General features: G+C 38.1%; 3 protein-coding genes across 4 annotated transcripts in view; 2 read left to right on the top strand and 1 right to left on the bottom strand.

Annotated features, from left to right (window-relative positions):
• The window catches only part of LOC132520279 (olfactory receptor 5H8-like), a 14,782-nt gene extending 9,732 nt beyond the window's left edge, over positions 1-5,050 (top strand). Inside the window, 5 exon segments of the mRNA XM_060149056.1 lie at positions 4,082-4,126; positions 4,128-4,209; positions 4,212-4,416; positions 4,418-4,683; positions 4,686-5,050. Of these exon segments, the coding sequence (XP_060005039.1) occupies positions 4,082-4,126; positions 4,128-4,209; positions 4,212-4,416; positions 4,418-4,683; positions 4,686-5,050 (963 nt within the window).
• A 34,510-nt stretch (positions 5,051-39,560) lies between these two features.
• LOC132520278 (olfactory receptor 5K1-like) lies at positions 39,561-40,479 on the top strand. Its single transcript, XM_060149055.1, is given in 3 exon segments — positions 39,561-40,071; positions 40,074-40,313; positions 40,316-40,479. Coding segments are annotated over 3 exon segments (915 nt in total).
• Positions 40,480-70,848: 30,369 nt separating this feature from the next.
• CLDND1 (claudin domain containing 1) overlaps positions 70,849-72,089 on the bottom strand; it is a 7,723-nt gene continuing 6,482 nt past the window's right edge. For both annotated transcript variants that reach the window (XM_060150722.1, XM_060150723.1), the window contains one exon: positions 70,849-72,089. This exon is cut by the window's right edge and continues 157 nt beyond it. In XM_060150722.1, coding sequence (XP_060006705.1) covers positions 72,026-72,089 — 64 coding nt within the window. In that variant the 3' untranslated portion in view covers positions 70,849-72,025.

Genomic DNA, 72,089 nt, shown 5'->3' with positions numbered 1-72,089 from the left:
GCTTGAGAAGCACTGCTATAGGTTGTCTCCCACTGTGGTCCTTTGTTTTGTTTTTCCTTTACTCCTTCCCCAGATGTTTGCTTGGTGAGATTTCTCACCAGATTTCAGCTTAAAGTTGGGAGTTAGGTATGGGTCTGGAACGTGAGCTACAGTTTGCATGAGGAGGACAAATTTACTTGGGGTTGGGTCTTGACAGGAATCTAGAAATTAGGCCTCATTAAAATCATGTGTGATTAGCTCAGATAAGACCATACTGATCAAAGCACTCAGAGCATCAACACTTATTGATAAACTGGAGTTTGCAAAAACATGTCAGAAGTGTCCTCTGTGGTTGAAAATAGTGCCATAAAGTGTAATTTCTATTGTTAAAACCAGAACTGTCTGCAATGACTGACGTTTATGATTTCAGAGACTGTGGTGCCCCATGCAGCAACCTGGATTTCTTGTACCTGTCCAAACCCACAATGCCCAGAAGAACAGCTTAGCTTTGTCCAAAAGGTAATCCATGGGTGCTATCAGGGGAATTTAAGTTCTTCACTCCTTCCTCTTCCGGCAAAAGCACACAGTTATACAATTGGTTAACTCTTGTGTTCAACACAAATTTATATAAACTTATGTAAACAACATTTTCCTGAGCTTGGATAATGAAGCCTCCAAAGTGAATCAGTGTGCAAAGAATTGTCACCTGTGTTATTGTCATTGCAGTGCTCTTATATTAGTTTCTACTTCAGAAAGCCAAACACTGAAAGGAGCTCAACAATTTCTAACAGATATAGGTAAGAGAGAATGCTTTTTGTAATATTCATTATTTTTTCATAGAAAGTTAAAATACTGTTAAATTTGTAATAATTTTGATTTGATTTACAAGATACCAAAATAGCCAGTTGAAAATGGAAAACAAATAGTGAATAATCTGCATGCTTTATTATTGTGAGTAAAATCTGGATGAGCAAAATAGCTCTAAGAACACATTGTACTCTTTAAATATTTAACCATCTGGTTAGCATACTTACAATGACTCTATAGGATAAGTTCTGGTGAATTAGAACTTTAAACAAATGAACAGTAGTTTAAGGATTTAGATCAATGTTTTCTACATAAGAAATCTTTCTGATAATTGCATTCAGAATATTTATTTGATTTAATTAACCATATTCTCTGATTAAATTTTAAGTTAAATCACTTAAATAATAACCTCTCTATTCTTTCACCTACTTCTGACAATAATTTCGTTATACATACATGTACATATACATATATATATACAGAAAAATGAAGAAAATGTTTCTCCAGTGCTTTTCTCAGGTTTATGACTTAATAAGTACCCACACATCAAATTGAGAATTTTTAAAATGTTTAGTGATTTGAGATTGCATGGAAGGATGTTCACTCAAAATAAATATACATTTAACAACTGCAGTTATTGGCACTGGTTATTTACATTGCCTGTATTAAGTCCCAGTCTTTGAATCAATTTTATTCCACTAATAAAACTTGTGGAGAAGCAAATGCTTTAATCGCAAACCAGGAGGATTTCTAAAGAAAGTCAGCTCTAATCATAGTAATAACAAAGATAAAGCATCTTTTATATATGAAAAGAACTTTGAGGCCATGCTAGTATATTTATGAGCAAAAAATAAAATTAAAATGAAAGTTTTTAACACACCATTGTAAAGCAATTATACTCCAATAAAGATGTTTTAAAAAATTCTTAATTAAAAAACCTAAAAAAAATGAAAGTTTCTAATTAATACACAAATTCCATAGGAAAATAAACTTGGAGTTTTTAATAAAAGAAAAAGAAAGGTGACCCTGTGCTGACAACTTTTGTTGAAGCCAGAGTTGACAGATATTTATCCTCCAAACGCTGAGACTCTCCCCTTATTTCATCTTCAGCCTTTCTCTGATACTTCCTCTCTCTATTTGCTTGTCTTTCCTACACTTATTCATCTATGTTCGTTTGTCTCTTCCAGGTTTTTGTTGTTCCTTGTCACCCACACAAATTTTCCATTCCACTTCTCTATGCACTCTCATCTCAATGACCTCCTCTCTCTCTTTTGAAAACTTTCATGACATCGTTCTATAAGGAAAAATATCGCATCTGTCTATGGGCGGTGGTAAACAAATGTCAACTGTTGTCCACAACTTATATACTTTATTTCATTCTCCTCACTGCTGTGCCATTTGCTTCCTTTTCATTTCTCATTATTCTCCGACCTCAACTCTATCCCAAAATGGAAATTGCTCTCACTAAAAACTCTCTTAATTCCTACACACAATGATCTCTATTCACTCCTTATCCTACCAGAGCAATTATTTCATTTTAGGCACTGTATTTTCCTTTGTCCTTCTTGAGTATTTTCCTCTCTTTAAGTTCCCAACACTCAGCTTTCCAGTTCCCTCCTGATTCTCTGACACTCTGCTCTGTAGCTTTTTCTGGTCTTTCCTTTTCTCCTTTTGTGTGAGCCAGAGCTCTTGGCTGCAAGATGAAATGAGTTAATTGAATGAAAATTGGCTTGGACATAGAAATGTTAGGGAAGTTGGGGAAATCCACTAGAGAAATTGGCAGGACACAAAGAAAGAAGTCAGACAGTCAACAGCCAAAATCATGTCCCATCTCTAGCTCAATAAGACCTGTTGTCATTGCTGCTGAACTTGAATGCCACAATTCACACTCTCAATGCCATTGCTATGGGTACAGGATTTTCTGGGGTCATGATATTGTTTCCTTGGTTGACTTTATAACCAAAATTCTCTTTGTCCACATTTGACCTCTTTCTCCCCTCTCCATATCCCAAATAGAGTGTAAATGAGTTTTTTGGGGCTAACCCTATATCAAGCCCCCTCATTCTAGGTACCAGGGGGATGGGAAAGATAGTTTCCAGAAACTTTGGCTTCTAGAGAGGTTGAGAGCTTTAGTCTGCCACCAAGACTCATTTGGTAGAAAAGAGGATCAGATGTGAACCATCTAATAAATGATGTACATCCATTTTTAATCTCTTTAATGTAACTTCTTCAAGTTTATTTTCATTCCTTCCTCTTTTTTTTTTTTACCTTATGCACACTGTCCAATGTATAAGCCATATATAAGTATGTTTTCAGCCACCTCAATGATACCCAAGTCATTGTTTCTATTAAGCACTTGTAGAATCATACTGTTAAGTTTATCTCACCTGGATGTTCAGAGGATGCTCCTTGCAAAAACTAGCTACTGCATCTTCAATCTCAATTTTTAATGACTACCTATCCAGTCATTAAAGAGAGTGACTCTCTCTCCTTTACTAATTACTCCTTCACATTTAATCTGTCACCAAGTCTTAGTGACTCTACATTCTAATTTATTTTGATCTCTTTGTCTCCCTCATCATTCTAATCATATCACACATGAACCAAGAACCTCACATACATTTTAATCAACTGGGAGCATTTAAAAATGCATATTACTTGACCACATTCATGATCTACTAAATCAATTTCTACAGTAGTACCTCAGACCCAATGTTTTGCATGGAAAACTACCCCAAACAATTCGGATGTGTAATCTGGTTTGGGAATTACAGGACAAGTGTTATAACTTCCTGAAGAGTATTCATGACACAAGATTCTGCTTCCTGCAGACTATTTCTACAACCAAATATTTAATTTCAAAACTAACTGATGATGACACTCCACATCTTAAAAGTTTTCAGTGCTTGCCTATTCCTTGAAGAATAAAATTGAAGATCATTCACATGGCATTCAATTCGTTTGATAATCCAGGCCTTTCTAAGATTTTTTTGATGTGCATCCATGTCAAACACACAGAATTTCCCTACCTCATTCAATAGCTTCCCCATAAATTTGCTCATGTTCAGAATTTCTTTCTTTTCTTCTAAATCTGTTTATTCCTATACATATTTTGAACTGAAATGATCACATTTTTCCAATATAGCAATTTCCTGAAATACTTTTCATGTATTAAAGAGTAAATAAAATAAATGGCATTGAGTCTAGTGTATGGTTTTATTTATATTAGCTTAACCAAATCTTCTTTTTAAACTTCTGATAAATGTTACTTTACATTTACTGCATTGTATTTTAGAGGCCATCTAAGGATATGGAAACGGAAAATGCAACAGAGCTGACAAGAGTTTGCTCTCACAGGACTTACATACCAACCAGAGTGGCAAATCCTCTTGTCCTTGCTGTTCTTAATGCTACACCTCATCACCATGTGGGAAACCGTGGTCTGATTGCTCTCATCTGTAATGACCCTCACCTTCACATTCCCATGTACTTATTCCTTGGGAGCTTGGCTTTTGTAGATACTTGGTTATCACCCACAGTGGCCCCCAAGATGCTGGTCAACTTCTTTGCCAAGAGCAAAATGATCTCTCTCTTTGATTGCAAGATACAATTTTTTTCCCTTGCAATCTGTAACCATGGAATGTTTTTTGCTGACCACAATGGCGTATGATCGCTATGTGGCCACATGCAAACCATTACACTATCCAGTGATTATGACGACTAGGCTATGCATCTGGCTATTGGTTTTGTCATTTATAGGTGGCCTTTTCCATGCCATATTCAGATTAACTTTTTGCAATTCCATCATAGTACATCACTTTTACTGTGACATTATACCATTATTTAAGATTTCCTGTACTGATCCTTCCATTAACTTTCTGATGATTTTTATTTTCTCTGATCAATACAGTTGTTCACAATTTTCATTGTTCTTGTGTCTTACACACTTATTCTCTTTACAGTCTTAAACAAGAAGTCTGCAGAAGGCATAAGGAAGGCCTTCTCCACCTGTGGAGCCCAACTCCTATGTGTCTCTTTATACTATGGGCCTCTTCTCTTCATGTATGTGTGCCCTGGATCCACACAAGCAGATGATCAAGATATGATGGACTCTTTATTTTACACTGTCATAATTCCTTTGTTAAATCCAATTATCTACAGCCTGAGAAATAAGAAAGTCATAGATTCACTGACAAAAATGTTAAAGAGAAATGCTAATAGGTGTTCTTTTTTCATTAAAAGAACACATAATTGTACAGGTTAGATGTTGCTACGTGTTGACTAGTGTTCAAAGTTTTTTGCATTTATATTGTCCTACTATTTTAATGACTTAAGATGTTAGTGCCTAACAAATTCCTTAAAGTATTTGCATATCTTATTCAAAAATATGTAAGGAGGGGGTGGAGGCAAGATGGCGGACTAGGAGGACGCGGAATTTGCCTCCACATTCCCTGTCGACTAGGGCACCTACCAGGCACTGGTAGGGTACCATGGACACCTAGGGTACGGGAGGAACCCCCAGCGACTGGGTAGGACATGGAGCATGGAGGGAGTAAAGGGGGAGGAGAAGTGGAGGCGGGACGGGACTGGCACTCCTGAGGGGTAGCTGGGGGAGGAGAAGGGATTCCCACGCCCGAAGGGGGAAATTGCGGGACCATTGGGAGGACAGAGGATCAAAAGGGAGCATAGCCAGGTTTCCCCTGCCCACCTGGGGCCCCAGGAACCTGCTGAGATCCTGGGCCTGATCCTCTGCCCACCGAGGCCCCCTCCAGCCACGCAGGTCCTGAAGGAGTGGGGGGAGGGAAGAGGCAGCAAGAGTAAGGGATGGACCTACAGGCCGGCACCTCTGAGGGGCGGCTGGGGGAGGGGAGGAGTTTCTACACCCAGCAGGATCCATCCATGATTAGGGGTCCAGAGGGGATGGGGGAGACCCTGTGGGAGACCCTGAGAGGGTAACGGAGGAATGGAAAGGAACGTGGCCAGCACTTTCCCTGTCCACTTAGGCACTGGGGAGCCTGTTGGGCTCTCAGGCCTAATCCTCTGCCCTCGGAGCTTCCCTCTTACCGCAGAGAGCCCAAGCCCTGTCCCTACACCCCCACCCAGGGCCCTACCTCTATACTCAGAGACCCCCTCCAATGTGCTGGGCCTAAACCCCACCCACACACCCTCACCCAGGGCCCTACCTCCAAACTCCAGAACCCCACACTCCACTCATGCTGCCTTTCCCCTTCCACGCAGGTCCTAAGCAGAGGCCCTACACCTCGCTTTAACATCGCCCTGCCTAGGCCCCGCCCCAAAGGCCTTTTCTGGCTGTGTGCGTCCTGAGCCTAAGTCCTGCCTAGGCCCCACCCCTGCCTAAGTTCCACCCCCGCCTAAACTCCACGCCCCCTATAGCCAAGGACTTTTTTTTTTTTCTTCTTCTTTTAGGTTGGGGTTCTGTTTTACCTTGTTGTTGTTGACACATTTATATTTTTATTTTTTCTAATAAATCTTTTATTTTTCAAAATTTATTTTATTCTTTATACTTTGTTATTGTTCTGCTCCTTTTGGCTTGTTCCCCCCTTCTTTTTTTTTTTTCTTTTTTCTGTTGTGGTTTTGTTTTACCTTGTTGCAGTTGTTTCAATTATATTTTTATTTTTCATAATATATTTTTTACCTTTCTAATTTTATTTTTTATTCTTTGTTACTGTACTGCTCCTTTTTTTCTTTTCTTTTTTTTTTCCACTGAGCCACGTGGCTTGTGGGATCTTGGTTCCCAGGCTGGAGGTTGGGCCTCCAAACAAACAAAAAGCAAAAGCCCAAACAAAATTTGTCCTCAAAAATTATATTAAGATTTAAAGGGTTTTCTCTTCTAAATGTTAGAAAAACTAAAGTATAAAAGCAAGCTTTTAATCTACTCTGATATACTTCAGAAAATTTTACACAATTTTCTTAGAATCAGAAAAATTGTAGATGAGTCCCTTCAGATTAGGAATACCACTAACCTGGACTGATTCCAATTATGAGTACTGATATATGCATAGCATTAACAAAAACCTGGAGATGCTGATCAAGCATATTGAGATATAAAATGTTAAAAATTCTACATTTATAAACAAAAACACTTATTGATCCTTACAATTATGAAAGAAAAAAATAATTTACTGAGAACCTACTATCTGCTAGGCACTAAGCTAGAACTCATATATATTACCTACTAAAGAGTTAGACATGATTTTTCACGATTTTCCTCAGTAAAAAATTTCATACTTTGAAATATCAAGGAAAGGATTTACTACCAAAAGACCAAATCTAGAAATAATAAGCAGATTAATTGATGTATGTGATTCTCTGATCATTTGCCTTCTGGCCTCAATCCATTTTCCAACTTCCTCCCCTGTGTTTTGTTTTATAATTGGGGACCACTGTAAACTCTATTTCCCAGACTCCCTCCCTTTCAAATGTCTCCTGGCTAGATTTGGACAATGATGAGCACTGTAACTAAAGAGTGGGGGGAAACCCACAATATTTCTGCCCTGTTCCACTGCTGTAGGGAGTGTCTCCAGCACAAGCTGCATCTTATCACTGAGTCCACCTCCTGCAGGGAAACTGCTCATGTGGGTCAAATCACGGGTTCTGTTAACTAACCACTCATCCTCATGGGAGCTTCCTACCATTAGTAATCTCTGGGCTGCCTTACTATTCCCTGTTTGACTTTTTGATTTTACAACACTTTCAAACCATTTGCTAAATTAAATTTCCTCTTCTTAACTAGTGGGTAAGGTCTTTGTTTTCCTGAATTGTTCCTCTTACAGTGACTACATAAAATTTAAAAACTTTTATATAATAATAAAATAGAAGAGTTAACAGCCACATAAAAATACAAGAAAAGATATTTAAGACATTTATGAGGGAAAGAAAAAGTTTAATACCTTTAATATATAAGGAACTCTTACAATTCATTAAAACATGCAAACATCTGAATGGAAGGAAGGGCCACTGAACATTCAACAGAAGAATTAAAAATATCCAATAAGTTTAAGAAATATATTTAACTTATTTCAATTTAAATAAATGAAATTTAAAATTTTTGTTTTATTTATTTTACTTCTATGGGGTGAGGGGAAAGAAGAGCTACCAGTTTGGAAAACATTTAAAAGGATAATGATAGCCAATTTGTGGGAATATAATGGAGCAGTTGTACTGCTAAGATTGATAGTCTTTATGAGGACAGTAAACAAAATAGATTAGATTGGGGGTGGCCACAACTGGGGAAGAATCTTGATCATGGGACTTAGAGGTCATCCGGGCCCAGGGTAGAGCCTGGGTGGGACAGTGGTGGCCATTGATGGCACTTACTAAAGTGGCACCTCAGAAGCCACCCAGATCTCTTAGCAGAGCCATGGACACCTACACAGGCAGCACACTGAACCTCTGTGCATGTGACCCACTCATTTTAACACTCTCCTCTGCTGGGGCAAAGGTTCTAGCACAGGGAGAGGGAAAAAGACACACTTAAAGGGAACAGGGCCCCCTCAAAGCCCAATCCTCATGGCTTCTAAAAAAATAAATAATAAAACATAAATAAACAATTTACCAGATAAAAAATTCAAACATTGGTAGGAAAAATGTGAACTGAATTGGGGAAAATAATTGATCTAAACACTGAACAATTTGACAAGGGACTAGAATGCAAAAACGACCCAGTCAAAAATGAATAATTTAATAGCTGAAATAAAAAACACACTAGAAGAAATGAATAGCAGACCAACTGATACAGAAGAATGCATAAGTGATTTGGAAGACAGAATAATGAAAATCAACCAAACAGAACAATAGGAAGAAAAACAAGTTTAAAAAATAAAAGCACTCTGGAATACCATGAAGTGTTTCTACATTCACATTATAGGGGTTCCAGAAGGAGAAAATAGAGAAAATGGTGGAAAAAATGTATTTGAGGAAACTGTAGTTGAAAATTTCCCAAACCTGAAGAAGGAATAGATATCCAGGTACATGAAGCACAGTGGGTCCCAAAGAAGATGAACCCAAATAGACCCATACCAAGACATGTCCTAACAAAAGTTAAAGAGAGAACTCTAAGGCAGCAACAAAAAGGAGAGCCATATTCAAATGAATCCCCATAAGACTATCAGCTGATTTCTTTGCAGAAACTTTGCAGGCCAGAAGAGAGTAGCATAATGTATTCAAAGTCCTGAAAGGGAAAAACTTGAAACCTAGGATACTCTACCCCTCAAGATTATGATTTAGAATAGAATGAGAGATAAAGAAATTCTCAAACAAGCAAAAACTAAAGAAATTCATCAATACTCAAATGGTGAAGGGTCTTCTCCGAATGGAAAAGAAATAAGAATCTGTAAGAAAGGGAAAAAATCTCACTAGGAAAGGCAAATATATAGTAAGGAGGGAGGACCAATCAATTAAATAAGCCAGTGTGCAGATTAAAAGACAAAAAATTGTAAAAGCAACTTTAACTACAGTAAATAGTCAAGGGATAAGCATGAAGATATAAAATATGACATCAAATACACAAAATGTTAGGTAGAGGAGTAAAAATGTAGATCTTTTAGACTGTGTTTGAGTGTAAACAACTACCAGTTTAAAGCAAGTAGACATACAGGTCAACATTTAGGAATCCCATGGTAGCCACAAATCAAAAATGTACAATAGATTCACACACACACACACACACACACACACACACACACACACACACACAAAGAATGCAAGCATAATCTTAAAGAAAATAATAAAACCACAAAGGAAGAAAAAAGAAGGAAGAATGAACAGAGAAGAACTACAAAAACAACCAGAAAACAAGTAATAAAATGTCAATAATTACTGTAAATGACAATGGACAAAATGCTCCAATCAAAAGACAAAGAATGGCTCATTGGACCCTTCAATAGGCTGCTTTCAAGAGACTGCTTTCAGGGATAAAGACAAACAGACTGAAAAGGAAGAGTTGGAAAAAGATATTTCATATAAACAGAAATGACCAGTAAGTGGGGGTTAGCAATATTCACATCAGACAAAATAGACTTTAAAACAAAGGCTATAATGAAAGACAGAGAAGGGCATTATATTATGATCAAAGTATTAATACAAGAAGATATTATACTCATTAACATATATGCACCCAATACAAGAGCACCTAAATATATCAAACAAATACTAGCAGACATAAAGGGAGAAATTGAAAATAATACAATAATAGTAGGGTACTTTAACAGCCCACTTACATCAATGGACAGATCATCCAGACAGAAAAGCAATAAGGCAACAGTGGTCTTAAATGACATGTAAGCCAAGTAGAACTTAATAGATATATACAGGACACTACAGCTAAAAATAGCAGAATATACTTTCTTTTCAAGTGCATATGGAATGTTCCCCAGGACAGACTACAGGCTAGGCCACAAAACAAGTCTCAACAAAATTAAGAGAATAGAAATTATATAAAGCATTTTTTCCAACCACAACATTATGAAACTAGAAGTCAATTACAAGAAGAAAAATGAGAAAAGAACAAACAAGTGGGGATGACAGAACATGCTACTAAAAAACCAATGGGTCAATGATGAAATCAAAGCAGAAATCAGAAAGTACCTTGAGGCAAATGAAAATGGAAGCACAACACTCCAAAATCTATATGATTCAGCGAAAGCATTTCTAAGAGGAGGCTTTATAGCCATTCAGGCCATTCTCAATAACAAACAAAAAGCAAATAAACAACCTAACCTACCAACTAAAAGATTTAGAAAAAGAAGAACAAAGCCCAAAGTTAGCAGAAGGAAGGAAATAATAAAGGTCAGAGAGGAAATAAACAAAACAGAGATCAAAATGACAACAGAAAAGATCAAAGAAATCTAGAACTGGTTCTTTGATATGATAAAAAATTGATAAACCATTAACCAGGCTAACCAATAAGAAAAGAAAGGACCCAAATAAATAAAATAAGAAATGAAAACGGAGAAATAACAGCTGATAACACAGAGATCCAAAAAATCTTAAGAGAATACTACAAATGGTCATGTGCCAACACATTGGACAACCTAGAAAAAATGGGCAAATTTCTTGAAATATACACCCTGCCAAAACTGAATCAAGAAGAAACAAGCAATTTGAACAGACTGGTCACCAGTAGTGAAATAGAATCTGTAATTTTTAAAAGTCCCTTCAAACAAAATACAGGACCAATGGTCCTGCATCTTCTTGATTCAGTTTTGGCAGGGTGTATATTTCAAGAAATTTGCCCCCCTGCCAAAACTGAATCAAGTAGAAACAGGCAATTTAAAGATGTAGACATAGAGAATGGACTTGAGGACACGGGGTGGGAGGGGGAAGCTGGGGTGAAGGGAGGGTAGCATTGATATATATACACTACTGAATGTAAAATAGCTAGTGGGAAGCAGCAGCATAGCACAGGGAGATCAGCTTAGTGCTTTGTGACCACCTAGAGGGGTGGGATAGGGAGGATGGGAGGGAAGCTCAAGAGGGAGGGGATATGGGGACATATGTATGCATATGGCTTATTCACTATGGCGTACAACAGAAACTAACAGTATTGTGAAGCAATTATACTCCAATAAAGATCTATTAAAAAAAAAAAAGTACAGGACCAGACAGCTTCACTGGGGAATTGTACTAAACATATAAAGAAGAGGTAATACCTAAACTTCTCAACCCATTTCAAAAACTGAAGTGGAGGGAACACTCCCAAATTCATCCTATGAGGCCACCACTATCCTGATACCAAAACCAGACAAAGACACTAAAGAAAGAAAATAATAAGCCAATATCTTTGATGAAGATAGATGCAGAAATCCTCAACAAAATATTAGCAAACCATATCCAACAAATATAAAAAGGATCATATACCATGATCAAGTTGGGTTTATTCCAGGGATGAAAAGATGGTTCAGTATTCACAAATAATGTGATACACCATATTAATAAAAGGAATGATAAAAATCATATGATCATCTCAATAGATGCAGAAAAAGCACTTGCCAAGATTCAACATCTATTCATGATAAAAACTCTCCTCAAAGTGGGTATAAAGGGAACATATCTCAACATAATAAAGTCCATAAATTTAGCACATATTTAGAATGTCTTTCATTTTTCTAAGTCTGTCCATTGATTCACATTTTTTGAATTTAAATGATTGCATTTATTTCCATCCCCCCCGCAAAGAAAAGATCCCATCTATTAAGGAGGTATAATAAACAAAATTAAGAGGAAATTCTGAAGTGCATGTTTCATTTCAACTCTCTTCCTCCATAGTTTCACTTTATAATTTCTTACTGACTATTCCTTTCATTTACTCCATGTATTTCAGACACTGCCCAGTGAGGATATGGAAAAAGAAAATGCAATGTTACTGATAGAGTTTATTTTCATAGGACTTACATATCAACAAAAATGGCAAATCCCCTTGTTACTGGTATTCTTGGTGATATATCTCATCACTGTCATGGGGCACCTTGGTCTGATTGCTCTTTTATGTAATGACCTTCATCTTCACATCCCCATATACTTATTCCTTGGGAATTTGGCTTTTGTGGATGCCTGGATATCATCCACAGTGACCTCCTCCTGGCCCCAGCCAGATGTTGGTGAATTTCTTTGCCAAGAGCAAAATGATATCTCTCACTGAATGGAAGATACAATTTTTTCCCTTTGTAATCAGTGTAACCACAAAATGGGTTTCGTTGGTAACAATGGCATATGATCGTTGTGTGACCATATGCAAACCGTTACATTATCTAGTAATTCTAACCAATAGACTAAGCATCCAGCTGTTGGTTTTGTCATTTTTAGGTGGCCTTGTTCATGCCATACTTCATAATGTTTTTAAATTCAGATTAACGTTCTATAATTCTATCATAATACAGGACATATACTGTGACATTGTACCATTGTTTAAAATTTCCTGTACTGACCCTTCCATTAATTTTCTGATTGTATTTATTTTCTCTGGGTCAATACAGTTGTGCATAATTCTGACTGTTCTTGTCCCTTATAAAGTTGCTCTCTTTACAATATTAAAAAAGAAGTCTGTACAAGGCATAAGGAAAGCCTTCTACACAAGTGGAGCCCATCTCTTAACTACCTCTTTATACTATGACCCTCTATTCTCCATGTATGTGCTCCCTGGATCTGCAGAAGCAGATGCCCAAGATACAGTGGACTCTCTATTTTGAACTGTCATAATTCCTTTGTTAAATCCAGTGATCTATAGTCTGGGAAATAAGAAAATCATAGGTTCTCTGGCAAAAATGCTAAAGAAAATGCTTAGATCTCATACTAATATCTGTTCTCCATTCATTAAAAGTCACATAAGTGTGCAGATTAGACATGTGTTGATTAGTGTTCAAAGTTTTTGCACTTACAATTGCCCTAGAGATTTTACAACTTAAGGTAGGAGTACTAATAAATATATTAAAATATGTGCATATATTAGTCAAAAGTATAAAAACCATAGAAAAATTTAATCAAGTGTTCAAGTCAAATTAAGTAAAGAGGAAAACAAATTAATATATTTTACACATATGTTCTCAATGTGGCTCCATAAATGCATGATGCACTATAACAGCACAATTGCTCTGAAAAAAAACTGAATATGATTTTTTGATAGTAAAACAGCTGTGCAGCCTGGAAGCTCATATCATGTTTACCTCCACAGTGGAGGCAGGTTTGTGTTTAAAGAAACAGAGGCCAATTACAGGAATTTTGCTAGCCACCAAAAGGACTTTCATTACATTCTATTTGGGACATGGTGAAATTTATTTCTTGTGGGGACTTAATTCTCATATTACACAGAGAAATCAGCAGAAATGAGAAGGCAATAAGAAAAAATGAGAAAGGAATTAAATAAGTGAAAGAACAAATTGTAAGAGGATGCTTTTAGCTAAGTGTGTGTCTATAAATAATGAGAAGAGGGAAGCTGCCTCTCACTGTCTATGATGCCTTGAAAGGCACTGTCCGGTTTTCTTGTATGTTGTATGGTAATCTGAAAATCTTTACTAATTCAGAAAGCTAAGAGATGAGATTTCAGATTTAATTGGGATGGGCATAGAGAAGAAAAGAGAAATGATAGAATAGGAAGGAAATGGATTAATCCTTCTTACAATTTAAAAATAAAGAAACTGATAAGAAAAAAAAGAAGTAACATGTAAAGGTTATTAGAATATATTGTTGAGTAAAAGAGGCTTCATATGCGTATTACCAAAGTTCAAATAGTTTTAAGATGATATGATATTGATGAGTCCAGTGAGTAGCTAGAAAAGACATAAAAATGAACAAGAGTTGTTCCCCCAAAGTCCCCCAAATCATGGGGGCATGATTTGTGCCCCCCAAAGTCCTTAAATGTTAGCTTTTGTCTCACTCCATACTCTATGAATAATAAGTGATTCATCTTCAGGTCCATCCCTGACCTTCCAATCTCACCACTGATTCCATACACATTCCTACTGACACGACTGAGGCCCTCACCCTAAAATTACTCATATTTGTCATTTGCAATAGTCTTGTTACTTCCTTTATACTATGTTGATATTCTCTTACTTCCCAAACATTAGTGTCAGATTATTCTTCATAAACAAAACTCTGATTAAATAATATTCCTCTTCAATAAATTTTAGTGGATTGCCATTGCTACCAGATTGTGTGTATATATGGTACATGTATGCAGAACTTCATATATGAATAGACATGTTTAATTTTCAGATCTATGTATAGATAACATGATATATAAATATATACATATCATATATATATATAAATAAATATATATAAATATATTACCTTGCATTTGCTTATGCTGGCATTATTTGAGGACTTTCCCCCCAGATTTGATTTAATTCTGAAATCTCTGCCTCCACAATTTTCCTAATGGACCATATGTTATACCCAAAATGAATTACTGACAGCCTCTGCACAAACTTTCCTCTCAGGTACATGGTTTTGTTCATACAGGTCTGTCCACTGAGAATGCTCTCTACAGGTACATCTGTCTTTGTTTACAATTGAAATGGTCCTTTCTTCAAAGTCTACCTTAAATGCTACAGTTTCCATGATGCATTTCCAGATTACCTCAGAGAGAATAGGAATGCTTCCTCGTTAGAAACACTGAGTAGTTTATTTGTTCTTTTAGACCACAAATGACCTTGTGTAATACTTATTTTTGGCCTACAGACTTACAAGTCTGATTATTCTTCAATCTTTTGTGGTACTTAGCACAGCTGTTTACACACATGAGGTCCTAAATAAGTATTTATGAAATATACAAACAATTGAAATAAATATGACTTCAAAAATACTTCAGATGAAGTATTTTCAGATGAAGTATTTTCAATCTTGTAATGAGTTCAGGGAGATCACTTTGCCTGGGATGGCTACTGCATGTCAGTTCACCACCCTGTTTCTTTTAAGATAATCACAAGTATCATACACATAAAGTGAATTAATCTTATTCTTTTTATCATGAGGATTAGCTCCTGGGATATATCAGGAGAAGCCCTTTAGTTAGATCTTTGGATTAAAGTATTTCTAACAATGTCATTATTACATATTTCAGGAGGTGGGTACAAGATTAGACCAGGTCAACTTCCAGGAGAGATACATTGATTTCACTAGAAAAAAATTAGTTGTCAGGCTGGATCAAATTTTGGACCACCATTCTCAAAGAAGTTTCATATACAAGTTATTCCTTGTGCTATAAAAATATGATGATACCTTGTTTGAGAAGGTACCTTCTAAGTCAGCTTCATTTGGGGGTTACAGTTAACAACTGCATCATGATATTTCCATTTATTTTTCAATATAAAGAATGTGGTTCACTAAATATTCAGTGTTTGTATTAGTCAGTATTGTCCAGGATAGTACCAATAGGAAATCTATATCTATATCTATCTCCACAATACATATACACACATACATACACATACATGTAGACAGATATAGAGATCAACCTATATCACTCTCTATATAAATCTACATCTTCATGTACTTCCATATCCATATCTACACCTATATCTAAAGACTTGTACTATTAGATGTGACTCACCTTATTATGGAGGCTTAGGAGACCCATGATTTGCTATCTGCAAGGTAGAGATCCAGGAAAGCTGACGGTAGTTTTAGGCTTGAAATTGGAGAGCCAATGGTATATATTCCACTACATGTATGAAACCCTGAGAAACAAGAGCATGGAGGGCAAAATAAGATTCATGTTCCTGATCAATCAGCCTTCCTCTGCCTTTCTGTTCCATTCAAGCCCATAATGGATGAGATGACACCCACCCACAAAGGGTGCTGCAATCAACTTTACTTAGTCCACTAGTTCAGTACTAATCTGTTCTAGAAACACCCTCACAGACACACAAAAAAATAATGTTAACTGGATATCTGGGCATCCCTAGGCCATGTCAACTTGACACAAAAAATTAACCATCACAAGTCCCCCTGTTGCCAACTTGGCTACCACACATAATTTCTTAAACTACATTTAAACTTCAAACAGAGACAATAGGTTACCTGGGCCAACATGGCAGAGTACAAAAACCCTGAGCTCACCTCTTCTTACAGACACATCAAAATTACATCTATTTACAGAACATGATAAGAAAGACCAGAATCTACCAGAAAATATCTACAACTAAAGATATAAAGAAGGAACCACATAGAGATAGGTAACAGGGGCAGAGTTGTGGTATAATCAAGACCTATACCCCTATATAGATTGCTATATATAAACCTCATGGTAACCACAAACCAAGAATCATAATAGATACAACACACAAAAATAGAAAGGAATCCAAACATAACACTAAAAACAGTATTCAAATCATAAGGGAAGAAAACAAAAGAAGAAAGGAACAAAAATGAAGTACAAAAACAACCCTGAAACAATTAACAAAATAGCAGTAAGTACATACTATCAAGAATTACTTTAAATGTAAAAGGACCAAATGCTCTAATCCAAAGATGTAGAATGGCTGAAGGGATACAAAAACAACACCCATATTTATCCTGCCTACAAGACACTCCCATCAGATCTAAAGACACACAGTGACTGAAAAAGTATAAAAAAGTTATTCCATGCAAATGGAAATCAAAATAAAGTTAGGGTAGCAATACTTATATCAGACAAAATAGACTTTAAAACAAGGACTGTAATAGGAGACAAAGAAGTACATAACATAATGATCAAGGGATCAATCCAAGAAGATACAACAATTGTAAATATGTATGCACCCAACATAGGAGCACCTCAATACATAAAGCAAATATTGGTGAACATAAAGGGAGATATTGATAATAACACAATAATAGTAGGGGACATTGACACTCCACTTACATCAATGGATGGATCATCCAGACAGAAAATCAGTAAGGAAACACTGGCCTTAAAGGACACATTAGACTGAATGAACTTAATAGATATGTATATAGAACATTCCATCCCATAACAGAAGAAAACACATTGTTTCAAGTACACTTAGAACATTCTCCAGGATACATCACACACACATGGTAGGGCACAAAACAAGCCTCAGGAAATTTAAGAAAGTTGAAATCATATGAAGCATTCTGACCACAATGCTATGAAACTAGAAATCAATAATGAGAAAAAAATCCCCCAGAAAACACAAACATGTGGAAGCTAAACAACATGCTACTAAACAATCAATGGATCAATGATGAAATCAAAGAAGAAATTTTAAAAAACAGGAAAAAATGAAAATGAAAACACAGTGATCCAAAATCTACGGGACGCATCAAAAGCAGTTATTAGAGGAAAGTTTATGGCGAAACAAGCTTACCTCAGGAAGTAAGAAAAATCTCAGATAAACAACCCATCCTTACACCTAAAGGAACTAGAAAAAAGGAACAAACAAAAACCAAAGTTACTAGAAGGAATGAAATCATACAGATCAGAGCAGAAATAAATGAAACAGAGACTAAAAGAAAAAAATAGAAAAGATCAACGAAACTAAAAACTGGTTCTTTGAAAAGATAAACAAAACTGTTAAACCTTTAGCTAGACTCATCAAGAGAAAAAGAGAGAGGGCCTGAATCAATGAACCAGAAATGAAAAAGAAGAAGTGAAAATCAACACCACAGAATTACAAAAGATCATAAGAGATTATTATGAACAACTATATGCCAATAAAATGGACAACCTAGAAGAATATGATAAATGCCTAGAAATGTACAATCTCCCAAGACAGAACCAGGAAGAAACAGAAAATATGAACAGACCAATTGCCAGTACAGAAATTGAATCAGTTAAAAAAAAAAAAAAAGAAACTCCCAACAAACAAAAGTCCAGGACCAGAGAGCTTCACAGGTGAATTCTACCAAACATTTAGAGAAGAGTTAACACCCATTCTTCTCAAATTATTCTAAAAAATTACAGAGGAAGGAAAGCTTCCAAACTCATTTTACATTGCCAGGATTACCCTGATATCAAAACCAGAAAAATATATCACACACAAAAAAATTACAGTTCAATATCAATGATGAACATAGAGGCAGAAAAATTTTCAAATAAATATTAGCAAACCAAATTCAACAATACATTAAAAGAGTCATACACCATGATCAAGTGGGATTTATCCCAAGTATGCAAGGATGGTTCAAATTCTGCAACTCAATCAATGTGATACACCACAGCAAAAAAATTGAAGAATAAAAATCATATGATCATCTCAATACATTCAGAAAAAACCTTCTGAAAAAAATTTAACATCAATTTATGAAAAATACTCTCCAGAAAGTGGGTATAGAGGTTACATACCTCAATATAATAAAAGCCATAAATGCTAAGCCCACAGCTTACATCATACTCAATGGTGAAAAGCTAAAAGCATCTCCACTAAGATCAGGAACAAGAGATACTATGCTCTATTGCCTGGAGGGAGGAGAATCAAAAAATCTATGAAAATATGTTAACACCACATTAGCAATTAATAAATAGTTGGTAGGGCTTCCCTGGTGGCGCAGTGGTTGAGAGTCCGCCTGCCAATGCAGGGGACATGGGCTCGTGCCCCGGTCCGGGAAGATCCCACATGCCGCGGAGCGGCTGGGCCCGTGAGCCATGGCCGCTGAGCCTGCGCGTCCGGAGCCTGTGCTCCGCAACGGGAGAGGCCACAACAGTGAGAGGCCCGCGTACCGCAAATAAATAAATAAATAAATAAATAAATAAATAAATAAATAAATAAAAATAAATAAATAGTTGGTAGAGATATTTTGAGACTATAAACTATCTTGTTTCTCCTTTAAGTTTTGCATCACTGGATCTTGCCTGTAGCAATTATTACTTTTTACTTTCATAGCAATTTTCTATTTCCCTGATGTTTTCTACATGTATTAACTGGAAAATATAACTTATAAATAGATATAAAACCCTTGGCTTACACTCTTTTCCTTGAATTTATTGACAATAAATTATTGACAATAGTGATCCACTATTATCTACTTTTCTAACATCTTTATTAGAGTATAATTGCTTTACAATGGTGTGTCAGTTTCTGCTATAGAACAAAGTGAATCAGTTATATATATACATATGTCCCTGTATCTCTTCCCTCTTGCATCTCCCTTCCTCTTACATCTCCCTCCCGCCCACCCTCCCTATCCCACCCCTCTAGGTGGTCACAAAGCACCGAGCTGATTTCCCTGTGCTATGCGGCTGCTTCCCACTAGCTATCTATTTTACGTTTGGTAGTATATATATGTCCATGCCACTCTCTCACTTTGTCCCAGCTTAACCTTCCCCCTCCCCATATCCTCAAGTCCATTCTCTAGCAGGTCTGCATCTTTATTCCCATCTTGCCCCTAGGTTCTTCTGACCATTTTCTTTCATTTTTTTTTTTTTTTTTAGATTCCATATATATGTGTTAGCATACGGTATTTGTTTTTCTCTTTCTGACTTACTTCACTCTGTATGACAGTCTCTAGCTCCATCCACCTCACTACAAAAACTCAGTTAAGTTACTTTTTATGATTGAGTAATATTCCATTGTATATATGTGCCACATCTTCTTTATCCATTCATCTGTTGATGGACACTTAGGTTGATTCTATGCCCTGGCTACTGTAAATAGAGCTGCAATGAACAGTTTGCTACATGACTCTTTTTGAATTATGGTTTTCTCAGGGTATATGCCCAGTAGTGGGATGGCTGGGTCGCATGGTAGTTCTATTTTTAGTTTTTTAAGGAAACTCCATACTGTTTGCCATAGTGGCTGTATCAATTTACATTCCCACCAACAGTGCAACAAGGTTCCCTTTTCTCCACCCTCTTCAACACTTATTGTTTGTAGATTTTTTGATGATGGCCATTCTGACCGGTGTGAGATGATATCTCATTGTAGTTTTTTTTTTTTCTTTGCGGTACGGGGGCCCTTCACTGTTGTGGCCTCTCCTGTTGCAGAACACAGGCTCCAGACGCGCAGGCACAGCAGCCATGGCGCATGGGCCCAGCCACTCTGTGGCATGTGGGATCTTCCCGTACCAGGGCAGGAACCCGTGTCCCCTGCATCAGCAGGCAGACTCTCAACCACTGCGCCACCAGGGAAGCCCTCATTGTAGTTTTGATTTGCATTTCTCTAATGATTAATGATGTTGAGCATTCTTTCATGTGTTTGTTGACAATCTGTATATCTTCTTTGGAGAAATGTCTATTTAGGTCTTCTGTCCATTTTTCGATTGGGTTGTTTGTTTTTTTGATATTGAGCCACATGAGTTGCTTGTATGTTTTCGAGATTAATCCTATGTCAGTTGCATCATTTGCAAATATTTCCTCCCATTCTGAGGGTTGTCTTCATCTTCTTTATGGTTTCCTTTGCTGTGCAAAAGCTTTGAAGTTTCATTAGGTCCCATTTATTTTTGTTTTTATTTCCATTTCACTAGAAGGTGGGTCAAAAAGGATCTTGCTGCGATTTATGTCATAGAGGGTTCTGCCTATGTTTTCCTCTAACAGTTTCATGGTGTCTGGCCTTATGTTTAGATCGTTAATCCATTTTGAGTTTATTTCTGTGTATGGTGTTAGAGAGTGTCTTCTAATTTCATTCTTTTACATGTAGCTGTCCAGTTTTCCCAGCACCACTTATTGAAGAGGCTGTGTTTTCTCCATTGTATATTCTTGCCTCCTTTATAAAACATAAGATGACCATATGTGTGTGGGTCTATCTCTGGGCTTTCTATCCTGTTCCATTGATCTATATTTCTGTTTCTGTGGCAGTACCATACTGTCTTGATTACTGTACCTTTGTAGTATAGTCTGAAGTCAGGGAGCCTGATTCATGCAGCTCGGGTTTTCTTTCTCAAGATTGCTTTGGCAATTCTGGGTCTTTTGTGTTTCCACACAAATTGTGAAATTCTTTGTTATAGTTCTGCAAAACATGCCAGTGGTAGTTTGATAGGGATTGCATTGAATTTGCAGGTTGCTTTGGGTAGTAGAGTCATTTTCACAATGTTGATTCTTCCAATCCAAGAACATGGTATATCTCTCCATCTATTTGTATCATCTTTAATTTCTTTCATCAGTGTCTTATAATTTTCTGCATACAGGTCTTTTGTTTCCTTAGGTAGTTTCATTCCTAGATATTTTATTCTTTTTGTTGCAATGGTAAATGGGAGTGTTTTCTTAATTTCACTTTCAGATTTTTCATCATTAGTGCATAGGAATGCAAGAGTTTTCGGTGCATTAATTTTGTATCCAGCTACTTTACCAAATTCATTGATTAGCTCTAGTAGTTTTCTGATGGAATCTTTAGGATTCTCTATGTATAGTATCATGTCATCTGCAAACAGTGACAGTTTTACTTCTTCTTTTCCAATTTGGATTCCTTTTATTAATTTTTCTTCTCTGATTGCTGTGGCTAGGACTTCCAAAACTATGTTAAATAATAATGGTGAGAGTGGACATCCTGTATTGTTACTGATCTTAGTGGAGATGGTTTCAGTTTTTCACCATTGAGGATGATGTTTGCTGTGGGCTTGTCATATATGGCCTTTATTATGTTGAGGAAAGTTCCCTCTATGCCTACTTTCTGGAAGGTTTTTATCATAAATGGGTGTTGAATTTTGTTGAAAGATTTCTCTGCATGTATTGAGATAATCATATGGTTTTTCTCCTTCAATTTGTTAATATGGTGTATCACATTGATTGATTTGTGTATATTGAAGAATCCTTGCATTCCTGGGATAAACCCCACTTGCTCATAAAGTATGATCGTTTTAATGTGCTGTTGGATGCTGTTTGCTAATATTTTGTTGAGAATTTTTGCATCTATGTTCATCAGTGATATTGGCCTGTAGTTTTCTTTCTTTGTGACATCCTTGTCTGGTTTTGGTATCAGAGTGATGGTGGCCTTGTAGAATGAGTTTGGGAGTGTTCCACCCTCTGTTATAGTTTGGAAGAGTTTGAGAAGGATAGGTGTGTTAGCTCTTCTCTAAATGTTTGATAGAATTCGCCTGTGAAGCCATCTGGTCCTGGGCTTTTGCTTGTCGGAAGATTTTTCATCACAGTTTCAATTTCAGTGATTGTGATTGGTCTGTTCATATTTTCTATTTCTTCCTGGTTCAGTCTCAGAACGTTGTGCATTTCTAAGAATGTGTCCATTTCTTCCAGGTTGTCCTTTTTATTGGCATATAGTTACTTTTAGTTATCTCTCATGATCTTTTGTATTTCGGCAGTGTCAGTTGTTACTTCTCCTTTTTCATTTCCAATTCTATTGATTTGAGTCTTCTCCCTTTTTTTCTTGATGAGTCTGGCTAATGGTTTATCAATTTTGTTTATCTTCTCAAAGAACCAGCTTCTAGTTTTATTGATCTTTGCTCTCATTTCCTTCATTTCTTTTTCATTTATTTCTGATCTGATCTTTATGATTTCTTTCCTTCTGCTAACTTTCAGGGTTTTTTGTTCTTCTTTCTCTAATTGCTTTAGGTGTCAGCTTAGGTTGTTTGAGATGTTTCTTGTTTCTTAAGTTAGGATTGTATAGCTATAAACTTCCCTCTTAGAACTGCTTTTGCTGCATCCCATAGTTTTTCAGTCATTGTGTTTTCATTGTCATTTGTTTCTAGGTATTTTTTGATTTCCTCTTTGATTTCTTCAGTGATCTCTTGGTTATTAAGTAGTGTGTTCTTTAGCCTCCAAGTGTTTGTATGTCTTACATATTTTTTCCTGTCATTTATATCTAGTCTCATAGCATTGTGGTCAGAAAAGATACTTGATACAATTTCAATTTACTTAAATTTACCAAGGCTTGATTTGTGACCCAAGATATGATCTATCCTGGAGCATGTTCCATGAGCACTTGAGAAGAAAGTGTATTCTGTTGTTTTTGGATGGAATGTCCTGTAAATATCAATTAAGTCCATCTTGTTTAATGTATCATTTAAAGCTTGTGTTTCCTTATTTATTTTCATTTTGGATGAAATGTCCGTTGGTGAAAGTGGAGTGTTAAAGTCCCCTACTATGATTGTGTTACTGTTGATTTCCCCTTTTATGGCTGTTAGTATTTGCCTTATGGATTGGTATGCTCCTATTTTGGGTGCATAAATATTTACTATTGTTATATTTTCTTCTTGGATTGATCCCTTGATCATTATATAGTGTTCTTTGTCTCTTGTAATAGTCTTTGTTTTAAAATCTCTGTTGTCTGATATGAGAATTGCTACTCCAGCTTTCTTTTGATTTCCGTTTGCATGGAATATCTTTTTCCATCCCCTCACTTTCAGTCTGTATGTGTCCCTAGGTCTGAAGTGGGTGTCTTGTAGATAGCATATATACGGGTCTTGTTTTTGTATCCATTCAGCCAGTCTATGTCTTTTGGTTGGAGCATTTAATCCATTTACATTTAAGGTAATTATCGATATGTATGTTCTTATTCCCATTTTCTTAATTGTTTTGGGTTTATTATTGTAGGTCTTTTCCTTCTCTTGTGTTTCCTGCCTAGAGAAGTTCCTTTAGCATTTGTTGTAAAGCTGGCTTGGTGGTGCTAAATTCTCTTAGCTTTTGCTTGTCTGTAAAGCTTTTATTTTCTCCGTCAAATCTGAATGAGATCCTGGCTGGATAGAGTAATCTTGGTTGTAGGATTTTCTCTTTCATCACTTTAAATATGTCCTGCCACTCCCTTCTGGCTTGCAGAGTTTCTGCTGAAAGATCAGCTGTTAACCTTATGGGGATTCCCTTGTATGTTATTTGTTGCTTTTCTTTTGTTGCTTTTAATATTTTTTCTTTGTATCTAATTTTTGATAGTTTGATTAATATGTGTCTTTGTGTGTTTCTCCTTGGATTTATCCTGTATGGGACTCTCTGCATTTCCTGGACTTGATTAACTATTTCCTTTCCCATATTAGGGAAGTTTTCTACTATAATCTCTTCAAATATTTCCTCAGTCCCTTTCTTTTTCTCTTCTTCTTCTGGAACCCCTATAATTCAAATGTTGGTGCATTTAATGTTGTCCCAGAGGTCTCTGAGACTGTCCTCAATTCTTTTCATTCTTTATTCTGCTGTGCAGTAGTTATTTCCACTATTTTATCTTCCAGGTCACTTACCCGTTCTTCTGCCTCAGTTATTCTGCTATTGATCCCTTCTAGAGTATTTTTAATTTCATTTATTGTGTTGTTCATCTCTGTTTGTTTGCTCTTTAGTTCTTGTATAATACGTTTCTTGTATTTTCTTCATTCTATTTCCAAGATTTTGGATCACCTTTTCTATCATTATTCTGAATTCTTTTTCAGGTAGACTGCCTATTTCCTCTTCATTTGTTAGGACTGTTGGGTTTTTACCTCCTCCTTCCTCTGCTGTGTGTTTCTCTGTCTTCTCATTTTGCTTAACTTACTATGTTTGGGGTCTACTTTTCACAGGCTGCAGGTTCGTAGTTTCCGTTGTTTTTGGTGTCTGTCCCCAGTGGCTAAAGTTGGTTCAGTGGGTTGTGTAGGCTTCCTGGTGGAGGGGACTAGTGCCTGGTTCTGGTGGATGAGGCTGGATCTTGTCTTTCTGGTGGGCAGGTCCACGTCTCATGGTGTGTTTGGCGGTTCTGTGGCCTTGTTATGATTTTAGGCAGCCTCTGTGCTAATGGATGGGATTGTGCTCCTGTCTTGGTAGTTATTTGGCATAGTGTGTCCTGCACTGTAGCTTGCTGATCATTGAGTGGAGCTGGGTCTTGGCATTGAGATGGAGATCTCTGGGATATTTTCGCCGTTTGATATTACGTGGAGCTGGGAGGTCTCTTGTGGACCAGTGTCCTGAACTTGGCTCTCCCACCTCAGTGGCACAGCCCTGACGCCTGGCTGGAGCACCAAGAGCCTGTCCTCCACACGGCTCAGAATAAAAGGGAGAATAAAAAGAAAGAATGAAGAAGAGAAGATAAAATAAAGTAAAATAAAGTTATTATGTGCTGGATTGGGCGATTGGGATTGACATATATACACTGATGTGTATAAAATTGATGACTAATAAGAACCTGCAGTATAAAAAAACTAACAAACCAAAGAAACACAACTAATACAAAACTTTCTTTGGGTTATTTGAATGGAAATATGTTAATATAAATATTTCAGACATTACATGAAATTTCCAAAAATCTTATGTTCTGGTATAATGTTATAAGTCATAACTCTAGTTATTACTTTAAAATGTATATCTCAGAAATAATTAAATTTCCTTGTCAACTGCATTATTATGAACTTTCATCAAATCTTTAACCGTGGTCATTTTAAAGTCTTTTGTTATGTACAGACAGTTCTGGGTGTACTCTGATGCTTTTGCAAAAATGTTCCTATAAATGGGTTTCATCTTCAAGAAATTCATGGAAAACTCTCTGACAAGTACAGGTTTCCGGTAACTGACTATGCTGCTGAACTGAATGAATAAGCATTTTCAGAACTCTAATGGAAAACTGATGAATTCATAAAAGTGCTAACAAAAGATCAAGATGAAAAAAAAATTAATTACATGGGAGTGAGTGAACTGATGAGGATGGTTATAATTTTTGTGGCTTTCTGTTTGAATAAAAAAAAACCACAAGGACTCAAAGGCAAAAAATATACAAATCAATTTTCACTGCAAAGTAAAGGAGCTGTTACAGTGGAGGATTACTGGACTGAATGTCAATATTATGAAATAGTATGAGTTTTTTTCATGTTTGGTAATTGTAACCATTGTTGCTTTTGTTGTGGTTATCCAAAAAAAAGAAAAGGAATGTTAGATTTAAAAAAAATTAAGAAAAAAAATTTTTTTAAGTAATAAAAAAAACAAAGGACACACAGAACCCTAGGACAAATGGTAAAAGCAAAGCTATACAGACAAAATCACACACAGAAACATACACACTCACAAAAAGAGAAAAAGGGGAAAATATATATATATCATTGCTCCCAAAGTCCACCTCCTCAATTTGGGATGATTCGTCGTCTATTCAGGTATTCCACAGATGCAGGGTACATCAAGTTGATTGTGGAGACTTAATCCGCTGCTCCTGAGGCTGCTGGGAGAGATTTTCCTTTCTCTTGTTTGTTCGCACAGCTCCCGGGGTTCAGCTTTGGATTTGGACCTGCCAATGCGTGTAGGTCGCCTGAGGGCGACTGCTCTTCACTCAGACACGACGGGGTTACAGGAGCAGCTGATTCGGGGGCTCTGGCTCACTCAGGCCGGGGGGAGGGAGGGGTACGGATGTGCGGCGAGCCTGCGGCGGCAGAGGCCGGCGTGACGTTGCACCAGCCTGAGGCGCGCCGTGCGTTCTCCCGGGGAAGTTGTCCCTGGATCCCGGGACCCTGGCAGTGGTGGGCTGCACAGGCTCCCGGGAGGGGGGTGTGGAGAGTGACCTGTGCTCGCACACAGGCTTCTTGGTGGCTGCAGCAGCAGCCTTAGCGTCTCATGCCTGTCTCTGGGGTCCGCACTGATAGCCGCAGCTCACGCCCGTTTCTGGAGCTCCTTTAAGCAGCGCTCTTAATCCCCTCTCCTCAGGTACCAGGAAACAAAGAGGCAAGAAAGTCTCTTGTCTCTTTGGCAGCTCCAGACCCTTTCCCAGACTCCCTCCCGGCTAGCTGTGGCGCACTAACCCCTTCAGGCTGTGTTCACGCCGCCAACCCCAGTCCTCTCCCTGCGATCCGACCTCCGAAGCCCAAGCCTCAGCTCCCAGCCCCCACCCGCCCCGGGCGGGTGAGCAGACAAGCCTCTCGGGCTGGTGAGTGCCGCTCGGCCCTGATCCTCTGTGCGGGAATCTCTCCGCTTTGCCCTCCGCACCCCTGTGGCTGCACTCTCCGTGGCTCCCTCCGCCACCCGCAGTCTCCGCCCGCGAAGGGGCTGCTAGTATGTGGAAACCGTTCCTCTTTCACAGCTCCCTCCCAGTGGTGCAGGTCCTGTCCCTATTCTTTGTCTCGGTTTTTTCTTTTGCCCTACCCAGGTACGTGGGGAGTTTCTTGCCTTTTGGGAGGTCTGAGGTCTTCTGCCAGCGTTCAGTAGGTGTTCTGTAGGAGTTGTTCCACGTATAGATGTATTTCTGGTGTATCTGTGGGAAGGAAGGTGATCTCCGCGTCTTACTCTTCCGCCATCTTGAAGCTCCTCCTGTATAATCCCATCCCCAACTCAGAAGAGATCAATCCACTGTTAATACGTGCTGTTGAGATGCCTATATGATTTCCTTTCTTTGTAAGTGAGGCTGTCTTTCTACATGGATTTTTCTTGAATTACTTTAAATACTATTTCTGTTCCATTATTTTTTTTCTTTTTCAGGGATTCCAGTTTTGTTTGTGTATAACCCTTGCTTATTTTCCATACCATTATCCTCTGATTCTTTTTACACATTCATTCTCTTAGTCATTTCCTTTCCTCTCTTCAATTACCCTTTTAAAGATAATAGTATCTCTTACCTTTGAGGATCTTGTAATTTAATCTTAATTTCCAAAATGATTATGTAATTTTCTCCAAATCATTTCCACCTTTAGTCGGTTTTCATCTTATGTATTTTGTTTTCTCCATCTCTAATTTGGCTTTGGAATTTTTGATAAAAGATGTTTTTCCATTATCTTCAAATGCTTATTTAAAGGTAAAGAAACAGACTCTGAGATGGAGATGTGCATGAAAGAAGTCTGTTGGGGAATGCCCTCAGGCACACTGCTTATTAACTGAATGAAGGAAGTAAGATCAGACAGAAAGATAATTTGAATGTAGTTACAAAACAAAGACCTTAGCCAATCCTGTGGGGAAGTGGGGTTTGTGATGTCTCTTCAAAGTTCCCAAGCCCTAAGTCGGGGGCCTGGAATTTATACAAGAATATTCATTGGATACAGGCTGACCCCAAGGCAGTAATATGACCTTCATAAGACACTTATCTTCAGATAAGGATATTTCCTAGAGAGGGACTTAGTTGAGAGCCGTCAGCTACTAGCACTCTTACTGCTAGGGAAATAGGTGGGATCTGGGCTGTGAACAGTAGATCCGTTACTGGCTACCTCTTACACTGCTCAGAACTACTTATTTTTATAATAAGTTCTCGGGAAAGCCCCGCCAGAATTTGGATTTTTCTCTTTTCCTGGAGAATCTTAAAAAATGAAGGTTAATGGGACACCTGCAGTTCCAACGGCTACAGCTAGTCTCAAAGCCACACTAATATCCGTCTTCCTCCTCTTGGTTCCCTTCACATTTGCCTCATACCTCTGCTGGTCTAGGTGATAATATGGGAGGATAATCCAGAAGTCATATCCCTGGGGAATGTGAACCTTACATCACCATGCCCTTTTCAGTCCTCATTGCTGTATTTGTCTATTTACCATCAAACTTGAGCAAAGGAGTACCAGCCGATACCTATGGATCACCTGAATGCCAAACAGAATTTTTCCTGCTTCCATTGCATAATAGCAACCCTGTCTCTTCCTGAAAACAGGGTCAGTTACCCCCTTCAATTCTCATGGACTCCTTTTCTTTCCTGGTGGTCTCTTGGACAAGGAATCCAAAGTGACTGGGTAGCTGCTGAGGCTTTATGTATAATAGAATTCTTGCTGCATTCCCTGGTAAGAGCATTTCCCCTCTGAGAAACAGGACTTCTAAACACATAGAGTGCAGATATGTGGGGACATAGAGTACAGATTCCCCAAGTGGGTCACTTAGGGAAGTCCTGGATTCAGGTATTGAGCCTACTGAAGACACAGCCCCATATAATGGTCACTGATTTCTGGTGGAAGGTACACTCTGGAGGTCATAGTACTGACACCTCAATTATACTTTCAACAGGCCGTTTCATCTGTTTATTAAGCTAGTAGTTTCCCATTGATGTGAAATGGGAGAGAACCAGTGTACCAGTCACTGCCCAATATGACACTTCTTTTACTGAAAAGTGGATTTCTGGCCCCATGCCATGTTATACACCACTCTATCAGCCTCAGATACTGGTGCTACCCGAGGTCTTGCCGATAGCAAAGATAACTCATACCTGAATTACGCTGATATTAGTCAAGATGCATTTCTGCCACTTTCAGAGTACAAGAGGTTCATAGCAGCAAACCTGACACCAGCGGCTGGCTGATCTTCTTGAGGGATGTTGCTATACTGGGGGCCACAATGGTTTCTGGTAAGTTAGGCATTTGGAAGCAACATTACCTAGATCAGCATGGAAATGTTGGAGCCTATGCATATGCATTCCTCCATCCCAGCCAATACAGCACTTTTTTCATGTGCCCATTGTGCCAGCACTGGCATGGCAGATGAACAAAGCAGGATGACCTCAACTGGCTAATTCTGTCTATTTGGTTGTTTAACAGCTCTTCCACGGTAGATGCTCTCTGGTGGACATTTATATGGACTATGAGGATCACCAAACACTGTATCCACTCTAGTAAAACCATTCATATGCCTCTTCCTCAGATTTCCTGGTCCCTGACCTTCTCATGTTTCCCCCCACAGGACACTGACCAATATCCAAACTTTACACCTCTACCCTGAGTCTATATATTCTTAGCTTGGACCACTTCTCTTTCTATACAATGGAAATAGATGATGATTCCACTGCTCTAAGGGAGAATTTCCCCTTAGTGATGCCTTTCACGGTCAGCTTGGGTGGAGCTATAGTTCAGCAGCTGTACATTATGACATCAACACACCAAGATGACCATCCAAGAACCTACTTGGCTTTCTGAGGCCAGATGTGTGAGCTGAGGGAAAGATGTCAGTGCAATGGTGGTAGATGACAAGGTCTGGGTCACCTGCTGGTGAGGCTTATGGTATTCTCTGCCCTGCTGAGGCCAGATCCTTGAATTTGCCACCTTCAGCTTCTAATGAATTGCTCCTGGTTCTGCTCAACCTTATACTTGTTAGTGTGACAAATTCCAGCTCATGAAGGCAATTCTGGTTTTGGTCACTTAATGTCCCAAAGGCAGGAGCACTTCCTCTAGCATGTTTCATAGTACACCAGGGAGTTTTTGGGTTTGGGGTTTTTTTTGTTTGTTTTGTTTTGTTTCTGAATGGTTTATAATTCTCTGCTAAGAGAGCAAATCCTTGATCCAAAACCTTAAGGGTACCTGAGTCTCCAGTTAGAGGGTTTTTTTTTTTTTTTTGGCGGTACGCAGGCCTCTCACTGTTGTGGCCTCTCCCGTTGCGGAGCACAGGCTCCGGACGCGGAGGCTCAGCGGCCATGGCTCACGGGCCCAGCCGCTCCGCGGCATGTGGGATCTTCCCGGACCGCGGCACGAACCCATGTCCCCTGCATCGGCAGGCGGACTTTCAACCACTGCGCCACCAGGGAAGCCCTCAATTGCCCATTAAACACCTTTTTCTAGAAGTCTCAAAGGCACCTCTTACTAAGTAAATGTGAAATCAAACTTATCTCCTGCTCTCCTCTTTCCCCAAACCTGATCCTCTTCCAGGGTTACCTCTCTCAGTGGGTCATCATCATTCTGTTGCATTAGCCAGAATTTTAGATCCTTTGTCTTTAAACCCTACATTCAATCTATCACTAAATCCTGCTCACTCTACAATCTAAAGAATTCTCTAAGTTCTCCATTCCACTCATCACCACCACCTGATCCATGCTACCATAATCTTTTTCCTGGACAGTTTCAATAGTTTGTCCATATCCAGTTTTGCCAGCTTCCAATCTATTTTTCATGCTTCATCCAGAATTAAGTTATAAAATCTAAATCTGATCATGTCAACCTTCTTTATAAGAAATTCCCATGGATTCTTATTGCTGTTAGAATAAAGACCCAAATTCTTAATATTGTTTACAATACCCCCATATTATCTATATCCTGCCCACCTCTCCACCCTCCCTTAGACCATTTTCCCCCAACTCTCTCTGCCTCACTGATTTTGTTTCGGTGCCTTGAAATTGTCATGTATCCTCCAGAAATAGGGCCTTTGTATATGTTAACCTCACAACTCACCCATCCACCTTTCCCTGAAAATTCTGTTTACCAAATTTCAGTTCAGTCATCACTTCTTTAGGAAATCTTTCTGTCACCTCCTCCCTACCTCAAGTGATAACGACAGTGGTGGTGGTGGTAGTGATAGCATTTAGTATTTATTGAACACTTACTATAACCAGGCTCTCTTCTGGTGTTTTACACATAATTCACTAAGTCTTCTAAACTACTTTTTAGTCTCAATTTTCAGAGTATAATCTATTATAATATCCATATTCTAATGAGGAACTTGACGCACAGAGAGGTTAAGTAAATTTCCCACTATCAGCTATAAAGTGGCATAGCCAAGATTCAAAATTAGGTCCTGTTTTCAAAACCCACAGAGTTAGCTACTACATTATTTGCGTTTTCAGACTAAGATAAACCTCTCTATTGTAAGTCTTATATCTCCAATAACCTTGCCTTCATAATAGCAAAGTTGTAATTTTCAATTCATCTGGGTGATTATTTGGTTAATGTCTGTCTCCCGTCTCTTCTTCCCAATTCTATAAGGTGAGGGGAGGCAGATACCACATCTGCTTTTGTTTATCGCTTAACCTTAGTGCTGAGTATTGTGGCTGACATAGAGTAGACACACAATATATGTGAATAAAATGATAAAAAACAGTTGTAAGTATATATGAAAGAAGAAAGGAAGGAAGACAGGGGAGGGAATGAGGGAGGGAGGGAAGGAGGGGGAAAGAATAAGAAAGCAAGTTCCACGTCTCCAGTTATGGATTATTCCATTGAGTACAGCTCAGTATACCACTTTCTATCTCTTAATTTCTACATTTGTCTTAGGAAGTCTTCTGACTATAAGAGCAAATTCAGAAATGCTGTCTGGTATGTACTAAATGACTTTAGAACTTCTCCCGAGTAATTACTTGATTATGAATAGCTGAGTCATTCAATATGTATTTCAGGCAGAAGATGTCAAAACCAGATCAAGCACTGAGTCATCCACCTATAACATAATTATGAGAATGAAGTTCGCTAATACACCCTACACTCCAGCCAGTCTGGGGACTGCTTTCCATTCCTCCAACACTTCATGAGATTTCATGCCTCTGATACTTAACTTAGCATTCCCTTTCCAACCTTCTCTGCTGAGAAAATGTCTACATATCTTTCAAGGCCAGGGTATCAAATGTCCTCTCCTGAGTAATCCATAATAAAATACCCCCAACTGTTTTTGTTGTGTGTTTGTGTGTGTATTTCTTATAGAGATAGTGAGCCTAATCGTAGGATATTTTAATATGATTTCTCTGTTAAAGATGTGGCTCTATTCTTGTGGTTAAGGTTGGAAGCTTCCCTTAAGGGTTGGGCATTCCTAATGTCAATCTCAAGGGGAAGAACTAAGTCCTCGGACAAAATAACAGAAGGGGGGCTCCTGTCTCTCACATTCTTAGCAATAGATCTGGTGGGGTTTAGCCACGCCTAAATTTCCAGGCAACTGGGAAAAGACAAAATCTGCCTGTCAGAGATAGACTTAGGGATAGGTAAGGAGGCCTTGCTATAGGGAACCCTAAAGACAGGATGACTGACCCACTTATATAAACCAGATTATCAAGATCAGCAGCATTCAGACGATTTCAACGCCCTGATGTGTCACAATCAGTTATGAGATGCATCACAATCCATTTCTAATAATAAACTACCATAGTTTAATATGATTTTATATATATATATATATACACACACATAAACTAGGATGGATTCCATATTATCTCAATAATACCTTCCTCATTCCTTTACATTATAATATACTACCTTGAATGGGAGAAATGCAGGGGTATCATAGCTAGCCAATGAGCAATTATTCATTACCTGACAAAGCCCACAGGAATGTATCACGCAGTCAACATCATTTGCCAACTTGCTTTCTCAATGGAGAGAAAGGTTTGAGTACTACTCCTCTAGTTGCATATTACTACATTTTGTTTCCGGTGGTTATCTCTAAGTCTAGTCAGGGCATGTACGAATGATCCCTCTTAATCTTCTCTTTGCTACAGGAAATCACTTGGGCCAGAGTGATTGGGAGAGCAATGCCTTTTTGGCAGCCAATGCCATGGTTTTGGCAGTAGTGGTGACTACTTCCCCAGGGGGAATATGAGAATCTGGGAAAAGGTTTCAAGGATGTGTTTTGCCCCTCCCACATGGAGATTTGCTCTACTGCCAAACTAGAATGTTATTTTATTATGAAAAAGACAGTTTTGTTCCAGAAAGCATTTTTAACACCCCCAGACAAATTAAGTCATTCCCATCTCTTCTCCCATAGTTCCAAATGTATGATTATACTATAGATTCTATCACCTTGCACTCTAATTATTTGTTTACATGACTGCCTCCCTAGCGCATTGGGAAGTTACTGTAAACAGGGATTGAGACTTACACAGCTTTGAATTACTGTTGCTTATTAGCACTGTGCTTGGCATTGTAATAAGCACTGGCAACTCTTTTTTTTTTCTTTTTAGCTTCGCCGCACGGATCCTGTTCCCCGACCAGGGACCGAACCCAGGTCCTCAGTAGTGAAAGCACCGAGTCTTAACCACTGGACTACCAGGGAATTCCCACACTGTCAACTCTTCAACAAGGGGTCAGACCTTATCAGAAGAGCAAACCAAAAATTCGTCATTAAATTTGGGGTCTTTTTTGTTGTCTTAGGATTTTTTAATAACAATCTTAAAGTCATCTTTATTCCACAGCTTTAATCTTAACATGATACATGAGGGGCACCCAAACACTTGTTTATTAATTTATCATTTATCCCATGTCAACATGCAAAATATAGCATAGAGAATAAAGCAATGAGTCACACACAGAATTGTTTTTCTGAAACTCAGATTTGATAGAGTCAGTCCCTTGACAAATTTATTCAGGTCCTACTAAATAGAATTCAAGCTCCTTGATTTGGCATTCTGACCTCATCTTTTTTAGGATACCTCCTGTAATTTCTACACCACTGAATTCTATACCCACCAGGCATTTTGTATGGTAGATAATCTGGTCTAATCTAAACCAGAGAGTACCAGAGGGTTCTCTCTCAGTCACCCTTCTCTATTCTGTCTTCCCACTCTCCCTAAATGATCTCACTCAGTACCAAGGCTTTAAATATATATGCTGATGACTCCTAATCTCCAGCCTTGTCTTTTATATTCGATTACCTGTTTGACATCTCCACTCAGATAACTGATAAGCATTTCAAACATAACATGGATAAAATAAAACTCGTATGTCTAGCTCCATTATCCCCCCTAGAATATTTCTCCTGAAGTCTCCTTCAACTCAATAAATGCTACTATGTTCTCCTCAGATGCTCAAGGCAAAAAATCCAGGCATTTTCCCCACTTGCTCTTTTTACCACCCTCTCAAATAGAAATCATTAGCAAATCCTGCTGACTCATCCTCCCAAACACAACCCAAATCCATCTACATTTCTCCATGTCCACTGCTATCAGCCTAATTCTGAACTACTACAGTGTCCTTTTAACTGGTCTCCCCACTTTCATCCTTACCCGTAATGATCCATTTTCTGAAAACGTGAATACGGTAATGCCATTTCTCTGCTTTAAAAAACTCTGGTTTGGTAGGCATAATGATGGTCCCCCCAAAGTTGTCCACCTACAGTAATCAGAAATTGTCAGTATGTTATGTTACACGACAAGGGTGAATTACATACTCCTGGATCATCCAGGTGGGCCCAGTATAATTTTTTAAATGGTGGGAACAGAAGCAGAGGAGTTAGAATCAGAGTAGTACAATGTGAGAAAGATTAAACCGGCCCTTTCAGGCTTTGAAGATTGAAGGGAGCCATGAGCGAAGGAATGCAGACAGACCCTAGAAGCTGAAAAACGCAAGGAAACGGATTCTCCCCTACAGCTTCCAGGAAGGATGTCGACACCTTAATTTTAGCCCATTGAGAATCATTTCTGATTTCTAACCTCCAGAATTGTGAAAGAATAAAAATATGTGTTGTTTCAAGCTACTGAGTTTGTGGCAATTTGTTAGAGCAACAATAGGAACTCAATACACCTTCCCAAGGATTCTCATTGAGCTGAAAATAAAACGCAAACTCCATACTCTGCATTACAAACTCGGCAAGATCAACTCTTCAATCCCATCATCATCCACTTTCCTCTGCCTTTTATGGGTTCCTCAAACATGTAAAACTTACAGCTGCCTTAAGGAATTTTCACTATAGCCTCTGTACCTAACATGCTCATCCCTAAACTGCCACAGCTGGTTTCCATGTCTCAGCTTGACAGTTCACCTTTCCTATAGACCTTTTCCAATCATCTGATCTAAAGTAACTCCCAGTTATTCTTTATCACACCACTCCATTTTACCCACAGCACAGTACTTACTAATTTTTGCTATTTTTCTTATTTATGTATTTATTTATGTTTGCTTCCCCAGTCTCCTCTATTAGAATGTAAGCTCCATGAGAACAGAATCTATAACTGTGATGATACGGAGTTGTTGGTTTGCAAACTGGCCCCTATACACAGCGGGCAAGGAGAGACCAAAGAAAGAGGCAAACAACTCTAGATTAGTAGGTGGTAGTTTTAATAAGCAAGAGAACTTATATATGAGGTTTGTCTTGGGCAGTTGGTTGCAAGACAAGTAGATCTCATACCATCTGGATGGTCTCAACAGCACCTTGCTCTCTCAAGGCTGCATCCTCGGAACAGCGTCCACAGTGGGAACAGTGGGCAAGAAGTACATTCTAAGGACGGGGAGGGGGCAATTACCCAACTGTCCAGGTCCAGGTTTCAGGTCAACCAGTGGTCACGTCCTCTGGCTGACTCCTCTGACAATAGTAGGCACTATAAAGTATTTATCGCATGAATGTGCAAAGAAATGATGCAAGAAACGGCAGCTGTTTTGTGGTACTGAACATAAGGACTTTTCGAAATGTTTAAGTAAGCCTAAAAATTGTTATATATTTGTAAGAAAATTAAAATAACAAGAAATGAGCTACATGATCCTTTTCACTGACTCCATGAATATTTGGCTGAGCTCACATTGTTTCATGGGTAGGAGGTGAACTAGAAGCAACGTTCATCATTCTTCCACAGTTCCTTTGGTAGCTCCTCGTCCCAGGAAATCTTAACAAACTCTCATTATAGGAGAAAGTTTCCCTACAGTGTACTTCAGCACAGACTTGGTCCTGCATCGTCATAGTAATGTAGCCCTCACCTGAAATAATCATATTGCTCTAGAATTGAATTCTGAGGGAAGGGATTTATTTCTGCTTTGTTTTTTGGTGTATCTTCAGGGTACATCTCAGAAATATGCATAATCCTGATATAAGTGAGGTTGTAATCGAACTGGGGGAATAAGACTTACACCCATAAATGCCAGAGGACCACACAAGGCAAATATTGAGACTTGAGAAGGTGTTACATGGGTAATAAGAGCCTGGGAGGAGGGAAGAAGACAGATGAGCTTGTCCCGGGTAGACTTTGGATTGACCATTAAGGAAGGGGTAGGATTTGGATAGATGGAGGAAAATGGTGAGGATAATATAGATAAGGTAAAATGCACCACATGAAGAATGACAGTGACTTATTCAGAAAGCCATGAAGAGACGGGCTTGGCCTAGGGATGGTAAAGGGTAGTGCAAAGTACAAGAAGATAAAGTGAATTCAAATGATGTAGATTAGGAAAATCAAGATATGTAATTAACCAAACAAATTGTGACTAGTGATTGATGGGCAATAGGGATTCATTGCACTATAAATGATGAGAAAGTCCTAATAAGGGAATATTTTGAGGAAAGAAATATCTCCAGAAGGTGCTTCTGGATTTTCAAGGAAATTTTAATGGTTATTTTTTAAATTATTATTATTAAAAAATGTAAAGGTTACTTCTAGTAACTAAGGTATAAGATTAAAGATATTATGAATGTAACTTCAAAGGAATATTCTAGAAATAATATATTGACTTTAAAAAGAGGTGAGAAAGGTGCTACTTTAAGACCTCTGCTCACACAACCTCTCCTCTGAGTCAGTAAGTCCTAGTTCAGTTCCCACTTTCCTCTATGAGGCTTTTGCTGACCAATCCAGTGGGAATTTTTTTTCCCACCTAGAATTTTATATTCAGAGTGGTAATAAAGATAAATAGTATAAACTTATATAAATTAAAATCAAAACATGTCCCTTAAAATTGGCTTAGAAATGGGCATTTGCCTTACTCTTTAGGTTTCAAATGATACATTTAATTATTCCAACTTAGTAGCTTTGTAATGTTTAGGAGATTAGGTCTCTCAGGAAGTACTCTGATGTCAATGCCAATTAAATCTCTTTAGAATTATTTAAAATATTTGAACCATTCTCTAGCAATGATATAAATATTATCATTGACTTGTTGGTAGAAATATTCTCCTAAACAATCAAGACGATAGAGTTTTATTTCTGGATCTACTTTAATAACCATCATCAGAAAACCATCTAGCCTTTATTAAACTCTTATTGGAGAAATCCAGGTGGGAAAGAATTTTAAAAATTTTTTGGTAGAAATATTAACCTCCAGAAACATTTGTTTAAGTTCTTTAAGGTTTTTGCCTTGCAATTCTTATTTTTAAATTTTTTAAGTTCCTTAAAGTCTTTCCTCTACCCTAAGGTCCATTGTGTAAGAACTGGACAAATGACTATCATTTATTTGCATCACTTCTGAATTTAAGAGAAGCCTAAATTTACCCAAAAATAGATAAGTAAAAGCATACGTTTATAGTAATTACAGAAAACCTTATCAAAGTTTTGTGAACTTCTTTTAAAAATGTGGTTTGCCATATAACTTACAGCTTAACAGCCTCTATAATGAAATGTTGTTTAAAATTTTTGTGTCAGACATTCCCTATGTATTAAATAAATTATATGAGGAAGGAATATATTTTTAAACCATTCTTTTAAACCCCGATGTAATTTTAAGGAGCTTTTTAGTTTATCTTTTGATTTTTAGAGAAATAAAATATCAATGTAAAACTTATTTCTGTCTGATTAATTATCATCAACTAGGGAAAATGAAGGAAAACTATGTTATGTGACTTCAAGTTGGCAAGTGTAAGGCATTTAATGAAAAAACTTATTCAAATTACCTAGATTTAAAATGTTCATTTTTTTTAGACTTCAGGTTATCAAGAGTAAGGCATTTAATGAAAAAATAATAATTCAAATTATACAGCTTTCAAATGTTCATTTCTAATATTGTTTCTAAATGTATCAGTCACAAATAGTCTGAGTTTAAAAGTTAGTAAACAGTTGCAGGAAGCCAAAGGAAAGAGATCTTCTCTCCAAAATGCAGGCAGACTCTCAACAACTGCGCCACCAGGGAAGCCCTGAATTTATCAATTTTTAACCCTTAAGGATGCTTCAATTTCTTTTGATAGCATTTAAATTTCTTTAGATTTTAATATGCACATGCACACAGGAGCAATTTTATATTGTGTGCCTAAATGACATCATAAATACCATAAAGACCATGAAAATAGTTTTTTTAATGTTTTATAGTAGAAAAAATATATAACATAAAATTTATCATTTTAACTATATTTAAGTATTTACAGTTCAGTGGCGTTAAGTTTATATTGTTGTGCAACTATCATCACCATCCAACTACAGAAATTTTTCATCTTCCCAAACTGAAACTCTGTACCCATTAAACAATATTCCCCATTCCTTCCCTCCCCAGACAACCTTTAATTCATGTAAGTGGAATCACACAATATTTGTCCTTTTATGCCTAGCTTATTTCACTTAGCATAAAGTCATCAAATTTCATCCGTGTTTTAACATGTGTCAGAATGTCATCCTTCCTAAGCCTGAATAATATTCCACTTTTTGTCTATACCACATTTTGTTCATTCATTCATCCAGCAGTGGAGAGTTGGGTTGTTTCTACCTATGACTATCCTGAATAATGTTTCTATGAACATGGGTGTACAAAAATAGTCTTTCAAACAACACTGTCAATCTGTACAGATACTGTCACTGAAATTGTTTGGGAACATTGATACCAATTGCTGACACCTAAATTATGAATCAGCTTTAGCTAATCCATATAGAGAAGTTTTTTGCACTGAATATTCCTCTCAAGACCTCAAAAGCCATCTTTGTGCATCTAATCTGATGTTTTCTCTTGAAAATATGCTGGGAAAATGTTAAATAACTAGCTTAAAAGTTAAGAGCTCCTGGAGATTGATACGCCCAGAGAAATGGGCATACAGTGACTTCTGAAGGCATTATGGAAGATGTTCCTCGTCCTTCTGGGCCAGAGAGAGCTCAAGAGTTGAATTGGGCATATTATAAATTAGTACCTCATTTCTCCACAATTTTTTCTCAACAGCAGAGTCAGGAATGGCTAAAGAAAATCATACTGTAAAACATGAGTTTATCCTCACAGGATTTACAGACTACCCAGAGCTGAAGACCCTTCTGTTTGTGGTGTTCTTTGCCATGCATCTGATCACCATGGTGGGGATTCTTGGCCTGGTGATACTGATTTCAAAAGAGCATCATCTTTGCACACCAATGTACATCTTTCTGGGCAACCTCACTCTCGTGGATTCTTGCTGTACCTGTGCCATTACTCCTAAGATGTTAAGGAACTTCTTTTCTGAAAACAGAACGGTTTCCCTCTATGAATGCATGGCACAGTTTTATTTTCTTTGCACTGTTGAAACTGCAGACTGCTTTCTTCTGGTGGTAATGGCCTATGATCACTATGTGGCCATATGCAGCCCTCTGCAGTACGATACCAGGATGTCAAAGGAACTCTGCATTCAGACGACCACAGGGGCCTACATAGCTGGAAACCTGCATTCTATGATTCATATAGGGCTTCTATTTAGGTTAGTTTTCTGTGGATCAAACACTTTTATTGTGATATTCTTCCTTTATATAGGCTCTCCTGTGTTGACCCTTACGTCAATGAACTGGTACTGTTTATCTTTTCAGGCTCAATTCAAGTCTTCACAATAGGTAGTGTCTTAATATCTTATCTCTACATTCTCTTTACTATTTTCAAAATGAAATCCAAAGAGGGAAGGGTCAAAGCCTTTTCTAGCTGTGCATCCCACTTTTTGTCAGTTTCATTATTTTATGGATCTCTTTTTTCATGTACATTAGACCAAATTTGCTTGAAGAATGGGATAAAGATATACCAGCTGCTATTGTGTTTACAGAAGTAGTTCCTTTACTAAACCCTTTTATTTGTAGCCTAAGAAATAAGGAAGTAATAACTGTTTTGAGGAAAATTCTGAAGAAAAAAATTTGAAACAAATGGGGTCTACTGTACCTTAATGATTTAAATGCAGAAAAAAAAACTTCCAAGTGAAATTACACAGAGAAAATGTACAAATTGTATGTAAAATATTAAAACATATCATAATGCATTCAATTTAAGTAGCAGTATATAAAGGAGAAAATATACAAGAAGGAGAAAATTATACTAAATCTTAATTCAAATTAACAAAAATCAAAAACAAATTTTGAAATAATTCAAGAAAAACACAGTATGCTGCCAAGGTCATGGATTGTGTCAGCATTGGGGGATATCAGCACCCAAAAGAAAAACAATTATATCTCAATAAAACTGAAAAAAGCTTTTAAATTGTCAGACTGAGGAAAAGAAAAGGAAGAAAACCAACAAAATTAGCAATTTCAAATATAAAGGAAAATCCTATTAAGCATTAATAGCCAGCCCACATTAATAGTTTGGAGCATGAGCACTCCAGTTATGCTAAAAGGGTTTAAGGGTATATGAACCTTCAACCAATGAAATCACTTACAACCATGAGTGACAAAGCTGAGGCAAGTGAATTTTGAGGAATTACTTTTAATAGCATTTTGAGGGACATTGTAGTTAGAATAGAGGCAGTTAGGAAACAAAGGTGTGAAATAAAAGTGAATATTACATTTCCAAGTTTAATTTCCTATGGAGTTGCATAATTAAAGATGGAATGTCGGGCTTCCCTGGTGGCGCAGTGGTTGAGAGGCCGCCTGCCGATGCAGGGAACACGGGTTCGTGCCCCGGTCCGGGAAGATCCCACAAGCCGCGGAGCGGCTGGGCCCATGAGCCACGGCTGCTGAGCCTGCGCGTCCGGAGCCTGTGCTCCGCAACGGGAGAGGCCACAACAGTGAGAGGCCCACGTACCACACAAAAAATAATAAAATTAAAAAGCCAAACTCATAAAAGTAGGGTAAAATCGTGGTTACTAGGAGCAGGGGTGTGGGAGAATTGGAGAGATGTTTGAGTGTATAAACTTGAAACTAATAGTTTCATGGTAACCTTGGACATGCCTGAGTCTTGTATGCCTTTCAGAAATTTAAAATTGGTATCATAAATTATTTCTATTAATTTGAAGTTTTCATTGATTTTTTACTAAAATAAATTTTTGACTAAATATAGATATGATTTTTTTCAAAGACGGTAAACTTGTTAATGGGATCGGGTTCATTCGTTACTTGAAAAACTGTTTATTAAGATGTCTGTGGCATCAACACTGGATATATGAAGTAGGAGAGGAAGTATGCTGTTATACAAAACAACATAAATATACAATATAACATAGCATTGTGACTATATTTATTCAAAATATTTCATGGGGCTTCCTTGGTGGCGCAGTGGTTGAGAGTCCGCCTGCTGATGCAGGGGACACGGGTTCGTGCCCCGGTCCGGGAAGATCCCACAAGCCGCGGAGCGGCTGGCCCCGTGAGCCATGGCCGCTGAGCCTGCGCGTCCGGAGCCTGTGCTCCGCAACGGGAGAGGCCACAACAGTGAGAGGCCCACGTACCGCCAAAAATAAATAAATAAATAATAATAATAACAAAATATTTTATGTATAAATACTTAATAGATACAGTCATAACTTAGTTCCATCTTCTATAGCTCACAAGTCACAAGTAGAAAAGGTTACATTTTGCTACAAATATTTACACTGTACTTGTTTCAGCAAAAATTTATTAATATTCCATGGATCTTATAGTTAATGGATAAACAATTTTCAAAACTTCAGAAAACTGAATTTTAAAGATAATTTTTTAAAATATAGCATAATCAACTATACTCCAATATAAAATAAAATTTTTAAAAATTAAAGAAATTTTTAAAAATATATGTAACAATTTTCTTTATGACTCTATAATGACACAGACAATATGTTTTAAAATATTTCTTAAGGAAATATTTAGTGGTTAACTATACAAACTCTTAAAAATCAAACATATTTTGGACATTAAAAGGATAATAAGGGAATGTTATGAACAACTCTATGCCCATAAATTTGATAATCTGGATGAAATGGACCAATTCCTTGAAAAACACAATCTGCCAAAACTCATACAAAAAGAAATAGACAAGCTAAAAAGCTTATACCTATTAAAGAAATTGAATCAATGATTAATAACCTTCCCAAACAAAAAGTACCAGGCCCAGATAAGTTCAACTGATAAATTCTACAAAACATTTAAGGAAGAAATTATACCAATTCCCTACAATTTTTTTCTGAAGATAGGGGCAAAGGGAATACTTTCTAACTCATTCTATAAAGCCAGCATTACTCTAAAACCAAACCAGACAAAGACAATACAAGAAAACTACAGATAAATATCTCTCATAAACATAGATGCAAAAATTCTCAACAAAATATTAGCAAAGTGAATCTAACCATGTATAAAAAGCCTATGCACCATGACCAAGTGGAATTTATCCCAGGTATGCAAGGCTGGCTCAATATTCAAAAAAGAATTAATGTAATCTTTTACATCAACTGGCTAAAGAAGAAAAATTACATGATCACCTTAACAGATGCATAAAGAGCATGTGACAAAATTCAACATCCAACAAAATTCAACATTCACTCATGATAGAAGCTCTCAGTAAGCTAGAAATGGGGAAAAACTTCCTCAACTGGATGAATAATATCTACATAAAACCTACAGTTAATATCAAACTTAATGGTGAGAAACTTGAAGCTTTCCCACGAAGAACAGAAACAAAGCAAGCAAAAGCACCACAGCTTTTCAACATTGTGCTGGAAGTGCTAGCTAATGCAATGAAACAGGAAAAGGAAATAAAAGGGATACTTGTTGAGAAGAAAGAAATAAAACTGTCTTTGTTCACAGATGACATGACTGGCTATGTAGAAAATCTGAAAGAATCAACAAAAAACTCTTGGAACTAATAAGCAATTATAGCCAAGTTGCAGGATACAAGGTTAGTACAAAGGTTACACAAAAGTATATTTTAAGGTACTGCTTTTCTGTATAACAGTAATGAACAAGTGGAATTTGAAATTAAAAACACAGTACCATTTACATTAGCACCCATAAAAATGAAATACTGAGTTATAAATATAAAAAAATATGTATAAGATCTATATGAGGAAAACTATCAAATTTTGATAAATCAAAGGAAACTAAAATCAATGGAGAGATATTCCATGTTCATGGGTACAAAGGTTCAATATTGTAAAGGTGCCCCAAATTGATCTATAGATTCAATGCAATCCCAATCAAAATCCAGGCAAGTTATTTTGTGGCTATTGACAAACTGATTCTCAAGTTTCTATAAAGAGGCAAAAGACCCAGAATAGTCAACACAATATTTAAGGAGAACAAAGTTGGAGAACTGACACCACCTAACTTCAAGACTTACTATAAAGCTACAGTATTCAAGACAGTATGGTATTGGCATAAGAATAGACAAATAGATCAATGGATAGAAGAGAAAGACCAGAAATGGACCCACATAAACATCATCGTAAGATATTTGACAATGGAGCAAAAACAATGCAATGGAGCCAAGACTGTCATTTCAACAAATGCCGCTAGAACAACTGAACATGCAAAACAAAACAAATGAACAAAAAAGTCTAATATACCTTACACCCTTCACAAAAATTAACTCAAAATGTATCATATGACAGTCTCTAGGTCCATCTACATCTCTACAAATGGCCCAATTTCGTCCCTTTTTAGGGCTGAGTAATATTCCATTGTATATATGTACCACATCTTCTTTATCCTTTCCTCTGTTGATGGACATTTAGGTTGCTTCCATGTCCTGACTATTGTAAATAGTGCTGCTATGAACATTGGGGTGCATATGTCTTTTTGAATTATAGTTTTCTCTGGGTATACACCCAGTAGTGGGATTGCTGGGTCAGATGGTAGTTCTTTTTTCAGTTTTTTAAGGAAACTCTGTACTGTTTTCCATAGTGGCTCTATCAATTTACACTACCACCAACAGTACATGAGGGTTCCCTTTTCTTCACACCCTCTCCAGCATTGTTTGTAGATTTTTTGGTGATACAGAGTGAAGTAAGTCAGAAAGAGAAAAAAATATATCGTATATTAACACATATATGTGGACTCTAGAAAAATGGTATAGATGATCCCTTTTGAAAAGCAGAAATAGAGACACAGAAATAGAGAACAAATGTATGGACACCCAGGGGGAAGGGGGGTGGGAGGAATTGAGAGATTGGGATTGACACATATACAGTATTGATACTATGTATAAAATAGATAACTAATGAGAACATACTGTATAGCACAGGGAGCTCTACTTAACGCACTGTGGTGACCTGAGTGGGAAGGAAGTCCGAAAGGAGGGGATAAATGTATATGTGTGGCTGATTCATTTTGCTGTACAACAGAAACTAACACAACATTGTAAAGCAACTATACTCCAATAAAAATTATTTTTAAAAAATGTATTGCAGACGTAAAGGAAAAATGCAGTATTATAAAATTCCTAGAAGATACCAGGAGAAAATCTAGATGACTTTGGGATTGACAATGAGTTTTAAGATATAAGACCAAAGCCATGATACATAAATGAAAGAATTGATAAGCTGGACTTCAATAAAATTAAAATTTTCTGCTTGCAAAAGACACTGCCAAGAGAATGAAAAGACAAGCCACAAATCAGGAGAAAATATTTGCATAAGACACATCTGATAAAGGGCTGTTATCCAAAATATAGAAAGAACTCTGAAAACTCAACAATAAGAAAACAAACAACCAGATTAAAAAAGAGGCCAAAGATAATAACAGACACCTCTACAAAGAATATATGATGAATAAGCCTATGAAGAGGTGCTCATAGCCATCAGCAAAATGCAAATTAAAACAACGAGACACCGTTACACACCTAGTAGAATGGCCAAAATCTGGAATAATGACACCACCAAATGCTGGCAAAAGTGTGGTGCAACAGGAACTCTCATTCATTCCTGGTAGAAATGCAAAATTGTACAGCCACTTTGGAAGACAGTTACGGAGTTTCTTACAAAACTAAACATACACTTATATCATTCAGCAATCTCACTCCTTGGTATTTACCCAAAGGAGTTGAAAACTTATGTCCACACAAAAACCTGTGTATGTTTATAGCAGCTTTATTCATAATTGCCATAACTTGGAAGCAACCAAGTTACCCTTCAGTAGGTGAATGGATAAATTGTTGTATGTCTAGACAATGAAATATTACTCAGAAATGAGCTATCAAAGCCATGAAAAGATGTGGAGGAAACTTTCATGCATTTTATTAAGTGAAGGAAGCCAATCTGAAAAAGCTATGTACTGTGTGATTCTAAATGTATAGCATTCTGGAAAAGGCATAAAACTATGGAGATAGTAAAAAGATAAGTGATTGTCAGGGGTTGGGGGAAAAGATGGATGAATAGCAGGAACATAGAGGATTACTAGGACAGTGAAAATATTCTGTATGATACTATAATGGTGGATACTTGTCACTATCAAGGTATCCAAAGCCGTAGAATGTACAACACCAAGAGTGAACTCTAATGTAAACTATAGACTTTGGGTGATAATGATGTGTCAACCAATGTAATAAATGTACCACTCTGGTGGGGATGTTGATAATGGAGAAGGCTATGCATGTGTGGGAACAAGGGGTATATAGAAAATCTCTGTACTTTCTGCTCGATTTTGCTGTGAACCTAAAGCTGTTCTCATAAATAATGTCTATTAAACATAAGCAAAAATCAAACACACAGTCTGTAGCTCACACAGCAATCTTCTTATCTCAGCTCTGCCTAACCAAGTGCTCTGTGGTTTACCAGTTACTAGCAAAGACCAGTCTCATTTTATCCCTTCAAAGTCTTCATCTGATTTCTGGTTTCTGCTGCTCCTTTGCCATCTATACTCATTATGATGCTGAGCTGAAAAAGTTCAGATTATTTTATGGTATAAATTCTCCCATGTGGCCTCTTCTCATCTTCTCTGTAAAATAACAAATACATGACAATTCCAATTTTCACCTAAAACTGACTGTAAAAAACAGTCTCTTGCTTGTTTTTCTATCTGTTTCCCTGTTTCCTGTTTGTCTCTGGACAAAATCAGAAGGCTTTTTCTTTCATTTTCATTTTTTCCAAAAGTTGTCCTTGCATTTGGCCAACCTATTTTTGAGGTTTATAATATGTGAAGCCCTAAGGTAGATCCTGGGTGGAAATAAAAATTAAATATGACCTAATATTGACTTGAAAGGATAGAATTTGTTCTCAAGAAGCAAAGCTATTTCAGGTTAACCCTTGTGAAATGTTTTTGTAGGACAAAAATTGATAGAATATTGACAATGTCATGGTTCATTCCAATATATATTCACAAATAATTCCAATAGTAGCATGACCATCAAGCAACTTTTCTTATACCCAGAATCTCATTAAGATATCTGTGAGTCATCCCATAATCAGAGTGGCCCTCAGTCTTTGCCTCAGCAAAGTACCTCAGCAGGTACTTCATGCAAACTTTAATTTCTGCCTCTGACACTTTTCTTTAGAGGGGCCCAAATTCACTACTGGGGCCAGACCAGGAATGAAATATATATATATTCTCCCTCTTATGCCAAACTTATCTCTCTCAAAACTAATTGTCACAGGTTAGATTTCCAGAGAAATAGTCTGTTCAATGGAGTTTTCTGTGCTGGATGTTTATTAGAGTGCCCTGGGGGATAACTCTTGTGGAAGAAAGAGTTTTAAAGGATTTGTCAGGGAGAGAGACCCAATATAATACAGACCCCTGATAGCATGTGGCGACTCCACAAATACCCTAGAGCTAAAAGAGTTCAGAGTTCGCAAGAGAAAATAAGCATAGGAAAAAACAAAACAGAGGCTTCCGGGAAGATGGCGGAAGAGTAAGACGTGGAGATCACCTTCCTCCCCACAGATACACCAGAAATACATCGACACGTGGAACAACTCCTACAGAACACCTACTGAACGCTGGCAGAAGACCTCAGACCTCCCAAAAGGCAAGAACCCCCCCACGTACCTGGGTAGGGCAAAAGAAAAAAGAATAAACAGAGACAAAAGAATAGGGACGGGACCTGCACCAGCGGGAGGGAGCAGTGAAGGAGAAAAGATTTCCACACACTAGAAGCACCTTCGCGGGCGGAGACTGCGGGTGGCGGAGGGGGAAAGCTTCGGAGCCGCGGAAGAGAGTACAGCAACAGGGGTGCGGAGGGCAAAGCGGAGAGACTCCCGCACAGAGGATCAGGGCCGACCAGCACTCACCAGGCCGAGAGGCTTGTCTGCTCACCCGCCGGGGCGGGCGGGGCTGGGAGTTGAGGCTCAGGCTTCTGTCGGAGCGTCGGGAGAGGACTCGGGTTGGCGGCGTGAACACGGCCTGCAGGGGGTTAGTGCACCACGGCGAGCAGGGAGGGAGTCCAGGGAAAAGTCTGGACCTGACGAAGAGGCAAGAGACTTTTTCTTCCCTCTTTGTTTCCTGGTGCGCGAGGAGAGGGGATTAAGAGCACTGCTTAAAGGAGCTCCAGAGACGGGCGCGAGCCGCGGCTAACAGCGCGGACCCCAGAGACGGGCATGAGACGCTAAGGCTGCTGCTGCCGCCACCAAGAAGCCTGTGTGCGAGCACAGGTCACTATCCACACCCCCCTTCCAGGGAGCCTGTGCAGCCCGCCACTGCCAGGTTCCCGGGATCGAGGGACAACTCCCCCGGGAGAACGCACGGCACGCCTCAGGCTCGTGCAACGTCACGCCGGCCTCTGCTGCCGCAGACTCGCCCCACACGCCGTGCCCCTCCCTCCCGCCGGCCTGAGTGACGCAGAGCCGCCGAATCAGCGACTCCTTTAACCCCGTCCTGTCAGAGCAAAGAATAGACGCCCTCGGGCGACCTACACGCAGAGGTGGGGCCAAATCCAAAGGTGAGCCCCTGGGAGCTGTGAGAACAAAGAAGAGAAAGGGAAATCTCTCCCAGCAGCCTCAGAAGCAGCGGATTAAAGTTCCACAATCAACTTGATGTACCCTGCATCTGTGGAATACATGAATAGACAACGAATCATCCCAAATTAAGGAGACGGACTTTGAAAGCAAGATTTATGATTTTTTCCCCTTTTCCTCTTTTTGTGAGTGTGTATGTGGATGCTTCTGTGTGAGATTTTGTCTGTATAGCTTTGCTTACACCATTTGTCCTAGGGTTCTATCCATCCTTTTTTTTTCTCTTAATAATTATTTTTTTATTTTAATAACTTTATTATATTTTATCTTACTTTATTTTATTTTACTTTATCCTCTTTCTTTCTTTCTTCCTTCCCTCCTTCCTTTCTTCCTCCCTCCCTCCCTCCCCCCTTCTTTCTTTCTTTCTTTCTTTCTTTCTTTCTTTCTTTCTTTCTCTCTCTCTACTTTTACTAATTCTTTCTTTCTACATTTTTTCCCTTTTATTCTGAGCCGTGTGGATGAAAGGCTCTTGGTGCTGGAGCCAAGAGTCAGTGCTGTGCCTCTGAGGTGGGAGAGCCAACTTCAGGACACTGGTCTACAAGAGACCTCCCAGCTCCACATAATATCAAATGGCAAAAATCTCCCAGAGATCTCCATCTCAACACCAGCACCCAGCTTCACTCAACGACCAGCAAGCTACAATACTGGACATCCTATGCCAAACAACTAGCAAGACAGGAACACAACCCCACCCATTAGCAGAGAGGCTGCCTAAAATCATAATAAGTCCACAGACACCCCAAAACACACCACCAGACGTGGACCTGCCCACCAGAAAGACAAGATCCAGCCTCATCCACCAGAACACAGGCACTTGTCCCCTCCACCAGGAAGCCTACCCAACCCACTGAACCAACCTTAGCCACGGGGGACAGACACCAGAAACAACGGGAACTACAAACCTGCAGCCTGCAAAAAGGAGACCCCAAACACAGTAAGATAAGCAAAATGAGAAGACAGAAAAACACACAGCAGATGAAGGAGCAAGATAAAACCCACCAGACCTAACAAATGAAGAGGAAATAGGCAGTCTACCTGAAAAAGAATTCAGAATAATGATACTAAAGATGATCCAAAATCTTGGAAATAGAATAGACAAAATGCAAGAAACATTTAACAAGAACCTAAAAGAACTAAAGAGGAAACAAGCAATGATGAACAACACAATAAATGAAATTAAAAATACTCTAGAAGGGATCAATAGCAGAATAACTGAGGCAGAAGAACACATAAGTGACCTGCAAGATAAAATAGTGGAAATAACTACTGCAGAGCAGAATAAAGAAAAAAGAATGAAAAGAACTGAGGACAGTCTCAGAGACCTCTGGGACAACATTAAATGCACCAACATTCGAATTATAGGGGTTCCAGAAGAAGAAGAGAAAAAGAAAGGGACTGAGAAAATATTTGAAGAGATTATAGTTGAAAACTTCCCTAATATGGGAAAGGAAATAGTTAATCAAGTCCAGGAAGCACAGAGAGTCCCATACAGGAAAAATCCAAGGAGAAATACGCCAAGACACATTTTAATCAAACTGTCAAAAATTAAATACAAAGAAAACATATTAAAAGCAGCAAGGGAAAAACAAAAAATAACACACAAGGGAATCCCCATAAGGTTAACAGCAGATCTTTCAGCAGAAACTCTGCAAGCCAGAAGGGACTGGCAGGACATTTTTAAAGTGATGAAGGAGAAAAACCTGCAACCAAGATTACTCTACCCAGCAAGGATCTCATTCAGATTTGATGGAGAAATTAAAACCTTTACAGACAAGCAAAAGCTGAGAGAGTTCAGCACCACCAAGCCAGCTTTACAACAACTGCTAAAGGAATTTCTCTAGGCAAGAAACACAAGAGAAGGAAAAGACCTACAATAACGAACCCAAAACTATTAAGAAAATGGGAATAGGAACATACATATCAACAATTACCTTAAATGTAAATGGATTAAATGCTCGCACCAAAAGACACAGATTGGCTGAATGGATACAAAAACAACACCCATATATTTGCTGTCTACAAGAGACCCACTTCAGACCTAGAGACACATACAGACTGAAAGTAAGGGGATGGAAAAAGATATTTCATGCAAATGGAAACCAAAAGAAAGCTGGAGTAGCAATTATCATATCAGACAAAATAGACTTTAAACTAAGGACTATTAGAAGAGACAAAGAAGGACACTACATAATGATCAAGGGATTGATCCAAGAAGAAGATATAACAATTGTAAATATTTATGCACCCAACATAGGAGCACCTCAATACATAAGGCAAATACTAACAGCCATAAAAGGGGAAATCGACAGTAACACATTCATAGTAGGGGACTTTAACACCCCACTTTCACCAATGGACAGATCATCCAAAATGAAAATAAATAAGGAAACACAAGCTTTAAATGATACATTAAACAAGATGGACTTAATTGATATTTATAGGACATTCCATCCCAAAACAACAGAATACATATTTCTCTCAAGTGCTCATGGAACATTCTCCAGAATAGATCATATCTTGGGTCACAAATCAAGCCTTGGTAAATTTAAGAAAATTGAAATTGTATCAAGTATTTTTTCCAACCACAACGCTTTGAGACTAGACATCTATTACAGGAAAAGATCTGTAAAAAATACAAACACATGGAGGCTAAACAATACACTACTTAATAATGAAGTGATCACTGAAGAAATCAAAGAGGAAATAAAAAAATACCTAGAAACAAATGACAATGGAGACACGACAACCCAAAATCTATGGGATGCAGCAAAAGCAGTTTTAAGAGGGAAGTTTATAGCTATACAATCTACCTTAAGAAACAGGAAACATCTTGAGTAAACAACCTAACCTTGCACCTCAAGCAATTAGAGAAAGAACAAAAAAACCCGAAAGTTAGCAGAAGGAAAGAAATCATGAAAATCCGATCAGAAATGAATGAAAAAGAAATGAAGGAAACGATAGCAAAGATGAATAAAACTAAAAGCTGGTTCTTTGAGAAGATAAACAAAATTGATAAATCATTAGCCAGACTCATCAAGACAAAAAGGGAGAAGACTCAAATCAATAGAATTAGAAATGAAAAAGGAGAAATAACAACTGACACTGCAGAAATACAAAAGATCATGAGACATTACTACAAGCAACTCTATGTCAATAAAATGGACAACCTGGAAGAAATGGACAAATTCTTACAAAGGCACAAGCTGCCAAGACTGAATCAGAAAGAAATAGAAAATATGAACAGACCAATCACAATCACTGAAATTGAAACTGTGATGAAAAATCTTCCAACAAACAAAAGCCCAGGACCAGATGACTTCACAGGGAAATTCTATCAAACATTTAGAGAAGGGCTAACACCTATCCTTCTCAAACTCTTCCAAAATATAGCAGAGGGAGGAACACTCCCAAACTCATTCTACGAGGCCACCATCACCCTGATACCAAAACCAGACAAGGATGTCACAAAGAAAGAAAACTACAGGCCAATATCACTGATGAACATAGATGCAAAAATTCTCAACAAAATACTAGCAAACAGAATCCAACAGCACATTAAACGGATCATACACCATGATCAAGTGGGGTTTATTCCAGGAATGCAAGGATTCTTCAATATACGCAAATCAATCAACGTGATACACCATATTAACAAATTGAAGGAGAAAATCCATATGATCATCTCAATAGATGCAGAGAAAGCGTTCGACAAAATTCTACACCCATTTATGATAAAAACCTTCCAGAAAGTAGGCATAGAGGAAACTCTCCTCAACATAATAAAGGCCATATATGACAAACCCACAGCCAACATCATGCTCAATGGTGAAATACTGAAAGCATTTCCACTAAGATCAGGAACAAGACAAGGTTGCTCACCCTCACCACTCTTATTCAACATAGTTTTGGAAGTTTTAGCCACAGCAATCGGAGAACAAAGGGAAATAAAAGGAATCCAAATTGGAAAAGAAGAAGTAAAACTGTCACTGTTTGCAGATGACATGATACTATACATAGAGAATCCTAAAGATGCCACCAGAAAACTACTAGAGCTAATCAATGAATTTGGTAAAGTAGCAGGATACAAAATAAATGCACCGAAATCTCTGGCATTCCTATAAACGAATGATGAAAAATCTGAAAGTGAAATCAAAAAACACTCCCATTTACCACTGCAACAAAAAGAATAAAATAACTAGGAATAAACCTACCTAAGGACACAAAAGACCTGTATGCAGAAAATTATAAGACACTGATGAAAGAAATTAAAGATGATACAAATAGATGGAGAGATATACCATGTTCTTGGATTGGAAGAGTCAACATTGTGAAAATGACTCTACTACCCAAAGCAATCTACAGATTCAATGCAATCCCTATCAAACTACCACTGACATTTTTCACAGAACTAGAACAAAAAATTTCACAATTTGTATGGAAACACAAAAGACCCCGAATAGCCAAAGCAATCTTGAGAACGAAATACGGACCTGGAGGAATCAGGCTCCCTGACTTCAGACTATACTACAAAGCTACAGTAATCAAGACAGTATGGTACTGGCACAAAAACAGAAAGATAGATCAATGGAACAGAAGAGAAAGCCCAGAGATAAACCCACACACATATGGACACATTATCTTTGATAAAGGAGGCAGGATGTACAGTGGAGAAAGGACAGCCTCTTCAATAAGTGGTGCTGGGAGAACTGGACAGGTACATGTAAAAGTATGAGAATAGATCACTCCCTAACACCATACACAAAAACAAGCTCAAAATGGATTAAACACCTAAATATAAGGCCAGAAACTATCAAACTCTTAGAGGAAAACATAGGCAGAACACTCTATGACAGAAATCACAGCAAGATCCTTTTTGACCCACCTCCTAGAGAAATGGAAATAAAAACAAAAATAAACAAATGTGACCTAATGAAACTTCAAAGCTTTTGCACAGCAAAGGAAACCATAATCAAGACCAAAAGAGAACCCTCAGAATGGGAGAAACTATTTTCAAATGAAGCAAGTGACAAAGGATTAATTTCCAAAATTTATAAGCAGCTCATGCAGCTCAATAACAAAAAAACAAACAACCCAATCCAAAAATGGGCAGAAGACCTAAATAGTCATTTCTCCAAAGAAGATATACAGACTGCCAACAAACACATGAAAGAATGCTCAACATCATTAATCATTAGAGAAATGCAAATCAAAACTATAATGAGATATCATCTCACACCAGTCAGAATGGCCATCATCAAAAAATCTAGAAATAATAAATCCTGGAGAGGGTGTGGAGAAAAGGGAACTCTCTTGCACTGTTGGTGGGAGTATAAATTGATACAACCACTATGGAGAACAGTATGGAGGTTCCTTAAAAAACTACAAATAGAACTAGCATATGACCCAGCAATCCTACTACTGGGCATATACCCTGAGAAAACCATAATTCAAAAAGAATCATGTACCAAAATATTTATTGCAGCTCTATTTACAATAGCCCGGAGATGGAAACACAACCTAAGTGTCAATCATCGGATGAATGGATAAAGAAGATGTGGCATATATATACAATGGAATATTACTCTGCCATAAAAAGAAACGAAATTGAGCTATTTGTAATGAGGTGGATAGACCTAGAGTCTGTCATACAGAGTGAAGTAAGTCAGAAAGAGAGAGACAAATACCGTATGCTAACACATATATATGGAATTTAAGAAAAAAAAATGTCATGAAGAACGTAGGGGTAAGACAGGAATAAAGACACAGACCTTCTAGAGAATGGACTTGAGGATATGGGGAGGGGAAGGGTAAGCTGTGACAAAGCGAGAGAGAGGCATGGACATATATACACTACCAAACGTAATGTAGATAGCTAGTGGGAAGCAGCCGCATAGCACAGGGAGATCAGCTCCATGCTTTGTGACCGCCTGGAGGGGTTGGATAGGGAGGGTGGGAGGGAGGGAAACATAAGAGGGAAGAGATATGGGAACATATGTATGTGTATAACTGATTCACTTTGTTATAAAGCAGAAACTAACACACCATTTTAAGGCAATTATACTCCAATAAAGAAAAAAAAAAAACTTTAAAGAAAGGAACAAATCAGGTAACAAAAGAAAATTTCAATAAAATTATAATTCATGGCAAATTTAAAAGATATGGCATCCAAAGTAGAAGAAGAGAAGCTATTTAACAGAAATTCTATTTTTTGTATTCATTCAGTAAAATATAAATATATTTTGTATATATTTATAAATATATATAATATATAAATATATTATATATTTTATAAATATATGTAAAATATAAATTCCAATAGCAGAAATTTTTAAAAGTCACTTGAGTTTAAACGTAAAGCTGACCTAATATTTTAGAAAGTGGAACAAAATGATTGAAAATTAAAGAAAAAAAGACCAGCAGTTTATATTCAGGAGCTCCAACATTCAAATAATAAGAGTTATCATTATCCTATCAAATAATATGAAAAAAATTATCATAGAAATAATTCCTTCTTGGAAACTATTTATGTATTAATAAATACAAGACGAATTCCCAGGATAATTGTGAAGTAAAATCTTAAGACAAAAGAAAACAATGATTAAAACTGGAGTAGAGTGACAGCGAGCTCCAGAGAAGTGTTTTGATTTAAATATTTAATGTTCCTGTTGGCCATTCTGATGTCCTCTTTGGAAAAAAAAAATGCCTATTTAGTTCTTCAGCCCATTTTTAAATCAGATTGTTTTTTGTTATTAAGTTTTACAAGTTCTTTATATATTTTAGGTATTAAGCCCTTACTGGATATATGGTTTGCAAAAATGTTTTCCCATTCTGTAGGTTGTCTTTTCATTTTGTTAATTGCCTCTTTTATGTGCTGAAGGTTTTAAAAAGATGCTCAACATCACTGATCATTCAGGGAAATGCAAATCAAAACCACAGCAAGGGGCTTCCCTGGTGGCACAGTGGTTGAGAGTCCGCCTGCTGATGCAGTGGACACGGGTTTGTGCCCCGGTCCGGGAAGATCCCACATGCCACGAAGCGGCTGGGCCCGTGAGCCACGGCCGCTGAGCCTGCGCATCTGGAGCCTGTGCTCCGGCAACGGGAGAGGCCACAACAGTGAGAGGCCCGCGTACCGCAAAAAATAAATAAATAAATAAAACAAAACAAAACAAAAAAACACAACACAGCAAGATATCACCTCACATCTGTTGGAATGGCTGTCATCAAGGACACAGGAGACAACAGGTGCTGGCATGGATGTAGTGAAAAGGGAACCCTTTTACATTGTTGATAGAAATGTAAATTGGTCCAACCACTGTGGAAAACAATATGGAAGTTCCTCAAAGAATTAAAAGTAGATTTACCAACCCAGCAATTCCACTTCTGCATATATATCCAAAGGGAATGAAAACAGGATTTTGATAAGATACCTGCTCTGCAATGCAATGTTTATTACAGTTTTATTCACAATAGCCAAGATATGGAAACAACCCAAATACCCATCAACGGATGAATGGATAAAAAAAGATGTGGTACATATACACAATGGATTCCATTGTCATAAGAAAGGAAGATATCCTGCCATTTGCAACAATATGGATGGACCTTGAGTACATTATGCTAAGCGAGATAAGTCAGACAGAGAAAGACAAATATTATCACTTATATGCGGAACCCCCCAAAATATCAATCTTGTAAAAAACAGAGAGTAAGATGGTGGTTACCAGGGGGTTGGCGTGGGAGTGGGGGGCAGTGATGGTATTTAAGGCCACAGACTTGTAACAAATAGAGACCTAATGCATACAGAGCCCTAATGCACAGTATAATGAATATAGACAATAATATTGTAGTATAATTATGTAATGTGATAAATATTGTAACAATGGCAATTATATTACAGTATATAAATATACTGAATACACGATACATCTTAAACTTACACGATGTTACATGTCAAATTTATTTAATAAAAATGTTAGAATTAATTAATTAGTTGATTATACTTCTGGCAAACAATTTTGTGTCAAAATGGTAGAAAAAAAGGCCTTATTAACCTAAGGGGAAATTTTTTGAATAAGAAAAAGGTGATATCATAGTACATTACATGGCATAACTATGAGCAATAAATACATATCCATATGAATAGAAATAATGACTACTGATTTAACCAAAATGGTGATTTAACTTTATTGAGAGGGTAAGGGGAGTGAAAGAGTATTCTCTGAGGAGGGCTGTTGTATAGTGAGAGAGCTATATACTCCTCTACAGAAACATCTATAACTAAGAAACTATAAAATAGCAGTGTAAGCACATCACTTAGAAATATAAAAGTGAATCCAGAAAAAAAATTAGGAGAGTTGAAAATGGTTGAGGGTTGGAGAGGGCAGAAATTGGGGTGAAGGTACAGATGCTATTTTTCATTTTAAGCCATTTAAAATTATCTGACTTCCAAAATTCTGCAAATTACTCTGATAAAAATAAAATATGAATTTTAAAACATTGGTAACATTATTTTAAGCTTGAACTTTTGCTCCTTTCCGCTTCCAGCATTTATAGTAGAAAACTAAGTTAGCATTTTTGAGGAAGGATACGTTAGTTCCAAACATTTGAAATTCCAAGCTGTTTTCGGTCTCTGTGTCCCATTTGCAGCAACATGGATGGAACTAGAGATTATCAAACTAAGTGAAGTAAGCCAGAAAAAGAAAGACAAATACTATATTCTATCACTTACATGTGGACTCTAAAATATGACACAAAAGAACTTATCTACAAAACAGAAACAGACTCACAGACATAGAGAACAGACTTAACTGTCTGTTAAGTCTGTTCTGTTAACTGTCTTAACAGACTTAACTGTCTGTTAAGGGGGAAGGAGTGTTGGGGAAGGATGGATTGGGAGTTTGGGACCAGCAGATGCAAACTATTATATATAGAATGGATAAAAAACAAGGTCCTACTGTATAGCACGGGGAACTTTATTCAATATCCTTTGATAAACCATAATGGAAAAGAATATGAAAAAGAATGTATATACATACAACTGAATCACTTCGCTGTACAGCAGAAATTAACACAGCACTGTAAATCAACTATACACCATAAATGCCAAGGAAGGACCTAAAGGAAAGGTGCATATTGATTGCTGCTTACAAGGAATGAGAGAATTGTTCAAAGGTGAAAAATGAGCCTTTAGGAATCTAAAAATGGTAAGACTTTGAAAAATGCCAGAGCAGGCCTAGACAAGAAGCAGAGCTGGCCTGATGCAGCCACAGGTCCTAAAAGATCTTTGTAACCGTAGGGTATATTGGGCCCCTGTGGGGACAAAACTTTTCCATCTCATCGTGACTTATGCTCCGGTTATTTATTGTTGCATGGTCCCAAAACTCAATGACTTAAGGCAACAAAAAATCACTATATTATCATCTGTCATGGTTTGGCGGGTTGCCTGTGCTCACCTAGGCAAGTTCTTGCTCAATATTTATCATCTTGTTGCTGTTACATGGTGGCTGGGACCCGAGTAGTCTCAAAGGCTCCTTCACTTGTGTGACTGGCCATTGATACTGGCTGTCAGATGAGACCTAAGCCAACATGTGGCCTCTCCTTATGATCTGGTGCTAAACGTCGAATTTTGGGAAATAAGATCTTTACAGAAGTAATCAAGTTAAAATGAGGTCATTCGGATGGACCCTAATCCAATATGACTAGTGTCCTTTATAAAAAGGGGACACAGAGACAGATATGCAGAGGGAAGACAATGCAGAGAGACACAGGGAGAATGCCTTGCGAAGATGGAGGATTGGAGTGATACACCTAAGTCAGGAATGTCAAGGAGTGCTAGCAAACCACCAGGAGACAGAAAGAGGCAAGGAATGATTCCGGCAGGAGTGTGGCCCTGCCAACACCTTGATTACAAACTTCCAGCCTCCAGATCTGTTAGATGATAAAATTCTGTTGTTTTAAGGTACCTTTCTGTGGTACTTTGTTATGGCAGTGCCAGGAAACAAATACACCTGGGTTTCCTTACAGCATGGCTACTGTAGGCAGTCACTACATTTTACTCTCATTTAAGGAGAGGAAACATAGGACAGTTGATGGGAAGAGTGTCAACACGACACTGTAAGAAGAGCTTGTGGGGCTTCCCTGGTGGCACAGTGGTTAAGAAGCCGCCTGCCAATGCAAGGGACACAGGTTCGAGCCCTGGCCCGGGAAGATCCCACATGCCACCGAGCAACTAAGCCTGTGCACCACAACTCCTGAGCCTGTGCTCTAGAGCCCGCGAGCCACAACTACTGAGCCCACGTGCCACAACTACTGAAGCCTGCATGCCTAGAGCCTGTGCTCCACAACAAGAAGCCACAACAATGAAAAGTCCGTGCACCGCAACGAAGAGTAGCCCTCGCTCACCGCAACTAGAGGAAGCCTGCGCACAGCAACGAAGACCCAACACAGCCAAAAATAAATAAATAAATTTATTTAAAAAAAAGAAGAAGAAGAGTTTGTGTACTGAGATATACTGTGTTGGCCAGAACAATTTACAAGAGTTGAGAAAGATGGTAAGGCAGGGCTGAGGGTACCTCAAGGGCTGAGTTTGAAGGGAGAATGTTAAGGACAGCTTAGCTCACTAATTTTTCATAAAATTTGTTTTCTCCTGGGTAAATGTTAAGAGGGCTGTTGTGAAACAAAGAACAAAGCAGTGAACTCCAAGAGAATTCAGCTTTTCATATTTGGAGCTCCTCAGATGTCCCCTAACTCCCATGCTTCCAATAAGCCAAAATACTATGAGAGAGATACAGTTATTACCCCCATATGACAGGTAAGAAAATGAAGTGCGGTATGGCCGAGTCATTTGCTCGGGGTCCCACAGTAGTATTTGTGTTCTGAACCCCAAGCCAACTACAAAACCCACATTCTCAACTATCACATAAGTCACAACAGATCATCCAGAGGGTTGCACAGAACAGTTTAGAACTGTTGACATTGCAGAACAGCATAGTATTTTTTAACATTAATTTCCAAGATTCAAAAATCAGGAGAAAATTTATAAAAGCGAATTACAGCTGCTCTTGAAAAACTGGGAGATCTGGCAACAATTAATTCTTTTTATGCCACATGCCTGGCCTCTCTGAATATTTGAGTGTGTAACTTGCATTTCAAAATACTGCCTCTCATTATACTTCATTATTTCCATACTTGTGGTAAAAACATTTACCAACTTGCTATTTTAAACCATAAAATATACTGATTTGAACAATTTCTCACTGTTTCAGGTCACCTTTTATAGTGAAAATGTTAAATAGAAGAGAAATGAGCAAAAAGGCCCAGAAGGGGTAATTTATTAATTCATTGGTTAATTAATATATAGTCATATATATAATGGTTATTTAAAAAGCAAAATAACCAACAATAAATAAGCTAAATACATTAATTCAGTTTTTAAAAGGAAAATCTTATACAGTAGATAACTGTTGAGCTTTAATTTCTTTTTTAAAAATAAATTTTTATTGGGCAGGAGTTTAAGTATGAACTTGATAGAAATATGATGGAATAATAGTCAATATAATTCATTTTAAGCAAGTGTATGTTATCTTTTTATTAAATACGAACTTACTACTTTACTTAAATGATCTTCATCTCTTTTTATTATAATTTTATGTTTTGTTTTTGTTGGTGAATCAATATCAATCCCAGGGAACAGAAAAAACAAAAAAATAGTTAGTCCTGTTTAATGTGTTAACAGGAAAGTAAACTCCCTTTTATACAGGAAGGAAAGCCAAATACTAATGTGGGAAAGAGCGTATTATCAAATTAGTATGCTAATTTTGGAGAAATGAGTCATTGCATCCTGATATTACTTACAGATCTATTTTCTTTGATACTCCCTTTAGAAGATAAGGATAAAAGGATATAAATGAAATTTTAAAAATGAAATAAAAATCCAAAACTTTCTGTTAAAAGAAAAAATTTCTGAGAAATTTAAAAAATATGATTTCATGGAGAGATATGCCTGTGTGTGGAACTAGTTCTTCATAAAACCAGAGAGGGTAAATGAGAGGGAACACACTGAGACACTCTGATGGGCAGGTTAGGGCATCTAAGCACAGGTACTTAAGCTTCATAGTATGTCATCTACAAAGTGGAGGGTGGGGGACATACATTTAGCATATTTGCAATAAATCTGGAACATAGACTAAAAGAGTTGCTTGAGGTTATCACAGCTAGAGACAACAGGACAGGGCAAACTGGATTATTCCTCCCGGGAAGACAGCTGTGTAGAGACTAGCTCTACGGGTAGGCCAAGAAATGTAATTTGAGGGGCTCTAAACTATTCTCCTAGTCAAAATATTTCTTCATCTCCATAGCAACAACATATTCCACCATTAGACTGTTGAGACAAACATGGTGAATGGATTTTATCTTTCCTGCCAAATGAGCAAGAGCATGATTGAATGGTTGGGGATACTGTTCATGGATTCAGAAATGAAATATATTATGCTTCCAGAGTTTAGTGGTAGCCCAGGTTCCACATGACTGCCAGGAAAGTAGGGGTGCAATCTGCATCCCCAGGGCCTACTCTAATGCCTGGCGGCAGGTGAGGTGCTCAAAAATTATACTAAGAAAGAAAAGCAGGAAGAAAGGGAGAAGGACAGAAGCAAAAAATTAGGATTATGGTGTTGAAAGTCCAGGTATTGAAATGGAAATAACTTACCTGGAAGGTGTGACTCATTATCTCAGTAGCATAAATCAATTCAATCGCTATTTTACCAGCTATTCAGCAGGAAACAGCCCAGAAGAATGAGGCACAATTCTAGGAAGCCATTACTCTCACACACCAAAGGCAAGATGATGCCCTATATGTGGTTCCTGGAAGGCCAGGGCAGCCTGAGGAAGCCAGGCTGCACTGGAAGAATCACAGCTAGACGTGGCAGGGATAAAGGCCATGAGACAAGTTATCTTCTCGGTGCTATGTTGGCTGAACTAGGAGTATGACTCCCCAGAGAATGCATCACCTGAATGCTCTCTTAGTCTTACATTGTCACAAGAAAAACGTAAGCCTGAAATTTATCATGACAAGAATTCTTGCAGGGGCAAGCTATGAGCACCAAAGAGATGATAGCTTTGGCATAGTTTCCTCAGCAACCTGGGGGCTGTCCTCCTTTGTTACACTCTCCACTCTCTCCTCTTCATCCCCTCCTGTAAAGTGTGTCGTCTTTTCCTGTCATCATCAGGAAAGTATGTACTGAGTTTACTTCCTCTTAGAGTGGGAAATGATATAGGGCGACACACAGTAAAAAGAATTACACAGGCACAATCCCTGCTCCTCTGAAATTTATCAAATGCAGGACATTAAAAAAGGAAAGAAAATGGTACAGCCTATTTATAGTATATAAATTGACTAGTAGTAACTATAATGAACATTAATTGGCTAATATAATTGACTAATATTAAACTAAGTAGAACTTCATTCTTCACAATCCTTCTCCCTCTCAATTTTTTCTTCTACTTAACTAACCATATTTAAATATGTAGCCTCTACTTAGAGGGAAATAATAATTTTTGAAATAGATTTATTACTCTCCTCCTGAGGAAATACACACTAAGAAAATAACTCTTACTTGAGGACTGATTAAAGGAAACACGAGTCTCAAAATTTAATAATTGTGTGTACCTCTATGCACTCGCCTCTGAAAAATGAGTATTGTGGCTCACCAGACTTACAAGATTAGTTCATATCTTTCAAGAAAGATAAGAATTTTATTTATTGATTCATGCATCATTCACTAAGTATTTATTGAGCATCTTATTATATTCTAGGCACTGTGCCAAGCACTGGGTTCTATGAGTTAAGTCTGACAAGATTTCTGCTCTCATGGGTTTTAAGTTGTCCAAGGAAGGAAGATGTTAAACAAAATTATTAAAATTTAATACTGTTTAACAGGATTCAAATGTAATGTATACTGTTACCTCAGTTTAGTTTTATCAGAAGCTCCACGTTCCAAATTGAGATGTTGGACCCCTGTGAGGATTTGCAGGGGGTGGTCTAAAAACAGATCTTGTGACTTTTAGCTCATGACTCCTCTCAAAGATTTATAAGAACCTCGGGGATTCATGAGAGTTAGGAGAAATAGAAGACAGACATCTCTGGAGAGACAAGCTGAAGGCTCTGGGCTTCCCCTAGTCCCACCCATTGTGGTGGGAGGGGCTTGCCTCCCCGTCACTGGGCTTAGTCACTTGAGAGGGACTTTACTCAGGGAGCTGGGCACGTGCCCACTGGAGCTTGAGAAGCCTATGGAAGAATACCTGACTCACCCTTGAAAAGCTAAAAGCTGTAAGGGCTTGGCTGGATGGGATTGATGCAGCAAAGCAACGAGACCCCAGTTTGAGTTGGGAGAGACCTGCATTCCCACCATCCAGGTATTTATTCATTAGCTCTTCTTGTTTCCTGGGGACTAGATGTCCTCCCCCCAGAAGGAGCTGACCTGGGATCCTAGTAAATGAGAACTCCTGAACAACCTGAGAGCACTAGGACCCCAACGGAGACGAGCCAGCCTGCCAGCAACCCAGGCACTGAAGGGGGAGGGGTAAGCAGACAGCTGAAGGAAAGACATTGACTTCTAATGCTAAAAGAACTGCAGTCTGAAAGTCTGCGGGGGGGCGGGGGGGTGGTCTCTGAGAAACTCCCCCGAAGTGGCCCCTAGGAGAGAAAGCGCAGCAACAACATGCATGGGCTTCTGCAGCCCCAAGGTCAGAGGACAACTGGTACAGCCACACAAAACCGTACTTGTTCCTAATCTACTCTTGAGTCCTGTCTCAGGACAGGAGTCACTGTCTCAGGAAAAAGTGACTGAGGACAGAGAGAAGCTGCTGCTCACGTCTCAGAGCAGCTGAGGGAGCCAAGGGAGAATGGAACTAAGCCAAGGGAGAATGGAGTTACTTGGTCTTTTAGTTTTAATATTTCACTAACTGGCCTGGAGTGTGATTATCAGACAGGACTGAACTCTTTCATGTTGCTGTCAGAAAGAACTACTTTCTTAATTATTAAGTAACCCCAAGACCTACCAGAGATTTTTTTTTCCCCCCGTACGCGGGCCTCTCACTGATGTGGCCTCTCCCGCTGCGGAGCACAGGCTCCGGACGCGCAGGCTCAGCGGCCATGGCTCACGGGCCCAGCCACTCTGTGGCATGTGGGATCTTCCCGGACCGGGGCACGAACCCGTGTCCCCTGCATCGGCAGGCGGACTCTCAACCACTGCGCCACCAGGGAAGCCCCCTTACTGAGGTTTTTACTGAGATTTTACTGAGGTACGGGAAGAACAGATCCATGGAGTTTAAACAGAGTCACTTTCAAACTTGGACTTTACTGTTTCCCACATTCAAGAACTTCAGAGCACTGTGGACACATAAGAGGGAGAGCTAACTCAAGACAGATGGTCAGGAAAAACTGTGCTGAAGAAATAAATATTAAGCTTTGACTAGAAAAATAAATAGGAGTTATCCTAACCAAGGCAACAGAAAACTTATATTTTCTAGTATAGCACTTCATATGAAATGAGCAAAAATCACAAAAGCCTAAGTGATTGAGTTAAATTGTACACGTGGCATCCCAACTGACAAAAAAATGAACCCTCTTCCTCTGCTAGCTCAGGGGGGAAAATGTTGTATCTATAAATCTCAAAGTTACCTTGAAGGACTGTTGCAGAGCTTTCTCTCCAAAGTAGCAACATAATATTAAACTTAAGCTCTTGTCTATCAGTTCAAATTCTTTCCTAGATAATCTAATTTCATGTATACACTTTACAGTAGGGCTTTCTAATAATTTCAAGGGTTATTCACTCAAAAACTTCCTTCTTATTTCCTGAGAAATTTCCTAGTCTTTGCAAGGCTATGTGGGAGATGTTGCGAGAAACAAAGATTAAATAAATAGGCAGTAAGATCTAGTAGGGAAGAGAATATGTATAGTAATCAGTGTTAAACAAGGTAGAAAGTGACAAAAGCTACGGGGGCGGGTGCGTTACTCAGAGTGCTATAAGTATTCAAAAGAATAATACATTTGAGGTGAACTTTATTCTATTTGGTAAATAAATGGTCATGATTTTTTTTTTTATATTTTGTTGTACAATTTGTTTCTTTTTTTTTTCAGTTTTTTTTTTAACATCTTTATTGGAGTATAATTGCTTTACAATGGTATGTTAGCTTCAGCTTCACAACAAAATGAATCAGTTATATACATACATATATTCCCATATCTCTTCCCGCTTGCATCTCCCTCCCTCCCACCCTCCCTATCCCACCCCTCCAGGCGGTCACAAAGCACCGAGCTGATCTCCCTGTGCTATGCGGCTGCTTCCCACTAGCTATTTACCTTACGTTTGGTAGTGTATATATGTCCATGCCTCTTTATCGCTTTGTCACCGTTTACCCTTCCCCCTTCCCATAACCTCAAGTCCATTCTCTAGTAAGTCTGTGTCTTTATTCCTGTTTGGTCATGATTTTTGAAACGATATAATTTCAACAAAGTGACAAGATTTGAGTATGTGGAGAACAGTATTCCAGTAACACAATATAACAAGAAGCATTGATCTAAGAAAGTGCAAACTGGATACAATTAATAGTGAGTTTGACTGAAGTAAAAGAATGGGAACAGGAAATGTTTCAAAGATGGAACTAGCTAATGTTAGATCTTGGATGTGAGACTAAATTTAGACAATTCCAGATTGCTTCTAGAATCATTGCTTTATAAGCAATGAGGAGTCATTGAATGTTTTTTAGCAAAAGGTTCATGTGATCAGATCTATGCTTTTGCAAATCAGACTAGCAGGATATGTAAAATGGATTAGAGAGAGAGCTGGCAGCAATGCTACTGTCATCATCCAGTAGCCTGAACCAGGGTAGGATAGCAGGGGTTTAGTGAGATAGACATTACATAGAATCAGAAAGTCTTGGTTAAGGCAAGGGAACAGGAGGAATCAAAGATGATGTCACCACTGAAAGTCTAGCTGATAGGGAAAACAAAGAAAATGGGAATTGGAGAAACGATGAAAAGAAAAATGAGTTCAGCCGCATAGCACAGGGAGATCAGCTCTGTGCTTTGTGACCGCCTGGAGGGGTAGGATAGGGAGGGTGGGAGGGAGGGAGACGCAAGAGGGAAGAGATATGGGAACATATGTATATGTATAAATGATTCACTTTGTTATAAAGCAGAAATTAACACACCATTGTAAAGCAATTATACTCCAATAAAGATGTAAAAAAAAAAGAAAAATGAGTTCAAATCTGGACATATTAAGTTTTAGGTACCATGTAAAGATTCAAATGGATCTGCCTTGAAGGCAGTTAGAAATTTAAACCTAAAGCATAGGAGAGAAGGCAGGGCTGGGAACCTGAAATCATCTGCTGATCAATTATGATTATCATTTATTGAGATGCGCTGGACACCACGCTGAGTGCTTTACATGTATTATGTTATTTAAGCCTCACAACGAACATGAAAAGTGGACTTTATTATCCCACTGAGACCTCAGAAGTGTTCGAATTTTCCCAAAGGTTCTGACGCAGTAAAAGAAGAGCTGGGGCTATAAGCAAATGTCTAAATTCGAAGCATGTGATTTAGATGTGAAAGTCATGGGTTAACAAGAGAGTAGCTCTGCTTGTCCACCTAGGAGGCTGTCTAGTAGTTGGGGGGTGGGATCCGTACCCACCTTTTCTGGTGGAGGTAGAGATGGGCCGCAGCACCCTCCACACAAAGACTCAAGGCCTTTTCCTCCCTTTCCTTCCTCCTGTCATCTTTTTATTTCAAATGGGAAGAGAAAGGGACCACTGCCATGGGGGATGGTTGGATAGTTATGATAATAAAAGTGGATGCTGCTGTCCCTAAACAAGTCCTGGAAGAAGTCTTAGCCCCGAGTGTTTGAATTCTTTCTAGATATTTTTTAGATAATTTCTTATCTTTCATACCTTTGAATGCTCCTCTAAGTCCAGGCAGGGCAAGAAAAGTGCCACTTTGCAACTTATTATAAGTGTTCATGAATAACGCTCAGTGTCTGGCCCTATGGTGTGTGTCCCTGAAATCCACTGCCACCCTCAGCACTTAAAATGAACCGTCCAAACCAAATTGTATTGCATGTGGTAGTAGTTCATTTCAGGAGCCTGAGAACAAGCCACAGGAATCCAAGTTCCTCTTGTTCTCTCAGTGGACCTGGATCCAATTTAAACAAGATAAAGACAGATTTTTGACGCAGCTAACCTTAAATCACCAACCGACGCTTAGCAAAATCACTGAAAGACCAAAAAATCCCACACTGGTTGCAGACCTGTTTGGGAAAAAGGATAACAACACAATCTTTTAAAAAATCCTTCCATTTTGACATGCAAGAATGGTTAAAGAGCCTGTCTGTAATGAAGCTCTACCTGTTTTGAAGTGAACATTAACAGGAAACTAGATTCTCCCTGATACTATAGCCCCCAGCCCAGCGCTAAGCCCTGCTGGACTGCAGCCACAGGACTGCAGCTCCAGCTCCTGCACAGACTGACCACACAGGCCGGGCAAAGGCTGCCCTCCTCCCCCTGTGCTGCCTTCGTCTCCTAACAATACCTAGTATTTACTGACCTCTGATGTTTCAGGATCTATGTACCTTCTTATCTAACCCTCACAACAACCTATCAAGGCAAGTACTAGTTCATCTTCATTTTGTATGTTTATTCTCAAGCATTTCTGGCTTGTGTAGAGGTTAATGTCAATTACTCATACCTCTGTCCTTTCTGGTTCTAATCAAAAGAGAAGTAATGCAACGAACTGGTAAACAGACAAGGATCACAGTATTCACCTTTTTTATGGAGGCCTAGTCACCCCCCCCCCACTACAGGGTCCCTGAAAGTACTGAATTAAAGAAAGTAATTTGGAATTGAAGCCAAAACAAACGAGGCTTTCTATTACCTCTGGCCAAATCTGAACCTTAGGACCAGCCACTGGAGTGTCCTGGGCTGCAGGTAGACTCTTGGTACAGCTCCAGCTAGCAGTGGTGTGATGGATTGGGGCCCATCTCAAAGAGCCAGATGTCAGCAGAAGAGAGTGCCTGAAAGCACGGGAAAGAAAAAGCTTCTAGAAAGCAGGCAGCATGCCAGGTCTGTTTACTCTACAGAGCCCACTGTCTCTTTCTAACAATCTGCCAAGAAGAGAGTGAATACTACTTCTTGCTTTTAAATGTAGCTTTCAAACAGTTTTCAAACATAGCTACTCACTGGAATCACTTGGAAAGGTTTAAAAATATCAGTGACCTAGCTACACCCCGGACGGACTGAATCAGAATCTCTAGCGTACAAGTATTTTCTGAAGTTCTCTAGGCAATTCCAATATGCAGCATAGACTGAGAACCACCCCACGGGGTGGCCAGGTCACTAGGGGTAACCCCATCCACTCTTTATGCAGCCAATCAAGCACTTCTGAGTGGCTACTTTATGCTGAGCAATATCCTCATTACAATTCTGTGAGGCAGGTATGATAATCATAGCATTTCACAGATGGGAAAAGTGGGACTTGGAAAGGCTAAGTGACAGACCTGGGATTACAAATTTAGTATGCTGTCTCTCCTGAGCTGGATACTTAACCACTATACACTTTGCTGCTTTTTGTGGATGCCATGCTCCCAGCAATCTCTCCAATCAGTTAATACGTTCTTCTTTTGTAGGGAGAAACATACAAGTGTTGGAGAAACTGGAAGAGTTCATTCCAATATGTGCTCCTTAAAGAGAACATAAACTCCATCTGCGGAAGTTGAAGAAAAAGAATACAAGTTTCCAACAACTAACATTTGTAGAGATTTGAAAAACATGTGTGTTACAGGGTAATAAATCAACAGGCAGTGGGGGTTAATTGTCAAGCAACTAAAGTCAAACAGCAATTTTTTAAACACAATCAGCTGAATAGTTTTGAGCAGCCCTCTTTGGTACCCTGAGACTGAGAATGGGAAAACTGGATGGCATAGTTCTGCTGTGAAGATAAGGCTAAGGACTGTGAAGGAAGGTGCCATGGGAGATTATGCAAACAAGAGACTCAAAGCTGCTTGTGTACATCCCAGTGACAATACAAGCTGAGCAGAGAAAAACAAGAACACAGGCTAGAAGGCTGGGAGGGGCTGGAAGGCTGTAGGAGACATGAGGTAAATTTCACATCCTGAGACAGAGTCTGAAGATGAAAGGTGACACATGACCCCATAACTCAAATATTTTAAAAGGTGAAGACAAAAGAGAATTCTCTCTCTCCTTATTCCATCTTTTTAGAACTCTGCAAAGGTAAAAAGTAATATAAATTGGATTTTGCTTCATACAAGTTTGCTGAAAGTGTGCAAGTGTTAGTATGTCAATGTATTAATTTTGCTAACAGAAATTTTAACACTGAAGAGGATTTAAATCTCTTCTTCTAGAGAGCAAATAATTACTCTAATTTATTCTTTTCACATAATGAATTTGCAGGGCACTGGCATATATCATAATTTGATCCAAGGGAAAAATATATCTCATTACAATAGTGTGTTGGAACACCTGATGAGCAAAAGAAAAAGAATTCCTATACACAGATGTGTTTCCTTGTTTTATTCTCTCAAGTCTGAATCATTACTCCCTTAAGAGGGCTGAAAGGAGGACAAGAGACTTCACCCATCTGTGCCAGGATGGAGCTGGGTGGAGCTTGTGAAGTAACAATTTGCATCTTCAACACTATACACATTACCTGCTCCTTTAGCTGCTGGGAAACTTTTCAAAGTGTTGCAACTGGCAAAATCAGGTTAAATCAACAGGTTGTTTTCATTTCTGGTGAAAGCTTACATAAGGGTTAAATTGTAAAATGCCCTCACACTACTTTACAATAATTGAAAATGACTGGATATATATTACATAAGTTTTAACAGTGCTAGTCTGCAATTTAGCAATGTCTCTGGAATGGAAAAACAAACTCTAAATTGATTTGTTGTATGGTCAACTCCTTCTCACTGGGGTCACCAATCAGTTCACCTGTGACTTAACCCTATCCATTGCCTCCGCCCCCGCAACACACACACACACACACACACACACACACACACACACACACACACACACACACACACAAAATACTTAGACCAGGTAAAACTTTTAACACATTACAATTAAATTCCCAAGACCCTAGTATATTATGACCTAGACAGCAGGCACACAATATTAATTGAACAAATAAATTCTGCCTTTTTTATTGTATTAACTTTTACTGTGTTTATGGCTATCCTTAAGAAATTTTCTAAAATGAGTCTTTGCTAAAAAGGATATAGAAGACATTTATTCACATCATGAAATGAGATCAGGAACCAAAAAATTAAGATCTTAAAACATGTTTCTTAAGTTGCCATAAAACTCACATTCTGAAAAATCTGAAAATTATTTTTTTACACTTCGGGGGTTGCTTTCAAAGATTACGTGAAAAGAGATTAATAGCACTTTCCTTGCCACTGACTTTATGTATCAGTTTAATCAAAAATGGTCAAATATCAGTAATTTCATATGGTTCTACTTGACTAGAATCATTAGACAGATGAAAAACCGTAATATTTACACATCAAGTGAAATAATGCAAGCCTCTGTATTCCAAAAAATCTTTGCAGGAGAGAATGACCTCAGCTACTCTGAAATGTGCTTAAACAACACATACTCAGCACCAGGGCTTATGGTGCTAGCTTTCCATATTTAAGGGTGCTACTGGTGAGGCTCAAAAGTCAGATCCTGACTAAGCTTCCTCAATGCACACTAAAGACGGGTGTTAGAGTAAGTCACAGGTAATTCTGGGGTGATAAGAGGCAGGGATAAAATAAATAACTTCCAAATCCAAAAATGTCATGTTGGTCAATAATTTTAAAATCTCATTCCCCAAAGTGTGCTGTGTTTTGTTCACTTAGCTTTTCTACCTTCCACAAAAGGTGCTGAAAGGCAATGAAACTTCAAGAGTTAGGAGGAGGTAGAAAACTGAGTAACTAGCCATATCACAGGCAATAATCGGCTGCAGAGTAATACTGGCTTTGTTGTAAGTCAGAAGCCCACTTGATTAATACACAACATAAACATCCACAGCCATTAAATGACTTTATGAAAAACTAGCCATGTTAAGTATGATACACAATGATCACAAAACTACTTTGAAAACATGCTTTAAAACGCTGAAGCATAAGAAATAGTCTCTTATTTTCTAATGGGGGCAAGGGGTTCCCACATTTTCTGGATGATAAAACAGAGACCCAAACACTGGACATAAAGTAGGCCTATAGAGCAACAATGCATTTCCCACAGAAAATCACAAAATCCTCATTCAGAATCCTGTACTTCTTTATCCTAAGGTACTAAGATTTAATCAACTCAGACACTATACACAATTCTGAGTCTCTTCTCATTTTTTTATTTTTTAAAAAAGACAGATCTAGGATTTTGTAAGAAATTATTACTAAGTTACATTTTTTTTAAATCTGTCAAGTACTACAGTAATGGAATAAATAAATAAGATTTTTTAAAGTTCAATGTTTATAGACATATTTATAAAAAAATGACTGAATTAGAAGACATTAAATAGTGTTGATACACACCAGGAAGGGATTAGGCAAGGAAAGGCACATCATTTCACCACAAGAAATAAAGACCATAGTTGGAAGTTAATGACCAGCCAAAGCTTTAGATCTTGTGGTAGTTTTCCTAGCTCCAGAGGGTCATTATGGTGTAACCTTCTTTATGGTACTTAGCTGAAATAAACGTATGGCAGTTGGAGAATTTTACTCTGTGACCCCAACGTAGTGTTTAAAAAAAGCACTCTTTTAATAAGTCTGGTGTGTGAGGAGGGAAGGAACAAAAATCCAAAATGGTCTGGCGATACTAAAAATCCTATTGACGTATTAAGGAGAGTTTTTTAAAAAAAGTAAAATAAGGTTAATCCTCTTCTCTGGCTGAACTGGAATTCTTGCAGTTACAAAGTTAAAATTCCATGTAAACACTTCCTTTCTTGTAAACAAGACACAGTACAGATAAACAACTGAAGATATTTCACCTCAGATGAAGTTATACGCCGATATTTAGAGAAAAAGATCTTAGATAATTTCCTTATTTTAGATAGCCTAAGTCCTTGAAAATAGCCTGGCTGACTGGCTATCTACAACAGCAAAGTGAACGTAAGTTTTGACAATGATTGTTTCCCAAACAAACTAGAGTTTCCAGTTAAACAGATACTTTATCCAACAGACCTCAGCGGCACTTGCTTTGGGTCAACCTCTTACTACCAATTTTCTTTCACAAATTTGTGCCAAGAGTTTACCCAATTTTTTTCTGTCTGGACTCTGAACCTAGATTAGTTTGACTGAAAGATGGAATCACTCAGGTTCCATATAAATTTTAGTGGTATTAAGAAACAACTGTCTGCGTGAATAAATAAAACGGATTTTCAGGATAAAATGGTATACCCATTAAAAAAAGAGTTAAATTAAAAACAACTGGGGGGCAGATAAGGGAAAATATTAATATCAAAAACTCATAAAAATGGCAATTGTAAAGCAGGCAGCTTCCCATTCATGCCACACGATATGCCTTCATTAAGGTGTACTCTTTCCGGTTGGTATGAGCGGCCCAGATG

The sequence above is a fragment of the Lagenorhynchus albirostris genome, chromosome 5 (assembly GCF_949774975.1).
Source record: "Lagenorhynchus albirostris chromosome 5, mLagAlb1.1, whole genome shotgun sequence".
Lineage (NCBI taxonomy): Eukaryota > Metazoa > Chordata > Mammalia > Artiodactyla > Delphinidae > Lagenorhynchus > Lagenorhynchus albirostris.
This window is presented reverse-complemented; position numbering and strand designations above follow the sequence as displayed.